Source organism: Melanotaenia boesemani, chromosome 18 (genome assembly GCF_017639745.1).
Source record: "Melanotaenia boesemani isolate fMelBoe1 chromosome 18, fMelBoe1.pri, whole genome shotgun sequence".
Taxonomy (NCBI): Eukaryota; Metazoa; Chordata; class Actinopteri; order Atheriniformes; family Melanotaeniidae; genus Melanotaenia; species Melanotaenia boesemani.
Genome location: NC_055699.1, coordinates 5441612 through 5513700, shown reverse-complemented (window position 1 = coordinate 5513700; position 72089 = coordinate 5441612). Strand labels below are relative to the sequence as shown.

The following is a 72089-nucleotide window of genomic DNA, read 5'->3' as shown; positions in this document are numbered from 1 at the left end:
AAAGGCCATAAATCTAACAGTGTAGCTGATTCAATATATTCTTACACCTGAGACCCTTTTTTCCCCCCTCAATGCTACATAGCCAGTTACAATAAGGAACAATGCTCTATACCAGATATCCAAAGTTGTCTGCAGTGTTGTCAGAGAAGCTACTCCTTGACTATAGTGCTGTTCGATACGTCATGATTTGATTCCTCAGAGTATTGCAAGTTTCAAAGAGAAATACAGAGACAGAAAAGACGGTTGGCAGCCTGCAATGTGAAACCTCCTTCATAATGGGGAAGGAAAGATCGACAGTTACTGTGTCACCACTTGTCAGAAAGAAGAGTGTAGGTTTACTGTGGAGCATGAGTTGTTCTCAAAGTAGTTTTACACGGTACCTTCTGCTTGCTGTCAGAGCACCACTCGGGGAAAGAAGGAGTTCCATAAAGGATGGAGACTGCTGGCTACAGAAACTGATGAAATGAGAAAAGTCAGCTGCCAAGGTATGTCAGAACACAATTAATTATCTCTTTTTGAACTTCAAGTGCACAGTGGACCAGGATGAAATTATATGCTTTATCTGGAAAATTTAGTCACAATTATACATGATCTATGTGTATGATCTGTACCCAATTAGGGAGCTGAGCTAATTAACTTTGTCACAGAGTCCTAAAAAGTGAGTGGGTGGAGGTGAAAGCACCACATCAGCCCTACCTTCACGCACACACAAAAAAAAGATAAGCACACAGAGTACAGTATCAACTAGAGAGGTAAAACAATGTCTTTGATCACTTTCAACTGTGTCATGACATTTTTAAGCTATCGTCTTTTTACATAAATAGACTGACAATTTTGTCATATGAATGAAACTATTTTTGCTGTAAGTCATGTTTCAAGGAGGGCTTGAATTGAAAAACTATCCACGTAATGAAGCTTTTCTGGCCGTGAGTAACACAGATAATTCATATGCAATAGTCTTTCAAACACACACACACACACACACATATATATATATTTGTGTATGTGTGTGTGTATTACAAACTTTGTATCTCATGGGTTGGGTTTGCATATCCTTTCTGAAATAGAACTTTAAGCCAAGAAACTTAGGAACCTTTTGTGTGTGTGTGTGCGTGTCTTTTAGCATCTAATTGTTTTATTTTTAGTCTTGGTTTTCTTTTAAAGGTAGTGAGAATGGTTACTTTTTGTGAACATACTCAATACATCTGAGAAGCAGGAAAGTGGGCTCAAAATAACATGTATGCTGACTTTTTGGGAAACTTTGTTTTGCTTATGTTGTTCACTAATGAAAAATTTGATATTAAGAGTTACCAAATGGCTCCTCTTAAGATCAAATGTGTATTAACAATAGCATTTTAATGGAGTAAGACACAGTGAGTCACTATGCAACGCAATCATTCAAAGAATAAAACTTTATTTAGCTATTTTTTATTTTTTATTTTTTTATACAAATGATGTTGTAAAGCATAAATAAACATTTTAAATTCCCATCTCAGTCCTTTGCTGAAGTGCACAGTACTGAGATGGGAAAATCTGTTGTTAGATTTTATTTAAAAGCACATTTTTAAACAGATCTGAATTTTGTGTGGAGATTTTAAATAACTGCTGTCTTTTGTGTTTGAAACATCCACAGGTTAGTGTCAACAAATCCTCTGACCAATAGTTGCAGCCAAAAGTGTCCTTAAAAACAACATAAAGGCAGAAAAAAGACAGAAATAAATGAAGAGGGCTTTGTCTGAAATGCACCAACACAGTGAGGGATTATTTAGGTGCATGCTGTGTTATGGATATTACTAATGTTCATTTAAGCCTCTGTGGAACCATTTTTTTTTCCATTTTTAAATTTAGTTTCCTGTTTAGACGTAACATTCAGTTATTGTTCCGTTTTTAGACTCTTTGGTCAGGTTTAGTAAATAATTGTGCAGAATGAGGAGGTAATGTAATGTAGTTGCAAGTGGTTACTATATGAAGATTATGATTCAGTTTGTGTTAAATTTTTATAGAAAATAATTATTTAAATTAAACATTTAGATCTTACATGATTCTGTTATCTTGAAACCCTGGAATAAATGAATGGATGGATGGATGGATGGATGGATGGTTCTATTACTGGAATTTCTTATAATTTATGTTTTAAATCATGTTCCTTTATATTACTTATTATACAAAACTGAATTTGGGCAAGGGTTTTACATTATCACTCCATTTCAAGGATACCTTCATGAACACCAGGAAATCTTCAAGTGATTTTCCTGGTGTTTTACAATATATTTAAAACTACCTTTTAGTATTTGTAACCCTCTTGGGAAAAATGCAATTCAAACCAGCAGATGTCAACTTGGCGAAGTTAGATGGATTAGTGTCTTTCATAAGATGACTGTATCCAGTATTTTTTATTTTTTTTTCTCTTATTTCTCAGAACTCAAGCAGCTTTCATTTCTGTGTCATACTGTAGTCATTAATCAGCGATTATGGTGATGAGGGCAAAGTTGACATGGAGGCAGGGAAGAAATTCTGAGTGGTTGAGTTTAAGGTCAGCTTCAGTAAAATGCCTTGAGCTGTTACTGTTTAGTGATGATAGGTTATTGAGTTTTATTCCTCTCAAAATGCTAATGTCTTTCCAACATTGTATTTACATGCACACATCTGTAGGTCCTTTTTGTAAATAACTACTTTAAATTAAGGATGATGCGGATGAGGCCAAAAATAATACACATACAACAATTCGCAAGGATCCTAAAAGGGTTATGTCTGTGCTTTGATCTTAAGGGCAACATCAATCTACATATAAACAATTTAAAAATTCCCCATACTGAACATTTACCTTTGAAAGCCAGTGCTGATGTAAGATGTGCAATAATTTATGCATTTGTTTCATTTAATTAAATGCACCATGAATAAGGCCTCAGACACTATAATTATTATATTTCATGTCCTGAAACCTATCCAAATTATGCCATATCCTCCTCAAGGAAAAGCAGACATTAAAATGAATGCCACAAGCTTAGGTAGACGAATGAGCCAGACTGGGGATTTTGTTCATAATGTTGTTTGGATATATAGTAACTGGATGTATCCCCCTCATATCACCACAGGTCTGTGGTTAATCAGTGCTGGAGAAAATAAGCAATTATAAAAACAAAACATGTAGGAGAAAAATATCTCTTGCAAATTTGTGTCATGGTCAAGGTATTGGATTTTCTGTTTACTGACTTCTGAAGAGTATTGCAGCATGAGGAAATAAAATAAAAATGCTTCATTGGTGATATCAAATCAGCAGGGCAAAGCACACAGATTTTTATAAGACAAAAATAAAAAGTGTGTGCTGGGGGTATATAAAAATGAATGGCTTTATTTATAATATCCTCCCACCTCATATGCTGCATGCTGCTTGTCCACACATACAGCAGTTTTACACAAAAAGAAGTTACATAACACCAAATCCACTAGATGAATAATAACAAATGAAATATGTGGGTTGGAAAATTTTGAAAAAAAAAGAACTAAAGCAGATAACAGTGGTGTTCTTAATATCATCTATTTATTAATGATAACCTTTGAAAAAAGCATATGTACATTAAATAAATAAATAAATAATATTAGTTAGAAAGAGCAGTCAATTGGTGGATTGATTACAGGCTTGCCCTGATTCTATGCCAGTGTCCTTGGTCATAGACCTCCTGACTATGTGTGTGATAGCACTTCTGTTGTTATATACTTGCTTTCTACTGTTTATATATATATATATAGGATATAATGGCTGTCAAAAATAACACGTTAACGGTGGTAACTAATTTATGTAATTAACTGCATTAAAACTTTTAACCCACTTAATGCATGTGCAGCATATGTCAATTGTGAAGTCAAGACATTGCGATTTCTGAGCTGGCGAGCTGGCTTACGCTATGCATGGATTTAAGGGCGTCTGATAGAGGATGAGGGTGTTTCAACACACACTTTTAACGTAGTTTGAACAAACATTACTGCTGTAGTGGTAGCTGTACAGCGCATCGCGGCAGCCGCCTCCTCTCCCCCTCCCTCTCCTGTTGTTAATCATTATGGCTGTCAGTGATCAGCTGATTGGTTTTTCTGTACTTAGCACTGTTTCTCTTGTTGTGTTTGTTTATCGTTCAGCTGAAAATTAGGAAACTAGCTGTCCATGGTTCACACTGGCACATATTTACCCAAGAGCTTTGTTTTTTGACGCACTAGCTAAAGAACTAAGCTACCTATGTATCAGTCTCGTGTCAATCATACCCATGTCAATGTCACGTGAAGCTAAAAAAATTAAAAATGTTGATAATAATAGCTTATTTAAAAAAAATATTGTTTACCTTTAATTTATATAACTTTTCAGTATTAATGGTGTTTGCTAGTGACACGGCTGTGAAATCTACTAGTCATCAGACAGCCATGCACGCATCTATGAAGATAGATCAGATTCAGATATCTAGTGAGAGTGAAACAGCAAAAGGAAGCGAGGGGTGTCTTCTCTGGGCCATGAATGTAGTGAGAAAAATTATGAACAGGTTCATATCTAGAAATCAGAGCAGGACTCGCCTCTAAGAAAGTAGCTGACAGGTGGTAGAGATGATTTATCCTTCAGATATGAAGGGAAGGTTCTAGAAAGCTTTTGATGGGGAGCCAGGTGGGGGGCACTGAGCAGTTTGGCAGAAATGATATATATATATATTTTTAAGGTCTTTATTTTATGTAATATTGACGTGATCATTACAACTAATCTTCTGATGTAAGAAAAAAAAAAAAAGCAAAAGAAAAAAAAAACCACTGAGCGTTGTCTTGCTCTTTCTGTTGATGCAATACAGTAAAAACAGGCATACTGATTAATCATGATTAATTTATAAACTGACTATTCAGGGTAAACATTTTAATCATTTTAGACCTCATATATATATTCATTCATTCTCTGTACCGCTTAGTCCATTACAGGTCGCGGGTAAGCAGTTTTAGCAGGTAAGAGGCAGGTACACCCTGGACAAGTCACCAGTCCATCGCAGGGCCAACACAGAGAGACAAAGAACCATTCGCGTGCACACTCACTTCTAGGAAGAATTTAGAGTGACCAATTAACCTAACATGCATGCCTTTGGACGGTGGGGGAGAGCCAGAGAACCCGGAGAGAACCATACACAGGGAGAAGATGCAAACTCCACACAGAAAGGCCACCCCCCCACCAGGTTTGAACCTCGCCCCAGCCAAGGTTCAAACCAGCAACCTTCTTTCTGTGAGGCTACAGTGCTAACAACCACACTACTGTGTAGCCAAGTAATTAGGATATTAGGTGAGACGACATAATGTATGTCCTAAAACAGTATTTGTCTTGGGATTAAATCCAGACTTTTTAATCATTAGAAACAGTCTGAGGTATCTAAGCATAGCATTTATAGCACACTCAAGTTTTTACCATATAAGGTTCTCTGTCCTACAGACTGGATTGACACAAGAACATGCATTCTATGCAAATAAGCATCCTATAGGCAAACTCTGTGATTGGAGGACACAGGACTGAAGAATTTTCTTTGTTTAAACCCTATATAAGACAAAACGACACATCAGGTCTTTAGGTCTTCGTTCTGGTTTTGGGACCTCCAGATTTTGCTGCAGAAATCTGTTTTGATGTCTGAACTTTTGTAATAAACTTCTTTTTATTATTCAAGTCAGCGTCCAGAGACGTTTTTGCCTGAAAGCCAATTTTTCCACATCAGTGATCAAGATACATCAAATCGCTGATATATATATATATATTTCCTTAGCAACAAGGTTCCTTTCTGTATGAAATACCTCTTCGTATTGCCCATATGCTTATAGAACCTCTCGCTCCAAATGGGTAAAATAACTAGCTTTATGTCAACAGTTGCCATGGTGAGTTCAGACATCAGTGCTGCATTGATAATGGCTTTTTGATTGACCCAACTCGCAGCAGCTATTCCAGTACCAAAAATGCAGAGTTGCTCATCTCAGAGTAGCTTAACCCAGAGTTTCTTTTTACACTCAGAGTTAGTTGAACCTCCTGTCTGGAATATTGGAGAAAAGTAAATATTAAGGGGAAATCAAAAAACATTTTCCACGCCTAAGAGGAACTGTTACACCCACTCCGGATTACTGATTGTCCACACATGTATTCAATATACTACCCTGCTACGTATACTCCAGAGCCGCAATCATTCCCTGTTGGGCCGCATTTCAACTTTGTTGGACTATTCCGCTTTCCCTTCCCGGCTCGGTGTTTCCAGGATGATCTGTCAACTCCACTGTGTGTCTCCCTGTTGTAAGACCACTCCTCACTTTGCTATTGTTCAATAAAGTTTTGTTAATCCTATTCTGTATCAGAAAGGCCCATCATAACAAGAAAAAGGTTTATGCATAAGCTGTCCCGCATATGGGCCAGTACCTGAAACTACATATGAATGGAATATATATATATATATATATATATATATATATATATATATATATATATATATATATATAGTGCTGGGCAATGATTAAAATTTTTAATTGCGATTAATCGCATTGTTACGAGCAAAATGTCTCTTTCCTTTAAAAGAAGGCCTCTGGCTTTATAAAGAAAATGCAGTAATTTTAGTTTACAAACACTACATCAGGGGTCTCCAACCCTTAGAAGAAAGTCTGTCTATCCTCTGTTTATAAAGGGTTTATGTTTTTATTTATTTTAAAAACCTAAAAATGGAAATAAAAATGTGGTTCTTTAGAAATAACAAATATCCTATGGTGGCTCTTCATCAAAATATATATATATATATATTAAGTTGGCATCTGGATGGGTTTAGACAGACAAAGAGAAAGTCGGTTCTTCTTCTTCTTTCTTAAGTTCCAGAGAGAAAATGTCTCTCAATTTTAATGAACCTGCTCTCTCCTGATTACATCAGATGCACCACTGCAGCAGGGAAGAGAGACAGGGACGCCATGTTTCTGTCAACAAATCTAGCGGCCACCAAAAAAAAAAAACCATTAACTCGTGATTAAAAATATTAACAGCATTAATTAAGCATTACGCTAACATGCCCAGCACTAATATATATATATATATATATATATATATATATATATATATATATATATATATATATAAATATTCTATAAAATAAAGAAAGCAAATACACCTGTTAAAATAAAAGTTTGTATAATCTAATGTGCAGAACTGATTAACTGTAAACATTTAAGTGCAATTGTTTCTGCACGAATGGGTTACAGATAGTTTAACCTTTTTTTTTTTTTTTTAACTATGTTCACTTAATCTGTTTTAATATTCTGTTATACTATATGTTATACTATATTTACTGTTTGAAACTATTCAAAAACTGTCCAAGAAAAATAAACATGAAGCTTGAATTCTATGAATGTGTTACAGTGCTTGAAATGTATTTCATGTCGTAGGTGGAAGAGTGATGCAACCAAGGTAAGATCCCTCGTGAATATGAAAGTGTTGGTTGGAAACATTGTTTAAAAGGCAGGGTGTACAGAAACTCTGATAACACAGTGCAATGTTAGTCTCCATCTCCAAGAACTTATTAGGGATAAAGACCTTTTAGAAATGTTGAGGTTTTCCTTTTGAATACTTGAGGTTGTATGTCTCTGAATTCTGCTCTTTATTTAGAGGTATACACAGATCAAACAGGTAAACATCATGAAGGAAAACAATAGAACCTATTTAGGCTATTTTTATTTATCTGAGCATCATTCGTGCAGAGCTGGCAGCTCAGAGTGCAGTCAAGAAGTGAGTGAAGTAAACACATTACTACAAGGTGTTGTTCAAGCTGCTGTTAGTCGTGACCAATCAAATCTTATGCTTCCCTTTCAAAGCAGTAATTTGGGCTGCAACAATGTGAGTCAATTTTGGTGGACAGCATCATGTAGAAGCCATTCACCACGTGCACAAAGAAAAAAAAAAACTCTCCATGCTATGAGGTTTGAAAGAGAAAAAGTAAGGAAAAAATACAGAACAGAACCTGCACTGGCCTCAAAATATATTATTCACATGTTTTTGAAAGTGATGTGCATATCAGAGGATCAAAAGAAAAGCCACTGCTTTCCAAAAAGAACACTGCTGCCCACCTGCAGTCATACTAACGGCCAGAAGCATTGCTGCGCCTATAAATGCTAAATCCAACAGCATTTACTTTACCTTTGATTTAATGTCTTAAACTGTAAACTTGAGTTCTGAGGTTTCAAAGAAATAGATAAAGATATGAGAATGTCAAATATGAGAATAAAAAAAAATGTTTTTGGATCCTGAAAGACCTTAAATAAGGAAAGAAAGTCACAAAATATTTAAGCTTTTATTGCTTTAAGTTTTATTTTCTTGTTTTACTATATATCTTGTCTTGCTAGTCTCCAAATACATGCTTTATGTAACCCCTGTCTGCCTGTCTGAATGCAGTACAGACAGGCAGACAGGGGTTACATTTAACAAATGATTTGTGCGCTCCTTTTGCATACAGACCTTTTAACATTATATGAGCCTTAAAGAAATCAGTTAAGACATGTTTTTTCTTTTCTTTTCTTTTCTAAAAAAAAAAAAAAAAAAAAAAAAGTTTCCCAGTGGTTTTACAAACCAAACAGGGAAAATTGTTCTAAAAGCTCAAAATAGACTTATTCCATCACTGTGACGACATGCAAGCCTTGCTAGTTAGATATACCCAAGTAATAGCAAAATATGACATACATTTCATTTAACTTAAATTCAATTAAAACTTTTGTTCACCCCTTTTGCCCCTTATATCTTATGAAGATAAATACATGAGGATGGCAGACCCCTACTTTTAGTACTATCATGATAAAATGTCCCTTATGTAGAAGTATATTGTAATCACATAGCATCTGTATTTCCATAAATATCTGTTTACATACTTTCAGGATGACGATGAATCTATTTTGTCACAAAGGGCTCATAAACTGCTGGAGGTTAAACATGACTAATGAAACACTGTGCCACTGACAACCTGTGAAAGGCTCAATAAAATGGACTGAAAGGACTTGCTGGCCTTGCATTAACATGGCTAATGTACAAAAACTCAAGCTAGTGTCAAAATATTGACATTACTTATCAAGACAGAGGCAACTTGTATTCATATATAGAATGCACTGTGGAATACTACAATTTCAACATATAATAAAGTTCTGTTGAAATCAGCAGCCAAATTATGTCAAACTAATCCAACTTTCACTGCAGGATCATCACTACAGGTGACCAAAGCAAAACCTACTGCTATGATGAGGAAGAAGGAGGAAAAGAAAAAAGAAAAAAAGGCCAGCAGTCCTCAGCAAAAAGGCCTGCAGTCCCAGAAACATGAGAAGCGCATAAAATCAGAGGATGACTCATGACTGGTGTTTCCTTTGATTTTCAAAGGGTTTTGGAGCATGAATTGGTACTCTCAGGTCCCCTCAAATAAGCTTCACAACAATACTAATCAGATGGAAACTTTGGGTGCAAACAACTTGAACCTTTTCCCGATTAGAACTTTTTTGGCTGCACTAACATTTGCCATTCACCGCCAGACCTACTTATCAAATAAGGTCTTGGCTCTTTGCAGCTTGTTCTTCCTTAACCCTCTAGTGCATGAATGATTACAAAACAGTACCAAATTTTTTTTCAAATAAAATATTTAACTTCTACAGTCATGCACATTGATGTTTTCTGAATTTTAATCTTATTTTAACTTTTACTCAGTGTATTGATTTTTCTATTTGATCTATGAAAATATTTACTATATAATTTATTGTCATATTAATATAATATAAAATTTCTAAACGCCTGTATCATTTTCTTGTCCTGTTTATCACTGAGGCTATATATATATATATATATATATATATATATATATATATATATATATATATATAAAGATATATGTATATATAGATACATAATATATCAAATGTATTTATTCTTCATACATGGCAGAGTATTCATGACTCACAAATGTCCAATGAAGTTGCTAATGTATGATCCACACCCATGCATACATTTAAAAACAGCCTTTAAATATGTGTTCTCTGTACTGGACACTATGCATCAAAGGGTTAAGATGCAATTCAACTTTATTTAAAACACTGTTGGGGATCTACTAGTAGTTTCAAATGTACATGTGCAAGTTGTCAAACATTGGCTTTAGCATCTCGTTTTGAGAGTGTGAAGACCCCCGAGGTGTTGTGTGATTGCACCAGATGTACTTAAAGGCAGCATTGTGCATAAACGTGTAGAAATGAATAGGTCAATTCTTCTGTGAATGCTAAAATGAAGATAATGCTTTTGTTAAAAAAAAGAACTTGAAAATCAATTCGTTTGGATTATGTGAGGCAGTCACTGCCAACATTTTCACCAGCGCTACAATGACTTCACACTACATTACCCACCATGCATTGTGCACTATAGTATAACAATCCAGCAACACTCCTCTGCAAAATGGGTACAGTCCTGCTCTGAAATGGCAAGTGGAGGTAAAAGGAAAGAAGCTGCAGAAGCAGTATGCTAATCGCATGCTTCCTGTGCTGAAGATTACTCACAGTAGTATTACATGCTGTCTGCAGAAAATTCCAATAATAATAATCTAAGATTTTCATGCAAGTTATGTCTGCCTGCACTTAAAACTTAGAACATCAGCTTCATGACAGGTCGAGGTGAAGCATCCATCCAGTTTGGAAGAATATGAGCAAGCAAAGACGACCTTGGATCATTCAGCTTTCCAGTTTACATTGAAATGGAGAACCATCCCATACTCTTTGCCACACGAGACAGAGGAAAAAATAGCCAAGAAAAGAATAGAAGAAGAAATAAAAACCGGGAGAAAACAAGAGTGTACAATGGTGGCGCATTTACCAGATGGAAAAAATTGATGAAGGAGAGGGACTTTAAAACTGATGCGGAGGTTGCAAGCTTTCTGCTGGATAGGTAAGTTAATTCAATCTAACAGTGAAGTTTATTTTGGCTTTTTGTTAGAAAAAGGGCAGGGTAATCCAGCACCTACTTTATCCTCCCAGTTAAGTCAGACCATTTACTGTTACTTGCTATATAAAATGACAGAAACGGCTAATTTGTTTGTTAGCTTACAGTAGAAAAGCTCTGTTTAAACATTTTTTAGGTGTTACTCTAACAGAAGTCATACTGTTTTCCTCTTTCTCTCTCTCTTCCTCTCCCTTCATCAGATCTCTAGGTCTGCAAGTCGCAAAAAAAAAACAAAAAAAACAATTTCACACAATAACATTAGCGGTTAGCAGTGGCTTGGTACCAAATACATGGAGGGCATGCTTGTAACTTATGTGAATAAAAAAACAACAGAATTATGTATCGTTCTGTACTTCATCACCTGATGGGACACTCGAACTTGTGCGAGATGTTGACATTTTCACATTTATGACTCCATGGCTTCCATATTTGTAATAACACACTTAAACTGTGAGGTTCCAGATAGCACTACTCAGCTGGAGGAGTTTTCCTGCACCGGTATACTAAAAACTTCATGCAAATAAGAAAACATGCACAGCTGAACAATCAGTCTCCTCATCATTGTCATCGTTTCTGAGGCATATTGCTGCTTAAAATGGACATTGTGTATTTTGCTTGCATCTCTTAACGCTCGTAAACTAGCTTGCTAGCTACCTTCATACTCCGTGTCTCTGTGCGTTTCCTTTCTCTCCTACTCGATGTTTGTGAAATAGACATCTTTTATGTTCCACGTAAAGCTTTTCGGGATACATCAAACATATCAGATATATCACTCAGTTCTAGTTGGATCCATTTAATTTGAATCAGATGTGTTAGAGCAGGGAAACATCTAAAACCTGCAGGACTGTGGCTCTGACTTCCCGACCCCTGCCTTAGCTAAATACTGTGCTACACTCTAGTAAAAGCAACAAAAGTGTAGTGGGCTGTGAAATGTTTATGAAACAGTGCTCATTTAGACATAAAAGCATATGTTTTGCTTGTTGAGCACTTTAATAAGACAGTGTTCACAGACAGAGTGAACTGTCATCACTTTGGCTGGGGCAGGAACATCCTCCAGGCTTTTATTGCAAATCCACCATCCAACTTTATTTTTGCACAGTACACTTAAATGTCATTATACATTAGAGGGGATTTGTGCCCACCAGTGATGAAACGTTTTTAATAAAGTTACATGTAAAATCTTGTCAACTTAAATGAGTCATTCAAAGTCATTATATGACATCATATCAGAGGTGCATGTGTGTAAGGCAGTTACAATTTGTATTAGGCTATATAGATAAATGTCAGCTTATAATTGCTCCAAAAGGATATAACTTCATGTAATCAGTTATTAATGTGCATGTACAGGATATGTTTTTGTTTTGTGAAGCTTTTAAGAGAAAAGCCTCACAGGCAGCAGAATTCACGTAGTAAAAATGAACCAAGTCTGGGCTGATGCATTGTCTTAAAACCTTAATTGCAAGCTACTGGACTACAGAGCTCTTTCTTTGTTGTTCCAAAATCAACTACTGTTGATTTTCAGCTCAGTCAAATACAAATATGTGGAGGGCTGATCAGCGTGCTCCTGTGGGAACACCAAAGGCTCCTATGAGCTAAAGGAAGACCAAAAAGATAGAACAAAAAGCAGCCATAACATCAAATAGTAATGTGGCCAATGATTAGAGGTAACAATAAAAATTAATAGCTTGAAGAGAAAAACATATTTCCCAATTTGAGACCCCCTTTCTATTAACTATGTTTGTGATGCCATATTGATAAAATATTACATAATCTAGGTTTAGGATATGGAACAGCAAATGTGTCCATTAGCAGCCATGCGTACTGTCAAAGTGTCCTTAAGTCTGTGGCCCTTGTGCATTCTCACTCTGGTATTTGGTCTGAGTAAGGGCTTCGGCTACAAAAATTAGACTATATTCTCAATTTCTGCTTACACTGAGTGGAATTATGTAACAGCTTTACAGAAATATTACAAAGAGAAAGCTACAGGCAGTGGCTGAGCTTTTATACCTTTGATGTTGCAACGCAAACTGATTGCATGTAGAATCTGCTTGACTGTTGAGTCAAATGTGACGTAAGTACTGGAGTTGTGACAACTCCTCTTCAGCAAACAGGAGCTTCTGTGAAGAACACATACACTTAGAAATATTGGTTTTCAATCAGAATTATAGCTCTGACAAGGACAATACAATAATCAACAATACGACAACATTTTGGAAAAATGAGAGAATTAATTCACTGTTTCACTACACCGAAGCAAGAGTTTTGAATAAATATATTTTGGACATCTGTTGTATTAAAAAAAGAATATAGATCACTAATTTTTTTTTTTTCTTTCAAATACAGCTTCAATGTTAAAGTAAACGAGCATCTCCAAATAAGAAAGCAAAATTGTTTCCCAACTTAGTTTTAACCTTGAAAAAATCATCTTTTCTTTTCTGGAAGGGTTTGCTGTGTCAGTGTTCAAGCAGATACAGTAACAGTCAGAAGTCAAATCTGCACCCATGATTTAAAGAAGACATCCCCATGCTTCATTTTACTGTTTCACTCTTACTCTTAAGTGAAATTGGCTGATGTTGTTATCAACATCTTTCATTCTTCAGCTTCATGTGATAGTGACATGAGTCTAAATTTACAGGACACAGCTAAATTTAGCTTACTTTTGCTAGCAGGTCCAAAAACAATATTTTGGTTAGACAGAATATGTGCCGGTGTGAACCATGAACTGCTAGTTTCCTGCTTATCAGCTGGACAATAAACAAATTGAATGAGAGATTGAAGAGAGATGGTACATGTGACCAAACAAAAGGAGACAGAGGAGGATGCTGCACAGACACTGAGAGGACCAGAGGTGACAAGAGCTTTAAACAAAGTTTTTAAAAAATGCAGGAAAAGGACATGTGTTGAACCCTCACACCAGGATAAGTGTGTGTGTTAAACCCCCTCATCCCCCATGGGTGCAATGCCCATGGGCTGTTCCATCAACGTTCTTTTAGAATGATGTCCATCGATAGAGCCAGCTGGCTCATCTTCTTCCATCTTTCTAGACACGCCATGTCCTGACGTTGGAAATGTGAAACTGGCTTACAAGCCAGAAGCCAGAACCTTTCTGCTCCTTAAAGTAACTTCTCCAGTCTGGAAGGAAATTTCCATCAAATGTTAAGTTAATGGTGAATTGAACAAAGTTCCAATCTTTTCTTTGATGAAGGCTGAAATACGCTACACACCCATCATTTGTTTCTTTAAACATCAAAAGTTTATATTTCAGTGTAGTTGCCAATTTTAAGAACATCAACTTTAAACGTTCCACCAGCATGTAAACACCTCCACAAGTGGATGAAGTATCCTGAAAATTCCTGGCGGTTATAAAACCCTCCCACGGCCTACTTCTGGTCGATGAGACTATGCTGCTCTGTTCCTCCAGTTTAATCGCTCTTATCTGATGATGTTGCTCTGATTTTCTTTTTATTATTATTATTATTATTATTATTATTATTGTCCCATCTTTTATTAATAATTTGAACTACTCTTTTGCCTACATTTATTCAATTAATTAATCTGTAATTTATTCATTAGAAGGGGAATGATACAAAGAAAAAGTAAACAGAAAAATACTAAACAGAAAACAAACACACACACACACACACACAATGATTTAAAAGGAAACTCATTACCACCCCGACCCTAACCAAGGGGGTAGATGATCATGGTGTTGGAGCAATGTGTTTGTAAATTAGAGGAAGAGGATAGTTCCTGCAACCTGAAAGTTATTCTTAAAATCTCTCAAATTACTTGAAAAGCTAGGTTGAGGTTTTGCTGTGGCCTTTACAGTCCAAAATAACAACAACAACAGAAAAAAAAAAAAAAAATGGAAATGAAGACCAAATGAACAGAGAGAGAAGATAGCTTTTTGCAAGATGAATGAGGGAAAAGTATCCCAAACAAGATCTCTAAAACTCAAAGTGTTTACAAACCATGACCCTTGCCACAAGGGAGTTAAAAAGCAACCAAACTTTCTATTTGTGCAGATAGATTTTTTTCATATTAATTGCCACACAACACAGACATCAAAGAAATGTATTCCAGTGAGATATTTGGTTTCTGTTTCCTGTTCTGTGTGTTTTGCCAAGGGAGCCAGGGAGTCTTCACCCTAAACCAGGAATGAGATATTTTCATTTGCAGCTTTTTTACAGGGTCTGTTTCAAGGCAACCTGTGATACTTTAACAACCCTAATCAAGTAGTTTTAAGCACAGAAACCCCACAAATGGCAGAGTAAAGTGGTTGCAAATATCAAGTTTTCATGTCAGTCTGACTATACGTACACACACACACACACACGTATATATATATATATATATTCAGTGTCTATCCCAATAATAATACTGGTTGATAATCGGATTGGCGTTGTTACCACAGGCACTCAGTTGAGGTAATGATGACTCCTCTTTGCTCCGGTGTGAAATCATTTCCACATTTATTTGGTTTACAATTCATTCTTTTATCCATTAAGCAATTTTTTCTTTTTTTTTTTGCTTAACAACATAAACTGTTGCTGAATACCGACCCATAGAAAAACTGTTTGCTTCTCTCAATTATCAACACCTGAGTCCTAGGAACACCTGTCCTTATAATGACTTTACTGGACGCCAGACAGCGCACAAGACTCACTACCACCCCCTGCAGGTTGGTGGGAAACTTACAGTAAAACGGCTCCTACTATATATATAGTTTGAAAAATGTTTGAAACCACAAAAACTGAAAGACGAAAAAGATGAAAAGAGAAAACATTAACTTCCCTTCAGATTTGTGCCATTTTTGACTTTTTGCATGATGGAAATTAGATAATTTACTTACTTAACTAAAGTGTTACTTTAAATGAGATAAAGTCAATATGTTGAGAGAAGAGAAAGAAAGGTCACTTGCTCATACTTCTACTGAAGTAAATATTTATATAGCTTGTCACAAGGACCTAGAAATGAGTAACTTCCTGCTTTTTCAAATAAACCAAACTGTCACATCTATGAGGATATGCTGGTGTTATTGTTAATGATTTATACTTTTTGAAATTAAAATGTGTGTGTGTGTATTTAAGAAGCAGACAGGGAAAGCTGTACAGTCACAGCTTTGTCTGTCTTCATATGACCGCTAAAAGAAGCAACAGGACAAAGGTTTTGCCCTGCCAATGTGGTCTTGTGGTTACCGTACAGAGAGCTATATCAATAACCTATCAGCAGCTGCAGTTGTTATGCCAGCACAGCAAACAGTGGGTCGACATCCACATTTGAGCATTCCTTTGGGAAGGCGAGGGAAATCAGAGAACTAATCAGCGGCAACAAGAACTGTGGAGGTGAATGCAAGTGCAACGTGCTGATGATGCTGATGGAGGCTGACACTGTGAATTGGGAGAGGATCAGGAGACACCCTTTACTTAAGGAAGCTGTTTCTTCAGCCCGGAAAACTTTGATTTAATGTAATGGAGTCCCTATCAGGAAGATAAGTCAGAAAACAATGTGAATTTGGAAAATGTTCTACTTAGCAGCTGGCGAAGTAAAGATGAGGAGATCTTGCATGTATGTTTTTAAGGTAGTGGGTAAGTCTGCATCTGAGACATGCTTCCTGAAGCTGTTCAGTACAATGCTTATTCTTGTTCTCTGATGTTTGGCAAGTTATTTGGAATGTGTAACAACAGCGTAATTACCATCCCAGGGGTGTAAATAGCAAGTAAATTAAAACTAATTCTATGCAGAGATGTACAAAATAGCCTTCTTTTTTTAGTAGCTTGTTAGGAGCACTACACACAGACCTTGAGCATATATGTACATCCAATCTGTGCACACGAGCCCAAATAAACCCACCACACCTCTCCTCTCCTAGTAGTATGTACAACTTCAGCACAAAAGCCAACACATGAACAAATACAAACACACACCCACTTCTTCATCACAGTACCATGAACCCAACGAGGGGGTGAATTATGAAGTGTGAGGACTGGGCTTGGTATCGTAGGGAGGCTACCTCACTGCTCATTTGGATGTTAATTAGTTTGGCCTGTTTGCATTTTTATTTATCTGGTGCAGAGTTTGAGCTGCTTATCTATTCACACTGATATCGGGAGATAAAATTTGAGCTCAGATGAGGTTGGCCGGCGAAACTGCTGCTTTTCTTAAATTATTCATTGACAGCGCAGCGATGATTGGCATCCCATACATTTCAAAGTCACTTCATCCAAGCATTTATCTGGTCAAGGTATATGTTAGGGGAGAGATATCAGCATCTGAGGAATTATTGTTCCCCATTCCTTTCTGTCTCACATCTGAGCATCAAATACATACCTGATATATCGTTCCTTCCTTCGTTCCATTCGGCTGAATTGAAATGTTTTATCGCTCTCAATAGCATACTGCATGGAGACGGATTGATATGCATCCAACATGTGGCACATAATGAGAAGCGATGACAGAGTGCTTGGACTGTGTGTACACCTGCCACATACTGCTGGCCAAGTCACTGGAACGAGAGACGAAGATGAAGATGAACAGGGCAAAATGATGCCTCCCCCCACCCCATCCCACCCGTGTGGTTGATTTACAAGTTATGGCCTTTTTCTCCTTCATTCCACTGTCATTGAAAGAAGATTAGATGGAGCCGATTGCTTTAGACATCAAACACCGTACAGTCGATCTGTCAGAGCAGTCACTTTCTGAATGCATTCCGAGTCCACAGTCTTCTTCAGCCTCTAACCTCCCATGTTTCTCTATTCCACACTCAACTGATGCTCACTGGGATGTAAGGGCACTATTTTCTCCCTCACCCCTCCCCCACTCTTCCCCTCCCTCTTCTTTCTTCTCTTTCCCCTTTTCTTTATCGGAAACTTGTGAATGGCAGCCAATCAGGGGCAGAGTCGCCTTAGCTTCAGCCTCGGTGACATCCACCGCCAGAAGTGATGCACTGCTAGAGAAAGTGAGGGAGGAGGAGACAGAAAGAGAGAGACACGGAGGGAGTGAGAGGAGATGAGAGAAAGAAAGTGCAGAGGAGGAAAGGGGAGAGGAGCAAGAAAGCGGGGAGGAGAAATGGACCAAGGGAGGGAAGAGAGAAGCAAAGAGTGAGGGAGGGAAGCGGGAGACTCTCTGTTCCACAGACAGAGTCCCATACACATTCGCACCAGCTGTGCTGTTGTCAGTCCTGGAATGTAAGCACTGCCGTGAGGAGTCAGATTCTCCGCCGCTAAGCACTGCTAAGGAGTAGGAACACAGTACTGTGCACCCAATGACACAGATGGATGCTAAGCTGTGAAAACCAAAGGTAAGGGCTTTTTTTTCCTAATATTTTAGAGTAAATCTATATTTTTCTGGCTTCAGACTCCAAAGGGAATGAACTGCTCATTGTGCAGCCAAAGTAATGAAGCTATGATGACATATTAAACATAAGTACTGCAACTTAAAAAAAAAAAACTAAAAACAGCTACTAGAAAAATTTCAATTTGTGCATCAGTATTCAGGTTGATGCATATGTAAGGTGTAATTGACAATGACAGAAATGCCACATAGCAATGTCCAAGTATATTCTCAATTTTTTTTTTTTTTTTGATAAATTAGGCTTAATGTTTATTCGTCATCCATATGAGAACTGTATGACAGGATGGATGCAACTTTAAGGCGGGCGTTTTTGCTAATGATCATACTTAACTTTATCTCTCATTTCGCTACATCCAGATACTCAGTCTTGTGCACCCACGGATGTGTCCACATGCCTATGTGCATGCTCATGTGTGCGGCAGGTGTATGCACCTGTTTAAGTGGACACGTGCAGTATATACGACTTTCTGCAAGTGCGCACAAGCACTTTTCAAGCATCTAAGCCAAGCTGTGTGTGTATTAGTGTGCCTGCAGACAGGCAGTGAGGAAGAATCTTACTTGCAGTGTGCTACAGGCAGATTTGATGGAAAGGCGCTGTACCATTCATATCTCTAAAAACGCTTCAAGGTGTTTATCAGGGTGTTTGAGCACTACAAGACGAGAAGCCAACAGTGTTACGCTGTATGTACATGCACTCCAACGCACAAACTTAATCCAGACGCGACTCTCTATTTCTTGTTTTTTTTTTCGAGCTGCCTAGTCCTCAGTGAGCTGCCTTATTTACAGACGCCAAAGTGATATACTGGGGTTTAATGGCACGCTTCAGGTCATCAATGTAATGTCATTATTGTTTAGTGCAAATTAGCCATTAACATGCTCCTTGAAATATTGTCAGATGCGGAGTGACCTTTCAGCATTAAAATGAAAAGCGGTGGAAATCATTCTCCCACACAGATAAAGAGGCTCTCATAAGCATCAGCACAGCAGGTTTAAAGGTTCAAACATGAATATTTATTTGAAAAAAAAAAAAAAAACATTTTTTTGTGTGAGAACAGAAAAGACAGCAAAAGAAAAAAAGAAATATCAGTATATGAAAAGTAATGTTCATTTAAACTAATTTAAATCATCTAGCAGTGTGTATTTTTTTATTTTATTTTTTATTTTTTTGGTTTGGCTTCAATTTTAGCACAGACTTTATTATTACCCTGGTAAAATGCATAGACCCTCACAACAGCATAACTATATCGTTTTTTTTTTTTTCTTGAATAATACCTAGGTTAGATTTTTTATCCTTTTTATTTTCAACATTCCCTTTTGAAGAAAGAACCCCCCCTCAATCTCAGCATTCAACCCTTTTTCCTTTTTAACAAGGAAGTGTGCATTGTGTCACAAAATTGCTTTAAGGATTTCAAAACATGAGTAAAGCTTGCTGAGGTTTGCCAAAGACTGCAGCCACCAAAGGCCGACTTTGGAAGGCCTACGGCTCCACCAAGTGGAGGTTTGCACAGGTGCTTCATCTTGGTGCATCAACGCCCCTCTTGCTGGATTTATACTCTGTCCGTGCAAGTCTGTCAATACCAGCAGGCAATCACTGAAGCCACTCAAACTGCCAATCAAATAACACCGGCTTCTACACACACCTTACACACACAGTTAGTTTTTGTCAGAAAAAATGCTGAATTTATTCATCATTAACTGGCAAAACTAAGTACGTAAAGATGGCCAAGACTAATCCTGACAGTAGTTTCATGACCTTGTCAGCTTTCTGTGCATCTTTTCCAGAGAGTGCCTTTCTCTCTGCATGTATGCATGCAACTCACACAATGTATGCACTTGATGAATTCCTTCATCCCAAATCTAAAGACTAGAATTCAAATTGGGTTCGAAAGCCAGTAGTTTCAAACTAGGTCAGTATTTGTGAGAGTGGTAGGAGTTTTTTCAATAGTTGAAACTTAATTATGTTGCCAAACCCTTATGTAACACTGCATCTGTGAATGAATTAAGTGTGTATTTACCGTTATGGTTATGATCATATACAGTGTAATGTAAGAAGTACTGCAATCAATGCATTACATCATGAACAACCAGAACGAGCCAGGCTTTTTATGAACTTCTTATTGTTATATTATTTTTATAGATTAGGTCTCACTGAAATCTGTTTTCACTGGAATTTAATACTTTTATCAAAACATGGAAGAACCCCAGTAATATCCACCTTATATTGGCAGTACAAATAAGGTTTACAGTAAGATAAAATCCTAAAAGTCAATTTATAGTTTTAATAATCATTCATGTGAAGAGAAATATGAATTTATTATAGTCCCAAGACCTCTAAAGGGGGGGTTAAGCAACCTTCTGCATCATATTGTACCTGTGATTATTGTCCTAAATTCTAAGAATCCACAAAAGTGCTTAGTTGCAGAGCTCAGTTTAGTTTTTTTAGAGAAGCTGGCATGCTCAGTTTTGGGATGCATATGTATGAAAATTCATACTGAGCAATATGCAACGCTGTGCTTTTCGAGGAAGCATATCCTGATGAACAGCTCGTTTATATCTGATCAAAGATATTCTTATTCAGCAAAACAAGAATGTATAATTTGCAGATTAGAAAAATGGAGCAGAGCAGAGCTGTTGCCAGCCAGTATGTTGCCAAGATTAAGAATAACACCCCTAGACCAGCCTTAAAATCATATTTAACAATTTGATTCCTTAACATCTGTGTGTTTTAATGTCAAGCCATATAAGCAGCCAACTAGTTAATGTAATCATAAACAACTTTTTTTCTTTTTTCTTTAAAATACACCCCACTATTTAATAGGCTGAATAAGTTGAGATAACTCAGCTAGAGTCTATAAGATCTGGCATGGACTCAACATGCTCATTCATCCTTTAATGGAGTGTTTGGAAGATTTCTGCAAAGAAACATTGGCCTAATGCTTAATAAGCGCACCACATCAAAGATTAATATCCAGAATGCTATTAAAACTCAAGGACAGGCTGGAATGATAATTAGAAAATGCAATCACAAGCATCAGACTAGATTAATTGCAAGGCAGCGCTTCCTGATATCTGTAATGCATGTGTCACACTTATGTCACATTTCATACAAGAAAATAACTGTGAAAAACTTGGCACCAATCAGCAATTTACATCACTCTCTGGATTTTATTACATTGTCTGTTAGCATATAGTTGGTTTCATAAGGTCTATACGGATTAGTGAAAGTTTTAGGACAGTTTAACTAAATCTATGGTACCCAACATGTATTATATAACATGTTTATACAAAAATAACTTTAATTAACTCACTCAATATTATTGTGATCATGGTTATTATGTGAAAAGAAGTAAAGTTGATTAAAAAATTTAATTGAGTTAAACCGCCTGAAATACAAACAATAAAGATAATGAGTCATGTTTTACAGTGATATCTCATTAGCTACATATTTAGTTTTTAACATTGCAGTTATTTTTATTAGCCACTACACTTCAATCAGTGGATAGATAATACCATTTGTTCATAGATAGTAGAAGAGTCTTTGTTCATGCAACTTACTCCATTGACATAACAGACTATTTAAAAGCCCTCAACAAAAGGATGAGGAATTGACTTGCATGTGCCTTTACAACAGCATTCCCTGAGGTAAACAGCAAGTGCTTGTCAGGATAATACTTGTACTCTAGCTATTATATGGGAACCCTACTAAATTGGTTCTTTTAGAAAGAGAGGAAAGATTTATTAGGATTAACTTCTAAAAGACCATAAATTATGCATGCACACCCAAATTACCTATCAGGGCCAGTCCTGCTGGGGACACCGCCTTGGTGAAGAATTGTAGGAAGACTGCCAATAAAGCAAAGTAGCTCATCGGAAGCACAAAGCCTGACAGCTACCTGGGGATAATTTTTGGTGGTTTTGGCAATCACTTCATGCCTGTATAGATTTTCCTCTTTTAGAGAACATCATAACATCCTAGAGGGTGGAAAATCAATAAAATTTCCCAACAGAAATGGTTGCAAAAATTAACTGGAGCCAAAATCGTAAGGAAGTGTGAAAGGGGGATGATGGAAGAGATGTAAAAAAAAAAAAAAAAAAAAGAAGAAAACTTCCCTTTAGCAATACAATCTATTTCCACATGTTGGTGGATGTTGTTCTGTAGCTGTGCACAGTGAGTGTGAAGAAAGACATAAAAAACAGCAACTGCATTTGTAAAGGGGACGCTGGGGCTGTGTCTCATCCTCGTGTCAGAAGCACTCTGCTCCCAGAAACACATGTATTAAGCTTTTCAAACATGCTCAATGGCTTTGAAGCACATCCATTGCCTAATGCAACTAATAATTAGTGAAGTGCTGCTCACTCTAATTATACACGCATACTAAACTAAAATTACTAGCCTTTAAAAAGGTGGACGTTTCAACAAATAGATCCCAGGTAGGCTGTGAGGAATAACTAGAAATTAAATATGATTTTGATGAGATGTCAAAGGAATATTAAAAGTAAAATGGGACAAATGTAAAGTGTGTATCAATTGAAAAATGACTGCCTCTGAGATGAAAAGATGTTATGAAATTGTTTAATAATTTTTTTTTTACCCAAAAGTATTTTTGCCCCAATTTCCATTTTGTTACAAGTCTGTCTAATAAGTTATCATCAAAAAAAAAAAATAAATAAATGCATGTATTGTCCTTTTTGTCTAGTGAACATTTGACATTTTGTAGACTTCTAAACTGATTTTAAAACTTGTCACTTCATTAATTCTTGTCTCAGAATGACTACATTTAAATTCAACCTAATATCTACTGATCTTGGAAAAGCTCCTGCTTTTAAAACACTTTCATGCTAATCTTCCAAAGCAAAAAAGCACATGGAAATCATTCCCTTTCTGTGATTACATTTTTGCTTTAGCTGCTGCCCTCATAAAGCACAAACAGAAATAATTTATTTATATTCACAGTACTGCTGTGTTGTAATCTGCATGCTGTTGTTTTTGCATCACTCGTGTCTTCTACCATGCAAAGATTTTGAGAGATATGTAAAGTGCCATGAAGTGTCATGATATCCCCGTTTAACTGCAGTTTCCTCTCCACACAGATCTAAAGGACATCAATAAAGGAACACAATGTCTGTTCTGCTGACACTGCCTTCCAGTGTTCATCCTCTCAGAAGCTTTTCTCCATAATTCTGAAGTCATTCCAGACGATCCTCAGTTGATTGGATACCATGATAACCAATCAAGCTCTGCTCCTCCTGATGCTTTCTATCCTGTGGCCCAGTACTGCCCGTCCTTTCATGCCTGGGAATATTGGGAATCTGTTTGGGATGCCAGAGAGTGATGGGAAGGTTCTTCAGCGTTCCAAACGTGGATGGATGTGGAATCAATTCTTTCTGCTTGAGGAATATGCAGGAAATGACCATCAATATGTCGGCAAGGTAAGGCGTCCAAACACATTGCCTGCAGAGTAATTATAGAAGGTTTAGCTTGTTGAAGAAGTGTTAGATGTAATTGGCTGGAGATGGATGAGCTGCCAAATATCTGGCTGTTACAGGGATAGTTAACTGGAGCTATCAGATACACATGAGTGAAAACAAATGCTGTCTCATCTGCTTTCTAGAGTACTCTTAATCCACAGGGAAAATGTATTATTACAGTACTGTGCAAAAGTCTTGAACTACCACTCTTGTCTTTATTACACACAAACACACAATAACATAAATGGATATATTACACAAAAAACATAGTTAGCACCATTCTAGTGTGTTAAGGGTCAATACTGGTTGTGAGCACCGTCGTTCAATCTTTCTGGTAATGTCTCTGGACTTCTTGAATGGCATTTATAAGATCTTCTTTGGATGTTGGCAAAATTTTGCCAAGATAATCCAACAATACTTTAATGATACTGAGGTCCAGGCTCTGGGGAGGAGTCCCAGTCTTTGCTGTGGTATCTGTCGTGTACACACAGCACTGGTTCATTCCTTGAGTTTGGAACTTTATTTAAGATTGAACAAATTATAGGTCAATATTAAGTGGTTTAATAACAAAAAACATGTTCTGCTGAAAATGTTAAGTTACAACATCTGCACTAAAAATGAGAGGAAAAAAAGGAGAAAATATCCAAAGGAAAACTTTGAAACACTTTCAGACAGTCTGGAGAACTACTGCTGAGCAAAGTACAAAAAAATGGGTACTTTTACACTGTACTGTTGATCTAAATTCAAAGTATATATATTTTTTTCGTCATAATGGTGAGGATATGCTCATAAAACCTCACTGAGAAGTCAATATGAAATAATATAGCAAAATACAATCATACCAAAGTTTTGACAATGTCTTCATGAGTGAACATAAGTGTGACATTAATATTTAATTCACTGTATTCATAGAAGCGCTTCTAACAAATATTTAAGGCTTCAATTTTTAAGAAAAGGCTCAAACAAACAAATAAGTCCAAAATTTACTATTTCAATACCAGAAAATAGCCAGAATCAGACCAAATTTAAAAATGAAAGGAAAAAGAAAATACTGCTAGACACTCCTCTTCCAGAGAGTTTGCAACTTGGAGACAATGCAACACAGCCCTATTCAACCAGATCAGAGAAGTTCCTTTCAGCTCACCCGTGCTAGCACTATAAAGACAGGCGTGATGTGGAACGCTACAGTTATCAACTCGGAGGGAAATGAGGTGACTGTCGACAGCCAATTTTCTCAGAAGAAGCTCGCTTTCATCACACACCTCATTCTCTGGAGTAAACAAGTGTCTCGTGAAAGGTTGAGTAGGGGGGATATGACAACTTCTTTGCAAAAACCATCATCCTGATGTGGTTGAAAAGAAAGGAACGGCAAACAGTAAATGGAAAAGAGAGAAAGGGAGAAAGAAAAAGAAAACATATCCATCAAAAAGGCCAATGAAATTCACCTTTAGTGATATGTGATAAAGCAGCGCAGCAAATGCTAAGTATAAATGGGGCCATCCGGCGACACGTCAGTGACTGGTGAGATGTGGCTTTTTTCACCCCGACTCTTTGATGCTTTTTGGCACCCAACTTCTGTGGCATGACAGCAATCACATTCACCAGCTCCGCACGCTTCCTGTGTCCAATATCATTCACTATTAAACTGTCAGAAAAACATGAGGCTGTAATAAATTACTGGTGGGGGGGAATGGGGCACACACATGCTGCTGTTGCTTTACAGAAGAAGCTGTGGCGATGTGCATCACTAATCCCATCAGTTTAATTTTAGAGTTTTAGCAACAGTCTCTCTGGCAGGGAGGCAGAACAAGTTGTTGAAGAGATTCATGAATAAAAATCAAGTTTAAGTCCACATGAAATTAAACTCAACGTTTTAGTGTTATATGAGTTGAAGAAACATTGTGCTGTAGGCATTCTAATTTATGTTTTAAAGACTGTCGCTCAGAACATGGTGTGACGCCTCCTACAGTTGGCATACTCTAGTTTTGGCTCATGCCTCCATTTTCTGATCCCGCCAAAGCAGCTGGATTCCTGCAGTTCCTAAGAATCCATCTTACCAGGGTTAAACCTTTTCTTCTTTTTGTGTGTGTGAATTTTTTATTTATTTATTTATTTCTTCCAAAGGCAATTTTGCCATTCGTCGGTCCAATGACTGAAGTGTGATTGTGATGATAATAGATTAATGCTTCTGCAATACATATGGCATTATTTTTTCATGGTGCCTCACTGATATTACAAAGGACTTCCCAGATGGTTCCGAGTATGAATGGGAATCCACACAGATGTTTTTCCAGACATCTCCAGACATTTTTTTAAGAATATAGCCAATACTAGGTGAATTTGTCATTCATATAGTTTAAATAAATGTTTATTTAAAGATTGCCATTTCACAACAAAACTTATACCATTATAGTATAGAGATATAGTCCAATTTAATCAAAATATGAACAAGTTTACTGCAGTTCACTATACCTGTGTTCATATAATGCAAATCCATAAAAAGTCGCTAAGCAAAATAAAATGGATTGCTTGGAACATTTCTTTGACTAAATACCCCATCCTGAGCATGACAGAGGCAACACTAGAAACAAAAACTTTCTTTAAAACTAGGGTAAAACAAAGAAACATCCATTTATTAAAAATAAACTTCGCATTTGATAGTTATTCCATAATCTTTAAATGAGTATTTTTTCAAACAAATGTATTATAGGGTTAGTTTAATAGAATTTTTTTTTTTTATTTAATCCTACCCAACACTTAATTCAATGTTTTCAAATGGTATATATATATATATATATATATATATATATAATAATTATTATTATTATTATTATTATTATTAATAATAATAATAATAATAATAATAATATTAATATATATTGTTATTAATCAGCTATGATCAGCTCTAGTGGAGCATTTGACTGGACATTTTTGGAGGGTAGTGGACTTCCCAGCTTTAGTTATTTACTTTATTTATTTTTTATGTGAAGGTGAGTAAAGCGAATATTACTGCAATAGCAATTTTATGTTAAGTTTGAGGGATACTGTGATAGAAAACAAGTGCAACTAAAAATAATAACTCCACTAATCAATAAAATGATGGAGATAAACGAAAGGCAAACATATGGATGTTTATTTTGGTAATATGCAAAATAGCTATTTGTTTTCTGACCCAAAATTATACAGTAATGATTTAATTCACCCTGTGCAGAATTTAAAATTGTTTAGTCAGAGAGAACTGCATTGAGGAAGATGGTGGACTGAAGGATTTCAGACAGGCAGGCAACATAAAATAAAGAAGAAAAAAAAATGAAAGACAGGACTGATGCACACTGCAAAGCCATCATAGCCTTGATGGTCTTCCACATAAAGATTGCTTAAAATGGCCTTTGGGAGTGCACTATTCAAAATCCTGTTTATTTCACATTCAATCAAACCTCTTCAATCAGCCTATACACATTCACTGTCACTTGAGGTTGACTTCTTGATTATGGCAATGAAATTTGATGTAAAGAACAATCACACTCATGTGTAGGCTTTTGCTTAACTGAAAAGAAGAAGTGCACTTTTGCTCTTGAATAACTGCAGGTCACACCACTTATCACGGTGTTTAATAGACATACTGCTTTGAGGCTTAGCATACTGAACAGAGCTGACTAATACCTTACAGAATGGCAGAGACATGTGATTACATATTAAGTTTCTGAGAAAAACCGTAACACATGACCCACTCTTGTCCTATGCAAGTGCATAGGAAAAAGAGTTTAACAGAAAACCAAAACCTCATTTTAACTGACTATCACAGGGCCATTAGTGAGTGTGAGCACTCACCGTGTGCAGCTGTGGTGCCCTACTTCTTAAGCAGGGCTGTGAAGTGTGAACACTTGCAATGCTGAGCAATACAACTGCAAACTTTGGATTCAGGAGCACTGGAGTGGTGTGTTTGAAGTGAGCTAAATCCTATTACATTCTTGGTGCACTGCATTGTGTTGAACCTTGTAAACAAAATGTGCTGCCCTAAATTAAAATATTCAAGGTAGCTCACTTTGTTGTGCTAATATTTGAACAATAAAGAGCCTTGGGAATTTGCAAGGCCTTGTTCAATACCTCCATGCATAAATTTTGTGTAAGTAACGGAAAATATAAAGCACATTAGAGATACTGTAAGCTGCAACTTTAACCTGCATATTTCACATTAAAGTACAGTGCCCCAGTCATAAAGAATTGTAGCCAAGGTCTTAAAAGACGCATGCAGAGCGAAGAAAGAGTAATTATTCTGTATCCGTTCTGCACTCTATTTTGCTATCTCCTCTTTGCAGCACCAAGCAATGCTCACCAGCGACCTGACAAGAATTGCCAATGATTTTGCTGCTTTACTGACAATTCCTCAGTGTTTGTGGAAGGCGATTTAACTCATCAAGGCTCTCTTCTGTGCTGCTGTTGTAAGGCCTTGAAAAGGCTGTGTTTGTGCTGCTTGGCCTTGAAAGGCAAGACACTAAGTCTTTGCAAATATACCACGGTAGTGCTAACATCTTATTTTGCAAGAGCTGCGTGAAAACACTTTGCATCACACACATTGAAAGGATCAATGCCTCCCCCCCCCCCCCCCCCCCTCTCTCTCCAAAGTGTAGTAGCTGGTTTAGATTTATCCCTCATCTTAGATAACACAATACAATCATTTATTATGGTTTGTGCATTTTGAATAGATGTATTACATTGATTGCATTATTTATTTATTTTTGCTCCGAGACATCCAAGCTCAGCACCTCACCGATACACAAGATACAGGATACAAACCAGCTCTGTTATTTTTGCATGGCATATTATCTCATACTAGCACTGTTTACCTCTGCAATTTCTCCTTATTTGCTGCAAAACTCGGTCAGAAATCTATATGGCCAGGGGAAAAGTGTTTTTACCCTTATCATTAAGAGGGCAACAGTACACAGACATTCAATAATTGCTGTGCATGGTAAGGGCTTACGGGCTTCCATCTAGACTAAGGCAAATAAGAAAAAAATACAAGGTCCTGCAAACACTGTAAAATTCCTATTATCTTGCAGGGAGCTGTCTGCATAGGTATAGGCTCCTTTGAGGGCTTCTTGTTTGTTGCTTTTGTGTCTCAGATTCTGGTTTACGGGATTGCCAACCAAGACTGGGAAATATGGTAATGATCAGATTAAAGCTAGTGGAGGATATAATCAAAAGCTTAGGGGGAAAAAAAATGTAATTGTTATGGTCTGAAATTGTATTGACCTAATTAACACAGTGTTAGCACAGAAGCCTGTTTAAAAAGTGAAAGTCATTAGGGGGTTTCATAGTGAGTTGACCTATAGTCAGTGCATGCTACATAAACAAGTGCCCAAGCAACGAAAAGATGAGGAATTATGACATTTTTGAAGAAAGGAAATGCATTTATCCAATATATAACGCCCATCTGGATGCAAAAATTCATACAAACATTCTATGGCTTGCCTAAATTACTTCATCATTCACACATTCATAATCGATTGGAGTAGGAGCCTTCACATTCATAACGTGCCTTAAATCCTTGGTTCAGTGGCCTACAGCTACAGAGAGAGAATTCAAATTCACAAAGAATGGTGAACATTCAAGCTGACTGAGATGCCTCTTTAATAGACTTTCATAATGGAGTTCATTTGCATGAAAATCTTTTCAACTGTAATGCCAAATATTATGTATATAGCTCATTTGAACTTGACAGCATTTGTTTCCACATGCGTCCCCATTTTTGAATTTTTCCTGAGAAAGCTAGCTCTCTGGCAATTCATTTCAGATTTCCATTCAGTTGTACTGTTGACATCGCTTTTCCAACTGCAGGAAAAATAATTACTTCCCTCTCAGCATGCGGGCATTAATATTAATAAGTTATCGAGGTACATTCTGCGTCCCTAACTTCTTGTCATTTAGGCTCTAAATATATCCACTGACAGATCCAGCCCAGTAATGAGCTTGAATCAAGTGTCTGTCACAGCATGCCGCCATTACTCCTTTGTGACACTTCGAGGCACTTCAAGGTGATGGATAGGTCAGAGGTGACTAATTTTAGCAATTGTTGCTGTAGGTCAGATTTTCATCATTTTTCAAAGGCACAATCTGGAAGAAAAATCTAACTAATTTGACCAGGAGTAATGGTCTATGTCACACTTGACACTGTGGGTGCAAAGAGAGTGTTCTGTACAGAGACAAGGACAGATTCCTTTAGTGAGTGTGTGGTAAAATGTGGTGGAGATCTAGAGAAGATCTGAAAATCATTGGGGATCTAGAATTTCTTTGTAGAAAATTCTGAATTTTCTAAAGAAAATATTACTTGTTTAGAAAATTCTATCTGAAATCCTTCTTTCTTAGTATTGCCAACAAATTAAATTTTTAGCAGTAGGGTACCATGTTTGGTTACTGAGCTTTAAAAGAGAATTTCTACTTTTTTTATATATATATATAGTTGCCATTGGTTACAAGGAATAATGTACACCACAGCTTGAGTTGTTTGCTTTTTTGTCAGTACATGACAGTGAAGAACATGACAGAAACCCAATACAAAACAAGAGAAACAGCATAGAGGCCTGACAGTACGCTTTATTCCCATGTACTTAACAAATCTTTCTAATTTTCAGCTGCACTCCAACATGGACAAAGGAGATGGCACTGTGAAGTATGTTCTGACTGGAGACGGGGCAGGCACCCTGTTTCTGATCGATGAGAAGTCTGGAGATATCCACGCCACCAAAAGGCTGGACAGAGAAGAAAAAGCAATGTACACACTCCATGCAAAAGTTCTGAACAGGAACACTAATGCAGAGCTGGAGCCTGACACAGAATTCAACATAAAAATTCATGACATTAATGATAACGCACCAAAATTTGCAAAGGAAATCTACTTCGCCAGCGTTCCTGAAATGTCTGAAGTTGGTAAGTTCAGGCTTTGGTTTCAACTAAAAACTGAGTTAGTTGGTTTGTTCGTCATTTAATAAAACATATCTGGTTAATATTATTTTAAATCATTTTACAAAGAGGCAAAAAAAAGAAAGAAATCCAAAACATCACAACAAAAACCGAAAGACAAATGCAAATATTTTCAAAAAATCATAACAGTTTTCTTTTTTTTTGTTGTTTATTTTGCCTTTTTCTTGTCCAAAACATTGATGTATTTTTTGTACTTTTTTGTTTGTTTGGTTTTTATTTTGATGTTTATTGAATTGAGCTGATTTTTTAAATTTAGTTTTGCTCATTTTATATAGTTATTATTATTTTTATTTGTATTTTCTTAATTCTTCTTTTTACCATAAAGCATTTTAGTCGACAATGAATTATTGTGGTTTCTATGACAACAAACTTGCAATTAACCCTTGGAAGTGTTTACATTTTATTTTGTAAGAGATGTGTGAAACAAAGTTTCTAGTGATTTTTTCTTTGTTTGTTTTCGTATGACGTGCTTGCCATTATGTTGAGGTTTGGTTGTAATTGTTGCCAACATAATATTTTTGTTATTATGGCCAAATTTAAAATTTGATAAAGAAGCAATTAATGGTTTTTGTTTGTTTGTTTTACACATTTAATCTCTGAACTTTTTTTAGCAGTCATTTTCTTTAAAAAAAGACACCTAAATTTTACGGGGAAATGAATGTATTTTTATGTAATAACTTATTTATTTAGCAACATGTAGCAAAATACTTTTTACCACTGTAATTGCGAGCAGACTGGTCTAACTTGTCACTTCAGTAGTTCAAAGTTGTTTTTATACCATGACTGTTATTTGTTTGGTCAGACTCATTGGGCATTCATAACAAGTATTGCCATTTGCCATTTTTAATAGGCAATAGAAATATTGAAAGGTTAGATTGTCAATCTTTCCAATTAAGTATTTGCTTCATTGCACTTCATTCAATTCAAGTAATATAAATAAATCAGTAGGCATGCATATAAACAAAGCCTATGAAAATAAAGCATTCAAGTTGAAATCAACCCTCAATTATGCAACCACAAATTAATACACGGGAGCAATCAAGGGTAAATCAAAACCCAATTGCCTATATGCCAAATAATAGTCAATTTGGAATTCATAATACGGTGTCCTTAGATTTCCCAGCTGCATGGACTCAGTAAAGAGGTGGGTCAGGGTCACGGATACTCATCTCTGGACTAATAAACTGCCTCACATGTTCAAACTGAACACATTGCTTTATCAAGCCATCCAGCCATGAAAAATCAGCATCAACCCCTTTATACTATCAGTACTGGGACTAAGTGGGACAGATGTTCAAGGATTCATTAGTATGCACGGAGCCAGTCAGACCCGACCAGGACACAGCAGAGGTCTCCTGAATGCCAAGGACAGTATTTCCAATGTGGCATTACTGAAACGCTTGGGTGGATAAAGCTGGGCTTAATATGGAAGTGATTTCAATGACAGGATATCTGAGAGGATCTAAGCTTTTTCTGAGCTCAGATGTTCATTCATTTTACTTTTTCAGACACAAATGACATATCTTCAAGCACTTATCACTACAAGGCATCTGTATTATGCATAACTGCATAATGTGCAATGCATGCGTGTTGGTGTCTGTAAAAGGTGAGGCTGTTTTATACGGATCACACATTTTCCAAAAAGAGACTGCTGGTTCAAAGTTAACAAAAAAAGTATGAATCTGTGTCTAATGTAGCGATGATCAAGAGCTTGAAAACGTTAAAATGTCAAAAAAAAAAAAAAAAAAAACTCAATACTTATCTTTACTTTGGTAGAAGTCTTCTTTACTCTTCCAGTTTAAAAATCTAAATCTAACCTTTGGGAATAAACAGACATGTTACATGCATTAACATTACTTTGTGGCAATGACAGATGATGTGACAGACCAACCACAGCCCAGTGACACATCATCAAAAGAGAGAGAGAGAAAAAAAAAAAAAAACAACAAAGAAGAAAAAAAATCTATTTAGACAAAGCAATAACTGTCACTGAATAGCTAGAACAAAACAAGCCACAGACTGCAAGTGTACCATTTTCATTTACATATTTCAGCCTCATGCTGGAGCTACCTCGGCATCTTTTTTTTCTTTCTTCCTCTTTTTTTTAGGCTTGCTAATTTGATTTACTTCAGTAGCCTCAGGTTTCACATGAAAGTTAGAGATTAGTCACTGGCTACCGGTTAAAAACATGAGTAACATCGGAGCACTGCTGGTTTTATAAGCTGTCTGTTTGAGCTACTGCTAAAAACTGCTCTTAGGCTTGCAGCCAACCCATGCAAATTGAAAGTAAACAAAAATATGTTGACTCAGTTTCTTGATCATGACTTGGACTGAGTATCACAGTCAATTAAATTTGACTTTGCATGTTTTTCTTTTGCAGGTACGTCTGTTGTCACAGTAACTGCCACTGATGCTGATGATCAAACGTATGGGAACAGTGCCAAGCTTGTTTATAGCATCCTACAGGGACAACCTTATTTCTCTGTGGATTCTGAAAATGGTAAGCCAAACTCAGCAGGATCCCTTAGATGGTGTTTTTATTGTTATGCAAACAGATCTTTTGAAATGAAAACTAAATTAAATTATCAGATATTTAGCACTTTTCATCTTAATTAAGTCAGTATGATTTCATTTAAAGAACATATCAATAGACTGGTTACTTGCTTACAAAGATTACATGAGCACACATTATGGAGACAAAGCTGCAGTTCAGAGGTTCAACATGCTAATAAGTCCTGTAAATAAACATGCATTTACTGTTCTTCAATTCATCAATAATAAAATAACTAAATTTCTAGACACCATTTTACTATTGATAATAAGATACTCTTGAACATCAAAATTCAACCTCACAATATATCTGAATGATAATACCTGGATTTTATAGTTCACCATTTTTATGTTAGGCTGGACCTAATTAATTAGCCTGTATTGTTATTTATCAGTATTGTTTAGTCGTGCAAACTTGCAATAAAACCGGCTGAGAAATGATGAGTTTCTGAGCTCATTCTTGACAACAAATGGTTGGACATATCTGATCATGCACATCCTGTAATTAAGCCCAGAGTTTTCACACAGAAAAAAAAAATGTAGAAATTCTCTGTGATGTTACAGGAGATAAAATCTAATCTGACACAGGATCAGGTTTTTTTTGCATTTGAAGACACAAAGTCAACCCCGTGGAGAATGCTGCCGTTGGGATTTGTGACACAATCCCCAAGTTGATTAAAATTATCCATCGTATATTGTCAAGTGGTGCATTTTACCACTTTTTCATCTGTTCCAAAAATACTATAATTCCCCTGTTTGCACACATACCTGATGACATTACACAGAAACCTTCTATAGGATGTGTTAAATATGCAAAACCCTTGTTAACTTTTTGGGTTAAGGAAGAGTTCCATGTTTAAAATTTCTGTGATGGTTGTAATCCTAAAACATATATTTAAATAGTAATAATAATAATATTTATAATAATAATAATAATAATAATAATCCAGTATGTACTTATTAAAATGATGTTAATTGGCTTTTCCAGTTATTTTATCCATTAGTCACAAAAGCTTTAAACTAAAACATGTTTCATTTCAAACCTGTCATTAGCATTTTTGATACAAATCATCTACAACTAGACATATCGGATATTTGGGGTAATGAGTTCATTTGTAGTCTTACCAAGAGATACAACTGAAAGGGGGATCAATGCCAATTCCATTTGTAAGCATTTACTGCTACGGAGAAGTATTTATCTCATAATAAAAATTCAATAGCTACAAACTGTTTTATAGAACTTTAATCTAAGTAATGTGATTTTTAAAAAAGGAAATAACTATTATATAAGAACTTTAAAAAAGCTGGGTCTACTGTGTGAAATGGGAAATATCTAGAAACAATAACCTTACCTTTAACCGTTGAAACCAAACAGAACTACAACTTGCATGCAGTATAAAAATGCAGCAATGTGGATAATTGTGATTTTCTTTCAGGCACCATTAAGACAGCCCTCCCTGGCATGGACAGGGAAGTCAAGGAAAACTACCAGGTTGTGATCCAGGCTAAAGACATGGCTGGGCAGATGGGAGGGCTCTCAGGGACCACAACAGTCAGCATCACCCTGTCTGATGTCAACGACAGCCCGCCACGCTTTGCAAACCGTAGGAAACCCCTTCTCATCATAACCGTATTGATTTTTAATAACCTTTTAAACAATGAAGAGCACTTGTCAGCACCTTCCGAAAGAAAAATCCTTTACACGTACTAATTATAGAAAACTCACTGGCAGGTGAGTCTGATATAATTTGCTTCATTCACTGTCGTGTTTAGATTCCTTTCGGGTGAATGCTGTGGAGTCAACAGAGATTGGTGGCGCCATTGGCCGCATCAAGGCTGATGATCCAGATGTGGGCCATAATGCTGAGATGGAGTACAGCATAGTTGGTGGTCATGACACATTCAATATCATCACTGACCAAACTACACAAGAGGGAGTCATCGTAATTAAAAAAGTATGCCAAGTGCTTGACAGTATTATTTTATGTGTATTTCAGCATACTGTGTAGTTTGCATTCAGTATCAAACACAACTTAAGTTAGCATTCATGTATTTAGTAGATGATTGAAGTGACAGTGCAACCAGACATCACACTTCTTGCGGTGATATGTTTAGAAACAGTAATTATCTGCTCTCCTGTCTTTGACAGATTCCCAACAACACCAAAAGTCATTTCCAGTAAAAACCGTAATATTGGTGTTTCTACATCTTTGTTTCCTTTACTGACTTTAAACCAAAGCCAAATGCATTGCATATTTTAATTTAAATCGAACTCCAACTGCCCTTTGATCTTCTCTTCATATGTAAAATCTCTACCCTTACTGTAATATAAAAGATATTAAACCAGTAGGAAGACAGAACAGCAAAGTTTTAGATCAGGAAATGCCCCCTAAAAACATTTATTCTTGCAAGAAAGATATGACAGAATTTATTTTTGAACTGCAGTGTAAAATCAGATACCATAAGCCTGTAAAATGAATAATATAAAAGAGTCTTTTGCAAGGAACTCTTTTTAGTTTTCCCTTAAGATCTTCAACATCAGTATTCCTGACTTGGATTTACAACTCCGAATTTAGAGAATGAATGATAAAGGCAGACAAATGAAATGCATAGCAAAATCCTAGAGGCGTTCTGTTATTATGGAAAAGTCTACAGCTTTCCCTCTGATGCTCTTTCATCTTTAGGCACTGGATTATGAAAGTAAGAGGGACTACGAGTTCAGAGTGGAGGTGAAAAACACCTACTTAGATGCAAGGTTCATCCATGGTTTGCAATTCAAGGACTACGCCACGGTCAAGGTAACGGTGGAGGATGTAGATGAAGCCCCTGTTTTCTCCAGGAACCCTTACATCATTGAGGTGCATGAGGACACGGCTGCTGGCAGCTTCGTCGGCGTGGTGTCTGCCAGGGATCCCGATGCTGACAGCAAGCCAGTCAAGTATGTTACAAGAGACAAGGAGACGTGTTTGGACCTTTAACTGAGCTGGTTCTACTCTCTAATTTCCTTTTGAATAAAGTAATTACTATATAGTAAACTTACAAACAAGTCAATTGCCTTTAAAGCAAATATTTCCCCAAGAACAAAGTGGGTGTTATGCGTTATTCTAGTAATGTGATTGTTTCAGAACTCATTGGCCCAGCTTTAATGGACTGGGCTAAATCAATATAAATACAAATACACCATGGTAGATATACAAAGTCTCCTCTTATCAGTTTTGTAAAGTGATGATAAAAATGTGCGCACCCAGTTTAATCTAATCCATCAGCCCAGCCACGTGTCAGAGTGAAAGAGGAAAGAAAAGAATATTATTCATGAATCCCTGCTGGTGATTTCCCAGTGGAAGATGGCGGTGGTCCTGTGAAGTGAATACAGACACTGTTTATTTCCCAGAATTATGTAAGCCCTCTGTGGCTCTGCACAAAGTCAAAGAGTCTAATTTGATGTATCGATTCACACAGCTCAGAGCCCCCATTCCACACATATGGCGCCTGCCTGTCCCTGACACAGAGATATGCCACTCTCGGCCCATGCCACATGGCGTGTTGTGTTGCATATTCAAATTTCAGCTCAACGCGAGAGGTGACTATGATAAATGAGTAGGCTCCAGTAAAGAAGCAGCAGGTTTTGACAAAGGAGAGTATGGAATACATTTTTCTTTCAGAAACAATGACAGATGAACTTAAAAAAAAAAAAAAAAAAAAAAGTTTTCATTTTAACTGTTCCAAAAGAAAATATTTTTCACTTTATTGTTCAACAAACAGTGGCTCCTAATGTGCTCTGCAATGTGTCATATGAATGTATGGGCTTTAATGCCAACCTGTGTTGTTCCTGCAGATACTCCATTGATCGACACACAGATCTTGAGAGGCTGTTTAATATCGATTCTGTGAATGGGACAATCACAACACTGAAAGCTCTGGACAGAGAAATGTCCAAATGGCACAATATCTCTGTGGTGGCCACCGAAATAAGTAACTGACGTTTCAGTACTTTTTTACTGTTTTGTCTTTATAGCAATGTATGATCAGAGCACATTCTTATGGAAGCAATAATCCTACATTTATTTGTTTTTAGATAATCCTCGTCAGACAACTCGAGTGCCTGTTTTCATTAAGGTGTTGGATGTCAACGACAACGCGCCTGAGTTTGCGATGTCCTACGACACATTTGTCTGCGAGAATGTCAAAGCAGGACAGGTACATGAAATTCATGCCGTCATGTGCAAAACATATCAGAAGGATTTACTTAGACAAACAGTTATGTAAACGCAAGGTCACACAGTCGTAGTGTTCACAGATATTTCTATAGCAATGTAATTATTCATATATCTGCAAGGTGATGCACATGGATGAAATGTTTCAATGCAAAGTTATAAAAGTACACAGTGAACACAAAGTGTAATAATCAGAATCTCTAGGAGAGATCTATAAAATGCACTCCTGTCTCATAAAAGCTTTATTTACCCTGATTAATAGTGGATCAGTTCAGTTTTATGTCACATTTTCCAGCTAGTAGAAGTTAATTGTTTATATGCCTAACCTTTCAATTTTGTTGTACTTTTTGCAGCTGATCCAGACAATAAGCGCTGTTGACACGGATGAACCCCTAGTTGGACACAAGTTTGTCTTTAGTATAAGTGCCACCAACCCAAATTTTACTATTGTGGACAAAGAAGGTAAGATCTAATGTAAAAATGCCAACCAAAATGTTATCAGAAATCTTATGAACTAAAAGCCATATGTAATTAATATTTACTGATCAGTCCAAAAAGATGTGATGGTCAAAAGACAGCATGGCCTTTTTTTTTTTTCTTTCTGTTTGATTGAGTTGGATTCAACTTATCTATTTATCCCCTTTATAGTCTCAGATCATTTATTTTAGCTGTAGTAGTAAATCACTACAATAGTCCTGATCGAGACAAAAACAACCAGTCTGTATGGATTTTTAAGAAACAAAATAGACATATTAGTTCTACATATTTGTCTGCATTTTTTGTGTCTGTTTTTTAAATGCTACTTAGCAATAAGGGGTTATTACCAATATAATTATTGTTTGTTTAACTGCTAGTTAGACCACTAAATAACTGCAAATATTCAAGCAAGGTTATTACAAGCCATCTAAACATTAAAGAGGAGGAAGGAAATAACGATTACGATTCTATCAGAGAATTTAACTAACCAAATCGTTACGTTATTGACAAGATTTGCCCATCCACATCTTTCTGCAGATAACACTGCCAATATCCTGACGAGGAGGGGAGGGTTCAGCCGGCGTGAGATGAGCTTGTACTTCCTGCCTGTAGTGATCTCGGACAATGACTACCCCATCCAGAGCAGCACCAGTACACTGATTGTGCGTGTATGTGCTTGTGACAGCCGTGGAAACATGCAGTCATGCAGCCCAGAGGTGCTGCCCTTCTCAGATGGCCTCACAACTGGAGCTCTGGTGGCCATTCTGCTCTGTGTCATCATTCTTCTCAGTAAGTCCCTCATGAATCAGCATGTGTATGCATGCCTCTGAACATGTGTACATAAACCCTGTAGTCATTCTTGTGATGATTTTTTTTGCTTACTCTGAGGTCTTAGTTCATTTGTAGAGTCTAGTTTCTACTTTTAAGATGTTTTTGGACTGAATGATCTTTTCATTGGCAACTGTATTTAAGGGTTGTGTCCCTGACCCCATTCACAAAGGGAATAAGCTGCTAAACAAATCATCCATAAGCTGGTTTCCCAGGATGAAGTAAAAAATATATTTTAGGGTAAGACCTGAAATGCTGAAGTTTTGGATCTTATTGAGGCTTTTCTTTGTTAGCAATCTCCTGTTTATATCCTGCAATAACTTTTAAATTAGTCATTTTTGAATTGTACCTCTGGCAAAAAACAAATAAATATAATAAAAAAAATCAGAACTTGCATTTTGGCCCAGACCAGCCCATATACATTTATGTACACCACATCTTTTTGTGCCCCTATGCACTCCCTTAAATGCAAATATCAATGGTGCAGCTCCTTAAAACCACCAAGGCCATGCAGTGAGTTAGCAGGAATCAGAGTGCAAACATGTTGAATACTTCCAATATTGTAATTTGTTAATAAAATATAAATCTATACTCCATTACAGTGATTTATAATAGAGAAGTATTTTCTAGTTTGTGTTTGATGAGAAAGAAAATAGAAATAACAGACAGGATAAATCGGGACAAAGTGTAGAAACAGTATCTCTGTGTCTACTGCCTGCTCTTCTCTCCTGGACATGTTATCTTAACCAAGTTCAACTAAAGACAGAATGGAGATTTTTAAACAGAATGATTCAGTCAGGTCTAGAATTATTGGATTATTTGGTAAAGATACAAAGACTGTTAACATATGGACTCATGTGTAGTCTAAATAATAATAAAAAAAATCTTAAAACATGTTTTGTTTCTGTATATTATCTATTAACACCTACTCAGAGGCTGCTTCTAACACATTTTAACCCAAAAGTATCTGACTATCAGCCCACAACCAATAAACAGGCTAATAAAGAAAGCAAGAAAGCTGCTGACTCACTGTTAATGTTGATGAATTATAGTTAAAAAATAATATTCTCACTTTCAATAAGATGATTTCGTTCATGACGACAAAGAACTACAATTAAGATCTGCTGCTTTAACCAGTGAGCACAGTTAACCAGTGAACATAACCAGATAACCTGCTGTTCTCCTGTTGGAAACACTAATGCCATCAAGTAATACCATATATGGAATAAAATAGCTGTTTCTATTGACATGTCATCACTTCATCATAACTTTGCAAACAGCTAGTGAGTTCACCACTAACTGGCTCATATGGCTCAGACTTACTGGGTTTAATCAAAACAAAACTTCAGAGATGTGAAAGCACTCCAGTTACCACAGCTTCTACCATCATCATCATCATCCACTGCAGCTAATAAAGGTCCTGCTGTAGCAAACACACCAATCATGTTTAGCCATTTGGAAGCGTCTTTGTATTTATTTATTTCTAAATTGTACAGTTTCTCTGAGGGTCCTCTCCATTTTCTCTCCTCGGTTCTTACAGGTAGCTGCATCCACTGGCACAGAGTCAGAAGAAGTTTAAAGCATCTGATTGGTTCAGCTTGGTGTCAGTTAAGAACAGAACCAATGAGCTGCAGATCAATGTGTTTCATTGGCCAGTGGTCAGGAAAAAAAAGTTTTGTGCTGTCTATTTAAATGAATAATTACTCAGGCATACAGAGGCATCACTCAGGCAAGGACCATAACGAAAGGGGGCGGTGCTTAGAAATTTCAGTATGCCGACATAAACTGTGTCGACATGTTATAAGAATATCTCTATTTTATATGCCAACATTATAAACCAGGGCCATTTGACCATCCATAATTAAATCAGGAGAACATAATAGAATTCTTAAAGCATACAAACTAATGATAACCAAGTCAAATCAGGTGTCCATATACTTCCTGAAGGCAGGGAGACAAAGATCATATAAAAGATGGTATTTCATCAGCTCTATGTGACTTCTAGACATAAGCATTATGGTCAAGATTTCCAAACAATAAATTAAAATGATTTTGAGGTTCTGAACTAATTGCTTAGCAATCCACAAAATCCAAGCCTTTCTTCTTTTCTTTTTCCTTTTTGTTCAACTTGCCACCCATTGGGATTTGAGACCCCACATTCAGCATGTTGATCATTAACAAACCTTTGATGGAATACACTAGACTCTAGTGACAAGAGGTCTGCACAATAACAGTTGGCTAATGACCAATTTGGTAATCACAAAAGCACAATTGTGTTTAGAATTGTGCTAAACAAGGGAAAGCTATGGATACTGTTCTTTTTTGTTTTTTGCATGTTAGCATTCACAAACATGCTAATCAATCCTACCCTCATGGGCCTTCTGTTTTATCCTACAACATAAAAAATATGAAAAAATAAACAAATAAAAATAAATAAATAAATAATAGAAAGAAAAACTATGCACGGGATAATGGCTATGATTGGATAATTACTTTTCAGGCAAATACATGCAAATGGTTAGTACTTTGAAATTAATGGAGATGTTGCAACATCCTGAAACAGATCTTTTTCACAAACCATCTTTTCAGTGACAAACTCCAGAAATGCACCTCTTTAGTTACATCTCCCTTCATTACTAAGAAAATCCTCATCAGAATCATCATCAGAATCAGCTGCTCTTTGTTTATTTAACATAAAATAGTGAAAATTTAGAATAGGTGGTAATCTCTCTCTGGTTATACTGAAGTAGTATGAATCCACAAGGATTGGAGTGATTTTTCCTTCTTTTTTGTTTTCACATCCATCATGCTACAGCCAATAAAGGGTACAAAAGTCAATAACATGAACCACAGTGACCTGGCTTGCTCAAGCAAATGCTGCCGAGTACCCACATGGAGGGAAATAGAGGGGGAAAATGGTACATCTCTGCCATAACAAAGTCTATCACTCGAAAAAGGACATCGATTAATAGTTTGGACTCCCATCTTACTGCAGTCAATAAAATGTTTCTATAAAAAAAGTCCTTCTGCTAGTTGTCTCCCTGCAGCAGTTTGGTATCTCAATGCATTAACACTATCATTACCACAACATTAAGCATTTGGATCCACAGGCATGTCCAGTCTCATAGTACTGATAATCAGTGGCTTAAGAATGAATACCAAATAGTGAATATTTATAATGACTTTTAAAAAAAAAGAAAATAAATTTCAAAATTTGAAAAAGAAAAAAAAAAGTTGAATCATAGATGTGTCTAATGAAAACCCTTTTAGCAAAAACATGCATTTGCCACAAATGGCCCATGTAAGTCAGTTTAGATTGGCAATCATCCACTTTAATTGAAAGATTTTTTATTTCTATTTATTTTTATTTTTTGTTGTTACCTTTACTCACTGAAAACAGTAACTCTATATTTGTTGTTAGCTGGTTCTGTTCTGTTCTTTCATCTTCAAGCTGGACATGCTCAGCCGACTGATGCTTACACAGTTGGACTTTTTTCTACTCAGAAGGGCCTTTAAGAAAGAGACAATTTTGAATAAAGCCATCATTAAAAAAAAAAAAAACACTGTGCTTTGAGTGAATAGTGAATGTTTGATTTTTACAAAGCATCATTTTTGCATCAGACAATTATCAACATTCTCTCAAACGCAGACTGAGTTTCTCTGAATCATTGCACGGTCAATATTTCCTGAAGCTGAGTAGTTGAGTCCATCAGGAGTGTTAGATAGAAGTAAGCTATCCAGCAAGACTGTGTTTGTGCTTTTTAACTCAAAATGGTATTGTGGAATCACTGATCATTGGCAAAATAAGATAATTTGCAACCATGTGTAAAACCACAGAGTAAAAATCACTCTGAAATGAATAATAAGAAAAAGAAAACTCAGTCAGTGATAAAGCAGGCCCCTTTTATGAAATACCTGTCAATATGGTTTTTAGGCCTCTTTATAGACACAACAGTACATCTCTTACTCTTAACATGAGTTTGAGTTTCCCTGAGAAAGTAGGTTGCTTGTCCCCTCCTAACGAGCTAAAGCAGCACCACTGCCCCCCTCAGGATCTGATGTAGTATGTAATGCCATACAGAGATCAAGAACTACAGCGTCTATCATTTTATCTGGAAAAAGGCAGAAACATGGGGCCAATGGTGAAGAGCATATCAATAAGTGATGGCTTTGTTCTTGTCATTGAATATTAGCTTGCATGGACAAGTATACCACATGGCAGGATGATTTTAGACTTACTAAATACTGTGAAAGGAAAATCCCATGATAATTATTGAAGGGAATACAGTAAGAACAATAGATAAACAAAACTGCACTTTTACGTTCAGGCATAAATGAGTGTGTTATTCTAAATATACAATTCTGTGTCTAGCAATAGGCAGATCCCCACAACACATCAAGTGAACTGAAGATTAATCTTATTGCCCTTCTCCTCAGCAAAATATCATGACATCTGCTCATTATCTGAAGCTTTTCGCGCTTGAAACCCCTGACAGACTGTCTCATTCACCTCTGTTTGACTGTGATAGGCAGGCACTGAGCTGGAATAGCTTGCCATATCTGGTCCTTCTCATTGCAGGCCTCTTTGCTCTCCAAAATCATGCAGTGGTCACTCGAAAATGATTCTAAATAATTCCTTTTAACGGCCATCACCAAATGTATCTAAACCCATGCTGAAGGCATTGCAATTAGCACCGAGGTGGGAGGCAGGTAGACATCTTCTGTGCCTGCTGTGATGACAAAAACAGGAGAGGAAGCAAGAGGGGAAGTGAAGTGAAATCAGGATTTCTGCTTGTGCTAAATAAAGTGAGAAGTTGCCTCCTTTTTTTTGTATATATAAAGAATTATGGGTTTATTTAAAACTTGCTACCACATTGTGTCACTCTAAGAATATGCTCACTCTGCACTCTCTGATAGTTTTTTACCCTCTGAGATGAGATATGAGGATGCTTGTCGAAGAGTATCAAAACGGATCCTTCAACCACCATGCATTTTATAAAGTGAATGTGCCATTCAGCGGAAAATGGAAGAAAAACCTTTTTTCACTGATTCTTTAATAATAGAAGGTGAATGCCTAAGGCAGAGTTAGGGATTTGTTACTGGTAGCAAATGTGCCTCCCCTCTGTGCTTTTGCCCCCCCCTCTCCCAATGCATGACACATGTTAAGAAGCACATATCTGATGCTGCGATTTTCCTCTCTGCTTTTCCTACTGCTTCTGTGCAGTGATCGTGGTGCTGTTTGCTGCCCTGAGGAGACAGAGGAAGAAGGAGCCTCTGATCATCTCCAAAGAGGATGTCAGAGACAACGTTGTCAGTTACAATGATGAAGGAGGAGGAGAGGAGGACACTCAGGCCTTTGATATTGGCACACTGCGCAACCCAGAGGTGATGGATGCTAACAAGCTACGCAGGGACATCATACCCGAAATGCTGTTTCCTTTTCGGAGAACATCACCAATAAAGGATAACACGGATGTAAGAGACTTCATAAATGGGAGACTTCAGGAGAACGATTCAGACCCCACTGCACCCCCTTATGACTCCCTTGCTACGTATGCTTATGAGGGCAGTGGTTCATTGGCAGAATCTCTTAGTTCACTGGAGTCTGCTGCCACAGAGGGGGACCAGGATTATGATTACCTCAGCAACTGGGGACCACAATTTAAAAAATTGGCAGAGATGTACATAGGGAGGAGTCCTGACAGAGAGACCTAGAAAAAGCCATTAGTCTCTCTTTTCCAAACTCTTTTTAATGTCTGTTTAGCTAGCTAGCTAGTCAGACAGCTGTTTGTCTGGTTAGTTAGCTAGCCAGCTAGTTGACTGTCTGTCTACCTACCTATCTATCAAGCTGTCTGTTTAGTTTGCTAGCTGGCTCGCCAGCAACTGGTTGTCTATTTGACTCACGTACAAATGTGGGTGTACATGCACAAGCACTCAGACAAAGATCTCTGCCCTGCCATCCACATGTGGATGCTGAAATAGAAACCCAGACTTGAACTGAGCTGATCTTTTTTTTTCTCATAAATAGAGATATAATATAAATCTCAACGTTTTGCTGTCTTTGGTCATAATCAGTAAAGATGCCTTTAAATTTTAGGATTTTTGTGTACAATGGTGTGGACAATGTGTTTTGTAATCAACCTGAAAGATAGTAGTATTGTATACTATCAATGTTCAGTGGTACTGACTTGGTTTGGGTGGGGAAGGGAAGGAGTCAAGTGGCTTTTATCAGCCAGCTCCATTAAATACTGTAAATGTACAAAGTGTTTTTATTGATGGACATCCTATATACTATTTGCTATCTGTTTGAAAAGCAATGTTCATGTGAATGGTTGGTGCAGTTTATTTGTCAAACTGTGAATTCATTTCATCATATAGGTGTAACATATAATGAAAATGTATGTTGTAGGAAAGTGTCATACACTGATTTCATGCTGTTTGAATGCTGAGTCATACTGTTTTATATTTATATTTTTATACTTATTTTCTTAATAAAATCATGTTGAAAAGAAAGTCACATTTCCAGTCAACTGTCTGCTTTTGTGTTTTAAAGGTATAACTTGTTATGTATAGTCTCAAAAAGCTAAGGAAATGTTGTACATTGTTTCAATTTGCATGTTACAAACTGTCCCACTTTCTGTTAGGATCAATGCATAACTGGTTGATTAAAACTTTTATGTAAATATGATGACAGAATGCAGAAATGGACAGAGGAATAAATTTAGAAATAGTCTTGTTGGCATAAAAAATGGTTCCTAATCTTCCAAGATACATTAAGTCACAAACACCCCATAACGCTTGAAAATGTAGGAGGTGCACCAAAATATCAAAGGGTTTAGTGGAATACATTACATATTTCTGATATATGCCATTATAATAAATACTTTTAGTAATATTTAAGGTCCAGAATCTTCACTGCTTATAAGTCAATAACAGGCGTAAGAAATAAATTAAAGAAAAAAAAGGTTCTGTTGACTACTGCATATCTCTCTGATACAAACATTCCTTTGCAATTTAATTTGAACCAACATCAGAGCTGACATTTGCTGTCTATATCAACAAAATACTAAACGTACTTTGTAGAAATGTTCAGGTAAAAATCTTGGTAAAAAAACATCACTCTGTGCCAAGTCGATGTCAAACAATGGCACATAACATGGAAGCAAAGACTGAGCATGTAAATCACCAAGCTTAGAATGAATAAGGCATTTAACTCTAACATGTGAAGCATGACCAATACCTGGAGATGGCTAGGATTGGGGTCAGATCATGGTTCCACCACCAATGAATTGCTCAAGAGATTGTTCAGACACCGAACCAAGACCACCTCCTCTGAAAGCCTCATTTTGGTCTGGCCCTGAATGCAGTGTTCCAACTAATCACGCCCAAAGGGAAAACAATCCAGCCCAGACTAAAAATCGAAGACATGAAAACACCCTTTAGCTGTGCATCTTACTGGCTCTCAAAAGTCTTGTGAGATATTGCTATAAAACTACTTACAAGTAAATAATGGTCATTTCAAAATTTACATTTTATCAAACACCATATCCAGGTTAATGTTACACTCATTTTTAAAAACAACATTAGCATAGCACTTGCTGATAAATGGTCAGCTGCCTTAAGACTGTGCTTAACTTGGATCTAGGTCATAACAGAAGGGCACAAATAAGAAGTTCAGTTTTTTTCTGTTATTTTTGTACTAACTTAACACAGATTTTTTTTGCATAACTCCTAAAGACAAACTGCTAAGGTTAAATCTCTCCCGAAAAGACATGCCTAAATACTTCTGCACAACTAATGTCAATATATTTCTGTACACTGAACCAAAGAATCATCATTTTTTTATAAGAAAAGGGCACTGGCTTTGGAAAGCTGAATAAAACCTCTATTAATTACTGATCCTATAGTTACATTTTGATTTGTTGCACCTGTATAATGCATCCAAGCACAGCCAAGCAATAAATCTACTTCCTGTAATGTTTTTACTGTGCAGTCATTGGATAAAATATTAAACTGTATAAAAAGTCTATGTTAAACAACCCTGCTGCTAGTTTGATTTGTGACCTTAGTAAACATTTCTTAAATGGGTTTAGTCTTAATTGTTGGTTTAATGACTTGTTTAACAGAGCATGCTGTCAGTTTTGTTAAACTATGGTCCTACTTAGACTAAAATTATGATGGAGGATACACATTTGAGCAGAACTGACCTGTGACTAGCATCACTCACTTGCTAGTCTAAAGGCCAATATACTGTTAGCCAAACCACCGAACCTGTGTGTGTGTGTGTGTGTGTGTTGGGTTTGTTTATTTTGCTAATCAGTAAGGGAGTGGCATCTTTGTCCAGTGGGATGAATGAAAGTACTATAAAGTTGTTCTATCTGATCTGCAATAGAGGATTTCTGATGTCCAGTAAGAAGTGATAAGTCCTTCATCGTGTCATTAAAAGTGCATCACTATCATATCACTATCTACACATCTGATGAGACCTGACTCACAAAACGTATGACTATCCTATTCCATTTGATGTAAGGAAAACATGTTACATAGAAGAAAACTTGATCAATAATGCCTGATGATAAACAACCTCTAGGTTGCTACAACTTTATAAATTCAAGTGATGTCCAAAGAAAAGGGGGAAAAAAAGGTTTTTTTTTTAATAAAATTTTTGTTTCTGTAAACGGCATGTAGTATGTGACTGCAGCCAGGACTTGGGGTTATGCTCACATGCCAAGAGTCAGTCAGGGGCCCTGTGTTATTAGCCTATAGCCTGACACCAGATGGTTTGTTACTCTGAACCACCTGGGAAGTCCTCCACAGAAGCATTTGGAAAAGGGTAGGCACTATCAAAAATGCTCAGCAGGTCATTGGATGAAGGCTCTCTGATCTACAAAGTGCTACAAAGCAGAGCTAGTCAGCCAGTAGGAGCTGCACTGTTGACTCCTATCAGAATCCAGCTGCCTCAAAACAAACATTTCTATGAGGACTAAGATTTGTTTGAAGCCCTGGATAGCAAGCTTGACCACAGAAATATTCTCTAAAGCTTTGTAGCCATATGGTGCAAAAAAAAAAAAGTAAAAGAAAATCACCCTCCAGAGCCCAGGTTGGAATAAAACATTAGCTTACATGCACAGTTACGACAGATCCAACATGGCTTAGTGAGGTTGGTTGATGATATTAAATTTGAAAACACTTTTGTAGTTGGGTAATTTATCATGTTTGGTATTATGTTGGTGTTGTTCAGTGTCAGCAATTGTTTATTTTAAGGACTCATAGAAATTGTGTAAACATCAACCTCCTAAAGATGATTTTCCTGCTGCAAATACACTCCATCCTTTCAGGTCCAGCGTACCAAGACTGCACAGCTGCACTTAGGTTTGCACAAACAGACTCTAAAGACCAAGTTGATGCCATAACTCAAAAACTTAAATTTGCAAGATGTTTTTGTGCACCCTGCAAGTCATGTACAAAACAGGCCTCGTGTCATGTTTCATAATGCATGATTTTTTCTTTTTTTTCCCCCCTTTGGAGGGGGGTTGTCTATTGTTGCTGGAAAAAGACTAAAATACGCAAAATACTGCAATCAATAATGCAGATGAAATATTGGTATGCAGACAAGATGTGACAGCAGCAGCGGACTGCCTCAGGCTCCCCTCCCCCGGTCCTGTGCCTACCTTTTTAAAAATACCTTTTTAAAATACACAATAATCTTCAAACAAGTTACAATCTGAAGCCCAACACACCTAATCTCTTATATGTCCTGTATACCAGCTTAATGTGACTGAAATGTAACAAGAAGATCATTATCTTTAACAGTCTGATTATATAACTATCCATCTGGCGACTTGTAAAACCTTAGCTGACTGAATAGATGTTTGCATTAGCCGACCTTTTGCACTTAAAATACCAATGTGTCAATATAGAAAGACTTCAAATTGTGTTTTTATATATTATAATAAATAATGAAAATCACTAAAATTAAGGAATTCTTGGAAAACCTGCAGCATTTAGACAACGGACATCCAGGTTTGCACCATTTATTCTTATCTTTTTGTTTTCTAATCATTTCATCATCAACCCAGGGGTCACTTTTTAATGATTTGGAACCTCTTTCTTTTGAGTCCTTGATTAGTCTGGATGAGAGGTAGCTTGGTTGGTTTAATCCAGGTTCCACAACTTACAACATACTATAACATGTCATTAAGGCAGAGAAATCACAGCATGGCCAGGCATGGCCTTGTGAACTTGTGAACCTTGAGTACTGGGAAGCTCTAATGAATCATAAGGGTCTTCAAATGTGGTGAAATCTGCCTTGTTACACACAACACAACACAACTCTATGAAGCAACATAGCTTGGCCAGTTGACAAGTTGCACAAATGTACAGCTGGTTTGCTGGCAATCATAAAGCCACCTCGCCCGATTTAAAATGAATTCAGGGCTCTACTGGCTAGTAGTCAGAGACGTGGACTGAACATTAAAGAACACAAGGCAGCTTCTTTCCCTTAGGGAAGAAAATTACTTCTGAGCTCAAGGGAATGCATCAGTGACATGGCATACTGCCTAGTTTGTTATAATTAAAAGCAAAAGCAGTTCTGAATAGGCATCTTAATGACCAAACAAATTGTTGCATATTTTAAACCCATCTGGAACATTTTCTTGTAGGGGATGTGATTGCTGTTTAGAAATAGAGAAGACTATCTTTGTTGAGGTGAATACGCAGAATCATACAAGTGTTTTTTTCATAGCATATGTTTGTTCATTTACAGAAGGTGCATGTGATTTTCTTCAGCTTGTTTACAAGTTAAGCATGTAAGAGCTTTGTGTAGGAGCTGATTCATATCTGCTTCAGATCAAGGAGGAATCTTCCATAAAAATTTTATTCAGCACAGTCCAAACCAGGGAGGATTGTTTAATTAATTCATTATTATTTACATTATTTTAACTTTCTATAAAAAACTTCAATTTTGATTATCCATAAAAAAGAACATTGCATAACATGTTAAAAAACATACTTCTTTACTTAGTATTTGGCTCCATCTTCTGGACAAACACATTTACAACCAGTAAATGCTGATATACTTCACTTGTTAGGCACTTCCTCCTCGAAGCATCACTGTTAATACTTGGAAATAATTTAATGAAGCTTTCTGGAAAATAAAAGTATTCAAAGAAAAGTACTAGTATAACCAACCTATATATTCAGTTAGGCATAAGGCAAAATTACAAAGTTGATGTGCACCAGTTTACCTGGTAGAAATATTGACATACCCATAGGAAATAGATGTATATAAATAGTTATATACATAAAAGGGGAATTAGCTCATTGATGGGCTCATTTGTATTTTATAGAGTTTACAGTTCCCATGTCACACATATGTTTAACTCATTTTGGAAGCAGTGTTTGTTATTGATGGCCAACAGGTTATCAACAGAGGGCAGCAGAGATCTGTCAAAATGAAGCAGGGATCAGCAGCAAGTACTGTGACTGCTAAACAGATTCCCCATGCCCCAAACATGGATTGCATTTCATTCACACTGCATTTAAAAAATATATTAAATAAAAGAAAAATCGCTAAAAAAGGACCAAATCAGGTAGGAAATTCAGGAAAAATGGTGAAGTATTGAAATCTGTAATCCAGATAAAAAATTACAAAAGGACAAATGCTACACATTCAATATTAAACTCAGCTCAACCATCTTTTATCTTACTCGTTTTACCAAGGTTTGAATAATTTATATACACTATGTAGAGTTTGAGTCTAATGCCAACAGAGCAACTTAGTTTTCAACAGTTTTCAGTGTGAAAGATGGTAAATATAAATACTACCATCTAGCAATAAAGACTGTTTTAGCAACTTTTGACATAGGTTTTCAGGACAACACTGACTAGTGTTTAATGTAAGACTAAGCAGACTGTCCATTTGCTGCAGCTACACACACTAACTCCTGGAAGAAATTAAGCACATTTTTATTACCTTATTTACCTGCTAATAAAAGAAAACAAAGAGGCTCATGGCATTATTCAAGTTTTGTTTGACTTTTTAATGCATATTTATTTAAATACTCTCTCTCTCAAATATATATGTATATATATATATATATATATATATATATATATATATATATATATATATATATATATGTTTTAAATCAAGGAGGAGAAGGAACAACTTAGATTTTGCTTAGTGGCACTCATCAAAGGAATACTATTAGAATACTACTTTTGTAATCAATACCATACAGCATGCTGCGTGGAAATAACTGTTGCACCATTCAGCCTCTATGATAATGGACATTTTATTTTCAGTCTGGGCAGATCAAATGCACCTTTGTGGGTATACAATATGGATGATTACATTTCCTGATTTAGACTTGTCCTTGCTGTCACCTCACTTGCAACGAAAAGAAGCATAAGGCACGAGTGCCCACTTTAAACATGAAATACATGAAACTATTCCAGCTTTCATGTTCAACCCTCTCTGAATCCGCCAGTGCACCAGGCTCCATTGACCCAACTTTGACCTCTCTGAATAAAACCCGCCCTCTAAAAGCCTCCACAACACTTGACAAAAAAAAAAAAAAAAAAAATTCAAGTTCATCTGTGCGAAACAACATATTAGGAATCACTATCAAGTTTGTGCATTTGCAGTGCAAGCATTTGACAGATTACAAAATGCTCATTTGACCCCCTTTAGATAATCTCTGTGACAGCAGCCTCTAGCTCTTGTGTATAGCGTGTGTTCCAGAGGTCAACCCCGATCTCATCTTCCATTTTCTGTGTTCGTTAAGCTCCATTCTGCTAAGCGTATCCAAATTGGGTAATTCTGTGTTCAATTAAGCAGGGCAGACACAGGACATTCAACACAATGTCAATGAGATGCCACTAGGAGTGAGCTATCAATTTGATAGACAGCCAGAGAGGTAGATAATAAGCTGTTGTATGTCCCTTGATTCTGCATCACCCAAGGCCATCCCTACAATTGAATTACACTGGTACCTTGGTAAGGCTGTGCTGATAGGGGCTTATGATTTGCAGAAAGCTACCTTGCAATGGCAGAGACTGACTATTTTGTATAATTGTGCAGTTGTCTAAAGCTATCATGGCAGTGCCTCCCTACCAGCCATGGACATGATACCAGTATAAAGAGCCCCGCTAGGCCACACAAAGCACTGCAGTTGTCTTTAGGCATGTGGCCAGTGTGAAAGAAAAGAGTAAAGGCGAGAATTAGGGGGATGGGGTGATTCTGCTCTGCACCATGAGCCAAATATCCCTGGGATATGTGCCAAGTGGCCAGTCACAAGGATGGCATGCCAAGAGAATGCCATCCGGCCAGGTTGCACAGCCAGATAAAATGCTCAGTGGGGTTGCCCGTGCCTCAACACATACGTCCCACAGTTCAGCAGCTTCTTTTTTTCCACTAGTTTCTTTCCAAATCACCGCTCACAGCAGTACAAACATGCTGCAATCACTGAAAAGAAAACCCAACCAAAACTAGTACATTCATACAGTTATCAGGTAGTTCTGCCCTGGTGTAAAAATACAAGTTTATCCCAAGATTGGCAGAAAGAAAAAAAGATCTAAAGCTTCGATTCTGTTTGGATACTAAGCCCGGAGCTAAAGCTCTGACATTTGTGTTGTTCAGGTTTTGAGTAAAAGCTCCTTGGGGTTTTCAACATCTACCTATCCTATCGCATCTAAAAGGCAAGAACAGAAAAGAGGAAAAAGTAGTATGGAAAAAAAAAAAACACTTGATAACACTCATTCCTTTGGACTGTTCAGTGGGAAAAAAAGTAATTAACAATGATGCTAAATATTAATTAGTGTCACTGTTAGCCAGTCATTGGGCTTTATGCTGTAAAATAATTTTAGTTGTTTTTCAAAAGTAAATGTCAGAAAGCACAAAAAGAAATGTTTACAGTTACAATTAGCACAGTGTGCAGAATAATAGAACTTTATTACACACTGGAGGTTTTTAAACACAGTGGAACTTGTGTTTTGTGGCAATATTTTGGCAGAAGAGGAAGATTAACTTAAGGAGAAGTTAAATAGTCTAAACCATCTTAAACAGAAAAATGAGTTTTCAGAATGTCACATCTGGAGGATGAAGAAAAACCATTTAAACTTCCATTTGTCCCTCTGCTAACAACATTTACAGGATCACACATGTTGTTATATCTAAATATAGCACAAAGTTTTTTGGTAGAGCTTCTTGGATTGAATGATTGAAGTCTGAATAAACAAGACATATTTGACTATTTCTTCAACTAACAAACGGGGGCCTCAGTGGCATGAGGAAGAACCATATACAGGCAAGGCAACCTGGTACCCCCTCATCAGGCTGCTCACCAGCTTAGTCACACACAGTGTCATGTCAAATGAGGAGAACATGCAACAGCAACAAATGGAAGACCTGGTGGTCTCACAGACATCAGTTGGGAGACCAGTTGTCTCCCAGTTGTTGTCCAGTCAGGTTCTCTTTTTCACAGATCTGCATCCATGGGTCTAGAGGGAGTTACAACCGGTATGGATAACAAGAACTTAAACAGCAAGCAGTGATACTTTTACACACACATGCACACAAGCTGCATGCTCACCTTGAGGATTTTCTGTACCTAAAAATTGAATCACATAACTTATTTTCCTCTACAGGTTTATAGCATTTTCTTACTGTAGTTCTTGACCAGTCAAACAGTCCATTTATCTTCAGTCTCCTTAAAGTCAGAGGCTTAAAGGTTAAAATATACAACAGATCATATAATTTGCATTTGATTTTATATTAGGTGTTCTCATCCAGTTGTAAGAATTGTCTGAGAAGAGCAGAAACCTTGTGTAAGAAGTCACAACAAGAAGAGGCAAAAATAAAATAAGTATTAGAAAACAGACACATCAAGAACAAATTGTACACAAAAATGTGAGGGAATGTGTAGATGAGCTTCCATGAAGTCCTAAAAATGTCAAAGAAAAAATAAGTCATGATAGAAATAAAGATGACATCTCCAGATTCATTATTATGCCAAATAAATAATAATAATAACAAAATGTCTTTTAAAACTCCAATATTTTTCACAAGCAGAGATTCAAACTTTATTTGAAATGCAAAGGGCAGAGCTGTGATGATGGCCCTTTTCCACCACCTGCCTACTAGGCTCTTCTCTACTCAGTTTAGGTGGTTTTCCATTATTGAGGACCCTCTCAATGTGGGTGGAGTCCCTCTAACAAGGCATTTTGAACTTCTTATGATCTCACAGGACTCTCAACTTTGCAACCATTATGATAAATTATACAATAAAAGGCTAAGTTTCTTCTTCCCTGATATCCAAGACAAACAAATGCAGTGATTAATGCATGCATTCAAAGATATAAAACAGAAATAAACACTACAATTGGGCCACTGACTAAAACATAGCCTAAAGTACTAGGAAATTATTACATTTTTTAATCATAATTAATCACATTGTTAAGTGCAAAATAGTGTATTGCATATTTTAAATACCTTAACCAAATCAGTTTCTTTTAGCAGCAGTATTCAACTAACAAAGCAGCAGTTAATATTTTCTTGTAAATATCAGTTTGAATATTAAAACTAATAAAACATATAAAAGATTTTTTTTTAATACTCTTTGAATCATGATTGTTTTAGCTCATCATTCTGGTTTAACCATGCACTGCTTCCTCTGCCTTATTTTTCATGGAGGTTTTGTGTTTTCTGGAACAAATACACAGAGGGCTAATTTTTTTATTTTAAAATGTTCAAGTCAAGAGGTGGACTGGTTTAGTGTTTGTAGAAAAGTGAGTAAAAAGGACCTTATTGCACACTTTGAACCCAGAACTTACACAGCATATAAGTCTGTGATATCTTGAAGATAATAAGTCAATGGAAAGACAGCTTCTTCTACTTGGAAACTAACTTTATTGCAGGACACAGAATCAATGCATCCCGATGTGCTGTGTGTCTCTGCTGTGTTTGCAAAACTACTTGATCACTAAATATTAGGCCTATTGCCCTCTTGTGGGCATGAACTGCCATTACAGTAGTCACTTCATTACAGAGTCATTGCCTGTAAATTAATTGCAAAATTGGCTGAATTTGTTTTATTATGGCATGTATGCAGCTTTCCATTGCACTTCCTAATAAAAACATATCCACATAGAACATGGAACTAACACAGCTCATTAGATCATTTTTATCTATAAACAATATTAATCCATTAATTATGAGAATATTGAAAGAGCCTGATTATCGTATCACAATCAGATTAATATTTGTATGTTGAGTCAAATGTAAAGGATCATATCTCCAGTTTTACAAAATGCTAATGTTAGTTTTAAATTTGCAGCATGCTTTTGTTGCCATATGTGTAATGAACAATTCCACTGACTGCATAATGAGTTCCGCCCTCTCAAAATAATAATAAAAAAGATGGATGAATATAGAGTTCTCGTGCAGTGTGTTGTAATTCTGACTAAATACCAAGTTAAATCAAACTAAAGACAGAGTCATCGTAAGGTTCACCATTTACGTCTACACTTCATTAATGCTCGGAGAAAACTGTAACAAAAACATTACTAAGTACATTCAGTCTGTACTTTAACTGAATATTTCTCTGTACATAGTTAATATAATTCACACTAACATAGGCCCTTACATTGGCAACATGTAGCTGTTATCATGCAGCCTTAGCATGCTTTCAAGTATAAACAAACTTTTTCCTCACTGTATGTCATAATTCCCTAACGAAACATCCCTTTTATAATTCCTTGACATTCATAGTAATAACTTCATGAACTTACAGCATTGCCTCTATAATACCATCCAGGAGACGTGCTAGCTCTGAGTCAAACTGTAACCTTTTTAGCTCTTGCAGTGCTCTCCACTTTACAAATAGCAGGCCAGTAACAATCTGGGGTCTGTCTCTTTATGTGATAACCCCTTCACCAACAACTTTAGTTTTTTTTAGAGGTAATGTCAGATCCTGGTTGTCTGCAGGTGAATGTTTGGTTCTGCTTTCTACCATTTTGCTTTGAAAAATACAAGCTGCCATTGCTCGCTTGCTGTAGTCCTCAACAATTCTTTCTTGACTGCCTCTTCGGTGTATGGTCCTTTACAAGTGTAAGGCACATTCCAGCTCCCGGGGAAAAAAAAAAAAATCCAGTTTAAAAACATCTGTGTGTAACTTTTAGGCATTGTCTTACGATTTCTCAGCATGAGAAATAATAAGTGGAGCGTATGAACGAGCTGAAATGCCTTTATAAGTCTGTCGTGGAAGTTAGAGACTTAAATAAACTGCACAAACTGATTAATGGGCTCGACACACAAACTTGCCCTCCTCCAGCCAAGCAACAGGTGACATTCGTGCATGTGAAATGTTGCGATCGTGCACACAGGAGCATGTGACGCAACACAGGAAAATAGAAAAATGTACAATTTTTGTCACTGTCGCATGGCACTACAACCAACCAGCAAGGACTTCATTTACTTACCAATGAGAGCAGTTCAGTTCAAGCCTAAAAGTGCCATGGTGATGTCAACTGAGAAGCCAGAGTATTGCAGGAAAACAGCAAAAGAGTGTAATGATAAATGTTAGAATGGCACACACACACAGAAAAGTGACAAAAGTGATACAGAGAGCCGTCAGAACTGGGAAAACCATTAGCTGTTCATGAGCCTGGAGTCCTTGAAAAATCATGTTACATGTACGAGAAATGAAAGGAACATGGTCTCTTACTCCAAAGTGTTTCTGCAAAGGATGTGAGGACAAGGAAGTGAATGCTAACTGCATTTCCTATTAAAATAATTAAATAATTTTGACATCTATGGATGACTTGTCTTACAAAACACCAGATACAGATTTCGATTCTGCCCTTCCTGAAGCAATAACATTAGTTGTTTTTACAAGTGCCACAAAACATTTGTTTATTTTCAAGTGGCAGTTGAAAAAAATCTCTGCAGGAGGGAGGACAAAGTGGACAGATGGGTCAACAAAACCTTTGCCCCTAACAGAAGAGGTTGCTGTTTATTTCATTATATTAAAACAACCATGTATCTAAGGGCTCTGCTCCCATATGACAGTGTTTCCTCAACCTTAACTAAGTACTTTATCCTTCACTATAATTTTAAAAAAAACACCAATTTGTTTTGGTGGCTCGATCTACGCAAATCTAAAGTGTAAAACTGTCACACTGCAAAAGAGATTCCTCGCACTATGTCAAGCCCAGAAATGACTTGCAATGCTAATCCTGCAGATAGGAGATAAGGGGCACGGCTAAATGAGCTATATTCCTGTTTAATTTGGGGGATTTGTTGCCTACAAATGTGTCAAGAAGATCCTCTTAAAAAACTTTGTCATGAAATGACACTGAAATCAGGGCTATAGTGCAAAAGACAAACAATGAATAAAATAAACTGAACATGGAATGAATTCTTTAAATGCAAATGAGCAGTTTCTGTAACATGTTGAGGAACAATGATTTGTACTTCAGTACGGTTTGAAGGTTATATATGTATAGAGTCACAACAATAAATTCTTCCCAGTAAGAATGTCTGTATTTAAAAAAAAAAATAACTCACAGAAATTACACTTGTGAGGAATTGATATCCATGTTCAGAGAATCTGGGCATGAAAACATACAAATACTCATTGTTTTATGTGGCACTTTTGATCAAAGTCACTTTAGAGTCATAACAAAGGTTCTCTGACAGACTTAATATTGCAAGTCTAGGAGAGTGGTGCTTGTAGTCAAAGCGAGAAATTAGTCTTACATAGACTAATGGGTTTTGTCGATTTACTGAAAACGTTGTCTACTGTGCAGCATCATGCAATTAGTGTACACCTTTATTTGTTATGTTTACTTTAACATTATAAATAATTTAGGTACTGAATACCACATTAATATATGTGCTGTTATGAATTTACAACGTGTTTGTAAATATTTTCTTTTCTGTCTGGACAGGCAGTTATGTTGTCTTCAAAGGCAGTGAGCTCTGTAACGAGAGCTGGTTTGTGGACCATTAATCTGGCTTCGCATGTGCCCCCCTGAGAAAAGCATCTTAATGCTTCTGTGACTGGAATTGTCTGTGCTATGCAATGAAATGTCATCGATCCAGGTAACAAGTATCTGTTGAAGGCAGCTCAAAAGTAATGACAATGCCTTGAATTCAAGGAGTCCTATTCTCTTTTCAATTAAAAATATTGAACATTTCTCTTCCCTTTTTCCCTTATATTTGAAAGTAAAATTAGGGAAAGGTAGTGGAATGTAATGGCTGCCACTGTTTACTTAAAACTGGACACATGAATAAAAGCTGCCCAGAGATTGCTTATTCTACATTGCCGTGGGCATTCTGCAATTGCTGTTTTGAAGAAAACATTTCAAGCCCCATGACTCGTTATGCCCCAAGCATGCCGTTGGTGTTGAATTTCAGTTGATGAAGGAACAAAAATATATATTGAATCATTTTACAGTAATTAATCTGAGTTTGGATTTGGCAAAAGTCCAGCATGAGCACATTTCGCCTCCAAATTGTGTCTAAATATGACCTGCAGAGGTCCAATAAAAGGGTAGAGACAACAGAGGACACTTGTCTGCTGTTTCATGGGGAACTTTCATGCTCATGATGGGTGCCAGCTTGGCTAGGCCATGTCAATATAAGTCATACATTTCATATTTATGACGTCTTCTCCTTTTTATACTAAGAGCCCGGAATGCATTATTTATGCTCCCAAGAAGATATTGAATTTTACCCTGATACTTGAATAAGGTATTGTCTGTCCAATTTATGTGGGATAAAGAGAACCATAACATTTGTTTAGGACCATCAACGCCAAACTTTAACTTTAATTTCACGTAAATATTGATATGGTAAAATGTAATAAACCCAATTTCTGACATTGGCAGAGTAGCAGCTTGTGGCCTCTGCAATAGTTTAACACCTCTGTCCCAGATCTATTGTGATTCATTGTCCTTTGTCATGTTTAACATTAAAAGTCCATGAATTTTTAAACATCAACATGGTAACAGTTGGGCTTTTGTATTGGCAAAGTGCTATCTTTAGCCTTCAGCTCAGCCAGGGAGGCATATCAGTTGGAGGAAGGTAATATGACCTTAATGTGTCAGAGCCAGAGACCTTGCCTGTCAATATTACATCAGGATCAGCACTTTTGAATCAGCACAGAGCCTCCCGACCTGAATCTCTGAAGCATGTGCTGCCAAGCTGTTCTCATTAACTGTTTACAAGTACTTCTCTGGATTGTATTCAGCCATGATTTTCTGCTGTTTCTAGTGTCTCTTTCAAGAAATATGTGTGTCCTTCAGGTTGGACACGATAAGGCCAAGTCAATATAAGATTTATTAGAAACAGAATATAAAAGGTAGTGAAACAAACAAGTCAAATGAAGAAACTTGGCACATGCTATACATCATGTCCCAGTTATCTAAAACCAGATCGAATTGCTTCTTGGATATTAAACTGCAGTTCCAGTTTTAGGAGCTGTGATGTGCTAAATATTTAAGGTTTGACCTTGGTCAAGTTTCAGCTGTTTTCCTTCAGTACATATGCTATCTTTTTAGTAATCAGAACACGAACAATCTTGTTGCCTTTATATTTATGGAGATGAGGCGTACCCAAGGTTTGGAAGTGTATTCGTTTCAAGACCGACTGACACACCTAGATAGATGATGAATGCTTAAATTCTCCTAGCAAGTCTTTAAGTAAAGTATTCATTTATCTTTGGGTCTCTGCTAGTGCAATGACATATTATTTGTAGTTTTCTGTGCTTAAAAGCATATTTATGGGTGTTTGAATTAAGTACTGATTAAAGACCCAACATTATAGGGCGGCAGTGGCTCAGGCGGTAGAGCAGGTCGTCCAATGATCGGAAGGTCGGCGGTTCAATTCCCGCTCCCGCAGTTATCTGTCGTTGTGTCCTTGGGCAAGACACTTAACCCGCCTTGCCTCCAGTGTTGGCATCGCTGGTGTATGAATGTGTGGATGAATGTTCGGTGATGGTCGGAGAGGCCGTAGGCGCAGACTGGCAGCCACGTTTCCGTCAGCTTGCCCCAGGGCAGCTGTGGCTACACACGTAGCTTACCATCACCAGGTATGAGTGAGGAGTGGATGAATAATGGATTCACACAATGTAAAGCGCTTTGGGTGCCTTGAAAAGCGCTATATAAATCTAATCCATTATTATTATTATTATTATTATGTTTTAGGTCCAGTCTATCTGAAAATGTAATCTTCCATAAGTTGTTTATATTTGCAAGGTGCAGTTATGACATTCTACAGGATCACCCCATCTATTTTCTTGTTATCTTTGCCCAGATGATGCTGCATACACTGTACCTCAAAAGGGGGGGTAGTTGAAATTCTTTTGCCTTTGGTACATGATTTGCAAACTGTAAACTAACTTGTGTGTTACTGTGAGTAGCTGGATCTGTAATACATGGTTTGTAACCATATAAACCATTTTGTGTGTAACCTTACCTACTTGCAGATGCATTTTCAAATGCAAACACAAAGAAACTTACTCACAAAATAACTTTACATATACTCTTTGACTGAGAACAGACTTCATGTACCGTATTTTTCGGAGTATAAGTAACTCCAGAGTATAAATTGCATCAGTCATGAAATGTGTCATGAAGAGGGAGAAAACATATTTAAGTCACACTAGACTATAATTTCAATTTGTTTAAAAATTCATCTAACAAAATCCAAGCCCAAGAACATTTAATCCGGACAGACAAGTTATTCAACTACACAATAGCACACGGCATGTGTCTAGCTGAATATGTGTCCTTATTTTAGCAAAACACTAGGGTTTCCCCCAGGATTTTTTTAAACTTGTGTCGGGGTGAAAATTCAGAGAAAGTGAATATATATATATATATATATATATATATATATATATATATATATATATATGTATATATATATATAAATATATACATGTATACGTGTGTATACATATATATATATATATATATATATATATATATATACAGTATATATGTATGCATGTATAAAGGCCAACAGCATGTGAAAGTAGCATTTTGAAACCTTTCAGTCATTTTAAAACATCTTCAATATATTTAAGAGATTGCAATGTCTGATCAACATTTTATAAAAATGCTTACAACTTGATAAATATTCTCTTGTGGTGCTTGCATTTGGGTTCCATTGGTTCAGCTGACAAGAAATGACCCAAAAATCCTTCCAGTTGTAAATAACTTTTATTTCAAAACTGAAACCTCCAGTGAGCACAACTGCACAATTATAGAGTAGCAGTATGTTTGTCAGCTGTGACTAGGTGGAAATGCAGATTAATTTACGGATTAATATAAGGGAATAGCCTTTTAAAATGAAGACCTGTGCTGAGCTAAAACATCTATGTTTACCAAGACGTTTTATTAACAGGCACGTAACGGCAGTGCTAGAATAAAGCAAGGCATCTGAGGCAAAGATCCCTGCAGCAGCATCACCCCCTCCCCAGTCTGCACTAAAACAAATAACATCTGCTTCTGTTAACACCACCTTCGCTGCAGCTGTGTTGATTTCCCATAATCCCTAGAGAATATAAATCCAACACTGGTAATGCTTCCACGAAGTGTTTCATCAATAAGCAGAGAATTTGTCTATGCCTAGGTTTTTAATCATGAAAAGGAAAGCTGGTGCATTGTGTAGTCTTCACTGGGCAACAAGTAACTTTTCTTGTAATCCTTGGAATGGCTTGTAAACATTTGTTTGTAACCACAAAGAACAATCACACTGAAAAACTAAATCTAATCTGAGCAACGACTTCTGTCATTTTGTTAAAGGACATGAATGATGCACCGTCTACAGCTGATGTCAGGAAATCACATTCTTATTGTCAGTGACAGTTATGGAACTCCTCAATTTTGTCGGGTCAGACACAATAATATATTGAATATGTCACGCAGCTCTGAAAAGATTTTGTGATATTTGATGAAAGAAAGCTCATCTGCCAAGAAAAACAATGGCTGTTGCATTTGCACAAGCGGTGTCCTAGATAACAGCAGCTATGAGGAATTCTTTACCATAAACAGGAAGCAAACTGATGATAATATATATTTTTAAACAGATCCATTCTCACCTTTTAGCAGCTACACTGATTTGCATATGTTTCAACAATATACTGTATAAGTAAAATCTGAATTAATATTTAAAAGTATGCAGTAAACCCATCTATTTTGATTGGATTGTTTCTATTTATTTATTTTTTATTATAATTTTTATTTATTTGTTTTTTTTTTACCTGGCTGAGCCAGTGAGGTTACTTGACTCTGACCTCCATTTCTACAATCTGTAGTGTGTAGCTATTGCCCCTGATGCCATCTGGCCAGTTTATTTCTTTATTTCATGCTCAACACTGAAATAATTTAATATGTGTGAATCTCGGCAAAGCTAATCTCAGATAAACGCACTTTTGCCACACCGTCCTGAAAGGGGAAAATATAACGGGCATCAGATATAGTATCCTATACCGATTTTCTGTTGCATCTGACCTCAAAATACAGTGAAGCCATCTTCCAATGCATCAGTGTGTGATTCCCACTGCTGATTGCCCCTCACTGAGCATCAGCTCCTATTTGTGATGCACTTCCGTGCCTCAACAAGCAGTGAGATCCCAGAGCACTCTGTAAATTGGACAATCAGTAATGGTATTTGATGGCATTAAGAGTGGAGATGAAAGGAAGGACACTTCTGTTATCAACAGGATAATGGGGCTGCTGCCTTGCACTTTGTGGCCAATGAAATGGGACCCAGTTAATTACCCCTGTCATTAATTAGTCCATCCTATCAAGGAGAAAGGGTTTGCTCTCAGTTGACAATATACCATATTATATTGAATTGCTGACCATCCAAATGAAATGGATTGTTTAGTTTGATTCTACATTTAACTGAAAATTAACTCTGGAGGTGCACCTACTAAATCTCAAAGGAATGCTCAGAAAATGCTCTGCATATAAATCTAGCTATGATACGGGAGCAACTGTGTTCATTGCTCTCAAGGACTTTTTGTTACATGTACAGTTTCGGGCTTCCACTTCGGGCCACTTATGTGGGGGGTCTTGTTCCTACCGGAACGGGTCATCTGCGCTGGCACTAGCAGCTTGTCCTTGCTGATCATCACTGCCACTGGCCATTTCTTCCACAACTTTCAGAAAAATATTGCATGCTCCCTCCTTGCCCGCATCAAGATAACCATCTTTGTAACGAGCATCAACTATTGTGGCAATGGCATAAAGAGGTTCTCCTTGCACACAACTGAAGCAATGGCTAACAGCTTCTAGTAGAGTGTGTTTGGCTGTTTTTACACCTTTGTCCTCACTTTTTCATCACTCTTGGTAAGCAGCCATGTCAGGGATACCATACCCAGGATAACATCTGTAGCCACGTCAGAGCTGATGTCCCTGGTTAGGCGGGACATCAGGTGGTTAGGCCCTATTCTGGTGTATGTGTGTGTGTGTGTGTGTATGTGTGGACTTTGGGTTTGACTGAATAGAGAAAGAGTGGGTGTGGATTTTTAACTGCTGTTTTATATTCCTTGCTATTTATAAACATTGTGTTTGTCTGCATTTTATTATGGAAAGCATTTTGTGCTACTTTCATATGAAAAGTGCTTTATGAATAAAAATTGATTTGATCTGATTCTGCACCACCAGACTCTGCATCATATAAAAGAAGGAATTCCACCTGGTGGTCACATCTTGTTGCACCTTTTTAACAGACACATTGAGTTCCTTTTTTTTGTTTTCCAAATAATTGGAAGCTTGCAATGAATGCCTGAAGTGTCCTGCCACCTTCCTCCCTACAGCCAGAGCATCTGTGATGCCGCGTTGAGACCGGACACCTCTGTTCGCTGCCAGCTGTAAGGAATGTGCCACACAGGGCAGACATACAGAATATCAAAGTTTAGTTTTAATAGTTTGGTGTCCTGTATATCAAAGTTTCATTTCTATTGTGTTGTCCCATGAAAAGATATAATGAAATATTTGCAAAAATGCAAGGGGTGTACTCACTTCTGTGAGATACTGTGGTTTACAGTTCACAGCTTTAAAAAAAAGCACAAAAAAACCCCCAAAAATATGCAATTATTCAAACTACTGATAAAGAAAGTGGAGAATGTGTTCTGAATGAACAAGAAAACCAACGTTTTACCTCGTTGTGGTCAAACATTCATTTTCACACACTGCATTTATCCTTAATACAGATTAGTTCATAGAGCTTCACTGGCACATTTTTATTCAGTTCATTTTGTGCTAATTATATTTTTCTGAAGACCTTTTTGTTAAACTGTGACACACCTCTACAATTTCATAGTATTATCATTTTATTCATTACGTCAGTTAATAACAGCACACCCTCTGATGGATCACAAATGACAAGATAAACTATATTTTAACAGTCTGATGCATCTTTCTACATATATTACATATGTTCTGTAATAGAGGGGATCCAAGGCATACTCAGAACAAAAGTCATGATGTCTTTTCACATTTTCTTATAAAGGCTATATTACATCCTTTGGGGGGTCACTACCGTGCTGATGTGCTCTTATGAAAAAAAATGTTAGTTGCTTAACTCATGGCTTACCTTGTATTTAGAGTTTTAGTGTTTCATTATTTATTGGTTTTATTTAGATGTAATTTAGATAACTAAAACCTTTATGCTAGTATTATAAATACTAGAACTTTGGGGGATTTGTTATTGCTCCTGCAATTTGCTGCATAAATTATTGTGCATTTGTTAGATAATTAACATGCCACGGTAACTATTGCGAGATCTGCACAGATAAATGCTGTAGTGCGTGTCTTACTTAATCAGTGCAATCAAAAATCAATTAAACTATTGTGTAATTATAATGTGAAGGTGCAGGAAAAAAATGGCAAGACACCCAGCAGGAAAAGTATTTGATAAACAGCTCTATGCAGGGATCTAGTTTGAGGTTGTAATTGGAAAAGCTTATTACCTTTAAATGTATTGCAATGTTTGAACAGATGTAAAAAGGAGTTGTCCAAAACTACCAAGGCTAAACTATTTAAAAGATACTTTCGCTAAAAGCTAGATGTCCAATGTTATTTTATTTTTTTTTTTTTTTTAATAAAAAAATATATGTCTGCCTTCCTTTATGCACAGTAATTTACATTGTTATGGGACATTAGTCTTTCATGGGATACAAACAGTCAATAGTGAAGCAAAAATTCACAGCAAAGCATCCTTGATTTTTAACTTTGCACGTCGCTGTCTTACCAGACGACATCTTGTGTATGTTACGGCCACTGAAGATTGCTGGCAGCTGCGGCTCATTCTGCCGCTGATTGCCTGAGTCAGAGCTCAGTCTGGATTGGATGGATTCCACCACACCCCAGTCTCCTCCCCTCTGATTGGCTGAACGAGCAGTCAATCAGGCTGCAGCTTAGTAGAAGCAAACATTGAAAAGGCTGCTGCAGAGTTCAGTCGGGAGGGGAAGCTGGAATGGCACAGGCCGCTTCCCCTCACCTTATTCACTGTGTGTGTTCAGGTTGTAGGAGCGAGGCTGGCCAGCGCAGGTGGCCTCGGCTCCGAGTTTGGCAGGAAATTGGTAGCATGGTTTGCTGGGTGTCCGCTGCGCTAAGTGGTAGTCTGTTTTGGTGTGTGACTGTTCGAGTGAGTGCAGCAGGATAAATCCTGGCTGCTTGTGTGTTCCCAGTGGAGGACGGTAGATCAGTCCGTTTTAGTCTGGACTTACCTGGACTAAAACACTCAGTTTTAGTTCAAGCTTTGCTACACTTCGGTTTGTGTTCTGCCATTTTGGTTATCTTTTGTTTAGTTTGGTGTTGGGCTAGTTTAGTGTTTTGTTTGTGACAGGCGTCACATTAGTTTATGGAACTGCTGCCCTTTTGTTTGGTTTGGTTTTCACACTGAGTTCTGTATTTTCATTTGGTCACTCGGTGGGTTTTATAAAGGGTTTTGTTAATTCCTTTGTGTATTTATTTCAGTAGTTTCACTAACCCCAACACATGTTTTTCCTTTGTTCCAGGTTTTATTCTATGTTCCATGTTTCTGTAAATAAAATGTGCTGTATTCACTTTTTACAACTTCGTCCCGACGTAACTTTGTTGCACCCAGTCACACCCCAGATTTGGGTCGTAACAGTGTACTAAAACAAATAATAATATCTTTGCCATCGGGATACTTTGTAACACAAAATAATGATTTATAGTTTTTTCCCCCTACTCATTAACATCAATATAACAAAAATTGCCTGGTGTGAGTGCCTTAAAAAATCAAAATTGAGAAGAGTGTGGTAATATTTTCACTTACTTGATTAAAGTTCCAGAGACAGGATGCATTTCTTCAGTTTGTTAAACTCTCTGGCTCAAAAACACTTCTTTTGTAATGAGGTAGCAGGAGCAACTGACGGTTTGCTTCAAGTTCCATCTTCTCCATATTTACTTCCATTTTATTGTTTTTGGTGATATGATTGGCCCTGCTGAGCTGCATCTGTCTATAGTAAGCTCAAATTCCCTAATGACATAAAAAGTTTGATACATTACTGGATATTTTTTTCCCTTCATTTCATATCACCCTGACAACAAGATGTTTTGAAATATGCTATAAATAAACAGAGCAATGCTCAATGTTCAATCTCAACTTGCCAGCAGCTCTCTGAATTCCCAATGGGAAAACATCAGGTGTGCTGTCTGAGACTTGTGTTTGAGCAGCTGAGAGCACAATCTTGGGCAATGGCCAAACTGAAAAAGTCACTCATGCTAAGCAAGCATGTCAGGTTATTATTCTGTAAACGAAGTGATAATACATTTACCCTGATTATGCAAGCACATTAACTGAACAGATATTATCTTTAGAGAAATGATCTGCTATCATTTAAGTTACGTCGGCACAAACTACACAAAAGCAAAATGGGAAAATAGAATTGAATGATTTTTGAGCTCCATGTCGCACCCCCCCCCCCCCCCCCCACACACACACACACACACCCACCCCCTCTAAGATAGCATTGTTTTGGGATAGCCCAAGTGATAGACAGTCACAGCAATTATAGTAATAAAACACTCTTTCAGGACCCAATTCCCCCGCTGACGTGTAGATATGTTGCCCAAAGTGGGCAGCCAAATAGCCAAATATGAGAACAATTTGATTTTATCAGCTACCAAAGGAGTTGGAACTAAAGGCTTCAAAAACTCCCTTTGTGTGTTCACGTCAGATAGCCCTAATCAAGCAAAATGGAAATGAAATATTTGATGAAAACTAAGGTAACTTCAGTTTGTTCACTGTGCAGACAGAACTGTGTGAGAAGTTGGAGTTAAGGAGTTGAAACCATTGCTTCAAACAGCACCATTAGGAGCATGCCAGAAGAAAGCTAATGCAACCCATTCTGGCCCCAAGAAATATCATAGATGTTTTTTTGTTTTTTTTTTTCTAATCTGTTCCACAAGGAATCATATTTCTCACCGCAGGTCACATTATATCTTAATTTAGCTGCATGACAGGAATTATAATTATAGAAAGACAAGAGAAGCCAAAGGCAAAAGAGGCAGATTTAAGATTTAAAGTTATAGATTAAATTTAACTAAAACAAACTAGTTTTGTAAACCAGATCAGATCTCCATGACTGCACTTGAATATACTGTAAATCAAAATGGCACATTAAGAAGCATTTAGCAAATTTGTTGATCCAAGCAATGTTTTATTCATTTATTTATTTATTTATTTTTTTCTTAAAATTATTAGGTAGAAATTTTAAATCATCCGTTATTGGGTCCATATTTTGCTCAGAAAGGACTCACTTTGAAATGTGTTATGTAATAGTAAACGGGGTTAGGGTGCAGCCTAGTGGACACAGAGGTGAGCTTGGGTCGGGGTGACCCAGTGTCAAGTCCCGGGTGTGAGAACAGAGGTGAACTACTGTGGACTCTTGAGCAAGGCCCTTAATCCCCCAACTGCTCCTCTGGCATAGACATAAAGCTGCCCAGTGTTTTCTAGTAAAATCTAATAGAGATGGGTAAAACGCAATCTAATTTCCCACTCGAGATTAATAAAGAAAAAAATTGCATTAAATAGGGCTGTCAAAAACAACACGTATACAGCGTTGACTAATTTATGTAATTAATTGCATTTAAAATTTTTAACGCAGTGACAAGTCCCATACATCCGTCATTTCTCTGTTATGACGGAATCAGCCGGGTGGCTCTATGGATGGGCTTGAGAATAAACACAGCATTTATGGAGCAACCCATCGACGTCGCCACACCAACACTTTTTTCAACTTGCAACAGCACAGCTACGTTTTGCACCCACATGTCTGCTCTTGTGGCTCTCTGGTCGTCTCTGATTGTGCAGTGACGGATGTCAGTGATCAGCTGATCACTCTCTTGCTGCGTTTATCATTCAGCTGAGGAGGAGGAAACTAGCAGTTTATGGTTCACACCATCACATATTTACCCCAAAGTGCTGTTTTTGGCAGGATCTTCTCTTACACAGTAGTTGGCTGGTGGTAGACAGTGTCAATACGGTACGGACCAGGAAAAGGGGGGCAGAATTAGACCTTACTTTCTTTTTTTTTTTAGGTCTAGATTTTCTGAAAGATTGAACAGATTTTTACAACTAACTTGATCATATAATATAAAACAGTGAAGAAAAACCTGTACAACAAACAGCTAATTATATAGTTTATCAACATTTTATTTTATTTATTTTTTTACTTTGGGGGATGCTGCTGTAAGACTTTTATCATTGCTGCACAAACACTTACACTTCAGTGATAAAAGGAAAAACATGTTTTTATCCAGATCATCAGTTTTATCAGAGTTTCTTCATCAATATTGGCTGTATAACTTCAGTAGCCACAGCTGCTGGCTTAATGAAAGAAATTATCACCATGGAGGCAGCTGGTGAGATTATGATATATAAATTCTGAATTAGGGTCTAGAACATGGTAGCGATGATTCAGAACAACATGTAGAACTACATTATATGCTGCATTTACTGACCCCAGGACATCTAATGTTTACCCAAGGGAAGATCAGTTAACACTAAATATTTGTAGCATTGGCTTTTGCTGTTGATACAATATAGCAAAAACTGGCAAATTTTAGGCATATAAAAACTTGCAAATGGTGATTAATCATGATTAATTTGTAACCTGTGATTAATTATGAACAATTTGAATGCTGTGATTAATCATGATTATAACATGGTCTCGGTATGGTCTGAATACTCTATTCTGATTGGCTGGAGGGTGTAAGTGATAATGGACACCTATAAAAAGTTCCGGTCAAAAAGACTTATTGTTAAATTATTGCGCTGACTAAATGCTAGTTGGTAACCGTGGCAACAGAAATTCAGATGCCGGGCTGCAGACACGCTAGATCAAGAGTGGCCAACGTCGGTCCTCGAGAGCCACAATCCTGCAAGTTTTCCATGCATCCCTGCACTGACACACCTGACTTAAACTAATGAGTCATTGTGCAGATCCTTATAGGCTGTTGGATCCATTTAATTTGAGTCAGGTGTGTTGGTGCAGGGATACATGGAAAACCTGCAGGATTGTGGCTCTTGATGACTGACGTTGGCCACCCCTGCGCTAGATCATGTCTGTGATGGCGCATTGCTGTGAAAGCAGCTTGCAGGCTTATTAGGATCCGTCAGTCCAGGAGAGACTAGAATGGAGCAACATTTTGTCAGCTCAATCAACATTTTTGATCAGAGCAGCCTGCAGGCTTGAACGATGTAGGAAATCTGTGGACTTTGACTGAAACAAAATGTTGCATCATCCTCTGGACACACACAAGCTCTAAGAGCTGCACCCGCCCTCTGAAATGTTTGTGTCACGTAACATAACTGTGGCCGACCAAGCTGCAGATTCTGTGTCAGAACCGGTTACCTTGGCAACATGTCACAACGAAATAGTCCACTCAGCCGCTTCTTGTGAAAAACTTATGATTTTAACGGTAAAAAACAATGCATTAATAATTTATTAAATTTTTTTTTCTTTTGTAAGTGACCATGGTATAAGCGGACCAAGCTTTGCGTCAGACAGTTCACGCCTCTGCGTCGTCCATTAATTTATGATAATGGACACCTCGTTGGGCATTATCCCTCACTTAATTAATTTTAAAGCTGTGATTAATCTGATGTGATGGCCGTACCTACAGCCACACATTTAAAGGCGGTAACCCCACTACACCAACACATTTTACTTATGTTAGTTTGAGTTAACAACATTTTGTCTACATATTTGGTTTAAATTTAGTTGAAATGCTTTACTTCTCTTTTGTTAGCACGCACATTAGAGCACTATTGTTTTTTCAACTCTGTTTAAGTTTTGTTTATTTAACGTGTATTCTTTTCTCTTAATGGTGCTGGGGGAGCCATATGAATGCTTGGGGGCAGAAGTTAGCACAACCAGTAGAAGCCAAAGGAGCAGGAAGTGCCATGGGCCTGTACCAAGACAGCTCCTTCCAGGGCTAAGATCATTGGGTCATATGTGTAAACATTTAGATCTGTTGTTTTGAGTAGTTTGATTTCTTGTTTCATTTTGGTAATTCTTTTGTTTAAGTAATAAGTAAACTAATGTTTAGGTTTTGTCTAATTGTTTATTGTATTTGTTAGTATTTGTTAACCCCTTATATGTTTAGACTGGTCTGGTCAGCCAGTATTTAAATTCTTTTTTGTTTCATGTTTGTTAGATCAGGTTCTTATGTTAATTTGGTTTAATTGTGTTACATGTTAACAGTTAGTTTAAAGTCCACATCCACAAAGATGGAGCCAATTTAATAGAAAAGACAAAAAAAGAAAAGAAAGAAAAAGTCTACCATAAAGATAGAATAATTTAAAAAATTGTATGTGTCCACATGAAACCAGTTAAAAGCACTATATTATGAATGGAAGACCTGTAAGTGGTGCAGTAACGCTGCTACAGACATACAACAAAAATCAATCATACATGGAGCATGCACTTAAACTTGGGTGATGTAAACAATTATGCAAGGATGAAGATGAATCAAATTAAAAAGGAAAAATTTGTGTAGATTTTTCGCAGGCTTTAAAAGCCAAATAATGCTCAGCTGTTTCTGCAGTGCGAACCATTGTTGTAGTTGCTGGTGGGGTCCTGGATGCGGGTTAAGGTAGAAGTGAGGCTGTGGTGTCATTGGCTCAGGAAGATGTCTATACCTTGAAATAATTAAAACAAAATGGTGGTGTTTTCAGATTTATTCAATTTGAGACCTAGTTTAAAAATGAGCATTTTTGGGATCCCAGATAGACTTTAATGTATACACCTAAACTGCCAATTAGGGCAAACTAAGAATTTTCCCCCTTCTGAAGAAGTATGACTTAATCATTAATTATATGTGTGATTATTTAAAAAAAAAAAAAAGTGTATATTTCCAATGCATCTGCCACAGAACAGGATTACAAATGCCTTCAGAAAATGAAGTAATGTTGCATTGGCAATGTTACCGAATGTTTCACTATGCTAACGGATTATAATTTTCTGTATGTATACTGTATAGTTCAATTCAGGCCCATTGATAACAATTTCCATGCATTTAAAAGGTTTATCTTGATACATATCAGTGTATATTTCTCTCTTTTTTTCCAGAAAAAAAGAGCTCCTGATGGTGAGAAAAACAGCTTTTAGTTTTAAGAAACTGTGAATGATGGATAAAAGTGCTTAACCAATTGATTAACTCTTTGACATTTTGCAGATTAATCACACATCAGAGCAGCTGTTTCTTGAAGCCTTGTTGCTGGGGTTAAAGACGGCAGCTGACAACTGCTCTACACCTTCCGATCACAACAAACTCACACTGACACTTCTCTTGGCTTGAGATTCTGAAGGCTGAATTACTCCGCTGCCCAATGTGTCCAATCTCCCTCACTAATATCAGTGCAGATAAAAACTTTTGTCTAGACTTCCAGAGTCCATGTATTCGCGATAACCATTCAGCTGGCAGATGGTGCCTCCAGTCTGGCAAAGCTGGTACTGCTACACAAAAGCTAAGCTATTAACCTTTCACTGCATGTCTCAGGTTATTAATGTTTACAACAACTGTCAGAGTGGCTGTTCAAATATTCAAACTAGTGATCTTTTCATGTAAAAATTGTCTAAATAAAAAAAAAAACCTCCAACTGTACCAACCCATTTAGCTCAGGTGATTGCTCTACTCTTATGAACCCAACTTTTAAAGCTGCAGAAAGA

General features: G+C 36.9%; 1 protein-coding gene across 1 annotated transcript; it reads left to right on the top strand.

Moving 5' to 3' along the window:
- Positions 1 to 18079: 18079 nt before the first annotated feature.
- On the top strand, positions 18080 to 44889 carry cdh10a (cadherin 10, type 2a (T2-cadherin)). Its single transcript, XM_041968647.1, has 12 exons — positions 18080 to 18287; positions 23432 to 23770; positions 30445 to 30739; positions 33174 to 33293; positions 34780 to 34947; positions 35117 to 35298; positions 36028 to 36281; positions 37179 to 37315; positions 37419 to 37540; positions 37911 to 38019; positions 38572 to 38823; positions 44087 to 44889. The coding sequence occupies exons 2-12, from the start codon at positions 23561 to 23563 to the stop codon at positions 44575 to 44577; spliced, it is 2340 nt and encodes a 779-aa protein (XP_041824581.1). The 5' UTR covers positions 18080 to 18287; positions 23432 to 23560; the 3' UTR covers positions 44578 to 44889.
- The last annotated feature ends 27200 nt before the right edge of the window (positions 44890 to 72089 follow it).

Coding starts and splice junctions, on each gene's coding strand:
- cdh10a (XM_041968647.1), top strand. CDS start 23,561: ATGATAACCAATCAAGCTCTGCTCCTCCTGATGCTTTCTATCCTGTGG. Junction 30,740..33,173: donor TCCTGAAATGTCTGAAGTTG/GTAAGTTCAGGC, acceptor TTTCTTTTGCAG/GTACGTCTGTTGTCACAGTA. Junction 38,824..44,086: donor CTGTGTCATCATTCTTCTCA/GTAAGTCCCTCA, acceptor GCTTCTGTGCAG/TGATCGTGGTGCTGTTTGCT.